Raw genomic sequence first — 60,315 nt, forward strand, 5'->3', positions numbered from 1 at the left:
TGTGTTCTTATGAATTTCATATGTTCATAAAAGTTTTGTTAAATGATACTGTCATGCAGAGAATTCAGCATTCGAGTCTGCCGCAGCAGGAATATTAATAATATCCGGTCATTAATTCATTTAACCTCTGTTCATTCTGAACTTGGTATTCATGTGCATGGGCCTACTTGGTAATGAGAAACCATTATTCTATGTATAGGTTTACATGCAGAAATAGCTGTCAATCACAATGTAGGTCCGCCCACTTGTTTGTTTCAGTCAGATATTATTAGGTTATAGCTCTAAGTTTGTGGTTTAAATATACTACATACACCCATAAATCTCCTGGATATACACTATACATATTTATAGCCTGCAATGAGCCCATCAAATGTCAGAAATGTATCCTATTGCTATACTTTATATTGTTTTTTTCCCCTCATGTTTTTATCCTTATCTTCATGTTGTACCAGTAAGTAAAACTTTTTTTGTGCTAAATCCATACCTGTAATAAGAGTAGATGCCTTTTAAACAATTGCATGTAGAAGATTACTCTGAAGATAGAAAGTCATGGGTGCCAAAGGCTCTTGTTATTCCTCTTCCCAAATAATGTGCCTTGAACAAACTGTACCAGCAGTTTATTCTTGCCTCTAGATTTCTTTTCAGCTTTATACCAGGCACATTATGAAGCACTCCAAAAAGTGGTATAGTGGTGGCTTTAGCTGCACGTATTTGTTTTTTTTATGTATGTTGTAACTTGTTTTATACCCTTGTTTAAACTTCCTCTGTACAGGTCCATTTTTATAGTTAGTGTAATATATGTTCTAGTGTAGTTAGCACATACAGTAAGTTTGCTCTTTCTCTCCTCCTGAGTAACAGAACACTTTTTGTTTACCCAATGTGTTCTTATTCTTTATTCCTGTACAGGCCTATTCTCAAAACAAGGAGAAGTTAATAAATAATGCCATCACATCCTTACTCTCCCAAGAAGGAGACCAGACAGCATCTAATGCAGAGCTGGAGAGTCAGTTCCAGGCAGTCAGAAGATTAGTGGCTTCAAAAGCCGGATTCCTGGCCTTTACTCAGCTACACCAAGTAAGCATGCATTACGATAAAAAGCTGTCTTCTGCTGCTCCGCTACTTGCCTGAGGTCTCATATGCAGTCAGATGAGTTGGACTTTTTAGATTAATATTTTATACTCCTCTTCACAAAGGTTCAGCTATATCGTCCCCCTCTGATTTTCTCCTCACTGTACTAATTGGCATAATGGCATTTAGTGCATGCAGAGTCTTAGACTGAATGTTTACTGGTTAAAACATATTATGAGTAAAATGTACATTTAATTACTGAGAGATTTTCCATATGTAATAAACAATAGATAGATAATAAATAAATAGACATAATGTACACTTCATTGGATTCTTTTTACAAAGTGTTTCTAAATATTTTGGGGGCATAGATTTTCCTGGCTCTGCAGAGATATATTGCTCCCTCACCCCTAAATCAACCATGACTTCAGTGTGCTCCCCAAAATGGCCAACTCCAATCACTAGCCAGAAGATCATATGCTGTACAAGCATACAGAGATACCAGGCCAGTGGTTGACTTCAGCATTATGGCCAGACATGCTTTTTCCATATGTTTTTTTTTTTTAACATATTAACATGGTTTCCTAACCATGATCTCCCAGGGTCCTCTTGTGGCATCTTTAAATCCCCCCAATGAATGCTCCCTCTGCAACTTACTAGGCGGATTAGTCTCGGCACTGACAGCCCACTCAGCCAATCACTGACCAGAGCACTGTGCCACTTCCTTCAGTGATTAGCTGGGCGGGACGAGCTGTCGCTGCCGAGAAAAATCCGTCTTGGAAGTAGTGGCTGTGGGTACTTGGCCATTCACTTCAATGGGCTGACATATGTCAAACTAAGTGCCATTAACTCCCGTGGCCTGGGAAATACTGTCCCGGGTCCCCCCTCCTGCTTGCTTTAGGGCCTTCTGGTGTTTCATGCGGTCAGCCAATCAGACCAAGCCCACATACAAGAGTATGTTGGCTTGGTCTTGCGACTTAGGGGTTGCTGGATTGTTGGATTGCCACCCCAAATCCCCCCCCCCCCACTGTGGGATCTGGCTTTGTGGTGGTGGTGGTCACCGACTGACACTACACCATTGCTACAATAGGAATTCATGTGTATCAGAGACCTGCATGTGTTACATGAGGCAATATGGTTTGATCAAATTTTATACCAACTTCTCATGTTGGTTTTTAATGTAGCGGGAAAACTTTAGTATCAAACATGGGTGCGATGTGCAGCCATTTCCTTGTTCCCCAGGCTTGTGCATTTATGACAATCTGTATTGGATGTCTTGATTGTATTAATAGAGAAGTGGTGGCCATATTTCTTAGTTTAATTCTTACACTTTTTTGTGTTGGTGACTATGCTAATATTCCTTTTTTTCCTTTGGACTGAAGGTTTCGGGAACGTCTGGGAGTAAAAGTAGTGAAGGCTCTAAAGAGGAATAATGATGGTGTGACCCATGCTGCTATTGACATGCTATGTGCACTTATGTGTGTAAGTTTGTTAATGTGCTTCACAGTAGTGGACTAACCATAGTGCTAAAATGTTTCATCTACCCATTACTGACAGTGGGGAAATTATACATTTACAAAGTGCTGTATGCATATAAAATCTGCGTGAATGTCCTGTTACTCTATGTGCTTCTGGACTTCGTGAATAGATGAATAATCCTGTGTGTGTGTGTTAGTCTGAGGTGTAAAGGCATGTGATGGAGCATTACTTACTTGCTTAGCTATGCTTTCCAGGAAATTAGATATACGCATTCATCTGTATGGCAGAAAAAAAGTTGGCATTCATAGAAACTTGTGATTATTAGATCACATTTTATCATAAAAAAAATATTTTTTGTGTTTAACCTAATGTCGCTCTGCAGCTCCGACTAGTGTTCTTTAACACTAGTATAACATTGTAACACTATGTATACAACATTGTAAAAGCTACCTGAAAACTATTAGCTAAGCTGCTGTTTCACTATGAGATAGTACAGTATATAATTTAGACCATGTGTCCTTTTCAGATGAATTAGCTAAACATTCTCTCTGTATTAAGCAGGTAATCCTAAGCTTAAAGCGCAACTATAATTTCAGTAGCCAAAAAATGAAATTCCTCAAATAAAAACCCCTCGTGTTACCTTTTAAAAAGAGCCCTAAACTGCGTTGATAGCGTGTACGCTCGCTGAGATATCCCCAGTTGTTTGGCTCAGAAGAATAAATGAATTTTTCTTCTGGCTGACTGAATGTGGGCGTGGCCTATCCCTCATCTCCTGGCTGCGCCCCTCCATTCACTGAGCAGCACCTTAGCAGATGTATCACACATAGCAGGATCAGATAGAGCCCCAACATACAGTATCACAATGTAAGATTAGATACAGAGCTCCAGCAGATGGTATCACACACAGTGGGATTAGATACAGCCCCAGCATACAGTATCACAATGTAAGATTAGATACAGAGCCCAGCAGATGGTATCACACACAGTGGGATTAGATACAGTCATCTGCTCTCATAACACTGTAGGATAATGTCAGCCATGGAGGTGGGGGCACCTGCTGCAGACATCTGATAGTGAATGTTATATGTACTATGGAAAACTACATCTGTGTTGTGCTGGGACTTGTAGTCCTCCCCTCAGTGACTCACCCACTCTGCCTCATGCGTACATTGGAGTCATGGTGGCACTGGATACACTTGTCCCTCCATCCAGCTCTTTCCCTGCGCTGCTCCTCACACACACCCCTCAGCTCTGCTTAGTCACCTCTGTGAGGGGAGGGGGGAGAGCGTGCTGCTAGGAGGTGGGGGAGGAGGTTTTGTTTATGTCTCTCTCTGTGTCAGGGCTGTTATCTGATCCTCCTGTCACAGTCCGTCAGCAGGAATGCAGAAATAAGTCAGAGCCAGACAGAGCTGTAAGGGCATAGTCAGCCTTATTTATTTAAAACTGTTCATTTTAGGTTATTAATGTATATTGCAAAAGTCTTATCATGACCTAAGCTAACTAAAACTGAATGGTCAAAATATTTTAAAGTTGCGCTTTAAGGTTTATCACAGCATAGCTAATAAATATCTGATCAGTGAGGGTCATTAACATTGGGGTCCATTGTTCCCTAAGTGAATGTTGCAGTAGCACACATGCATGACCACCACACGTGGATGATATAATTTAGAATACTGCTTTAAGTGCAGGCTTTACATAGATGAGACTGCCTCTTGGTTGTTATTTCCATTTTAAATGTTCTCTATATGTCCTGTCCAATGTTGCTTTTTTAAAATTTTGATCCCCACCCTCTTTCTTCTGTAGCCAATGCATGATGATTATGACCTAAGGCAAGAGCAACTGAACAAAGCATCTCTTCTTTCTTCCAAAAAGTTTCTGGAAAACTTACTAGACAAATTTAACTCCCATGTGGTAAGCACTGCAAAACATATGTAATCCACACATGTTAATATGGAGAAGAAGAAAAAATCTATTGATCTATCTTAGTACATGCTCCAAATTATGATGCACAAAAGAGTTTCAATACATTTGATAGGTTATAAAACTGAAATTTGTCATTTGTTGTTTTTGCTGCATTAAGGAGTTATGTCACAAGGGAAACAAAGTCGATAGTGATGCGTGATGTTAAATGTGATGATCACAATAAGAGAACAGCAATGACTGTAGCACAGCGAAAGGTTACAACAGTCACCAATCCGTAGGAAGTGTACAGGCCTTGGCTTTGAATGACTTCAGCACATTTGTGGGCCCAGGACATTATTAAACTCTCACACGCCTCTGCTGTAATTTTGGTCTATTATTCTTACAGTCTTGTCCAAGGTTTTGATTCACACCAGTATTGCCATATAGCGGTATGAAAGGTCCTGCTGCAGAAAACATTGCCCAATCCATGACACTTCCTCGTCCACTTTTCAATGACCTGTTTGCACACACTTTGGGTTCAGTCCTTCCCCAGTTTGTCGATACACACAATTCTTTTAGCCTGCATAGTGGTCACTGCTGCTGAGTCCATGTATGATGAGACAGATCCTTAAGGTGTCTTTACACAGAGAGATTTATCTGACAAATATTTGAAGCCAAAGCCAGGAATGTGTCTGAAAAGAGGGTAGATCCCAGTCTTTTCTTCATGACCTGTTCTCCGTTTATAGTCTGTTCCTGGCTTTGGCTTCAAACATCTGTCAGATAAATCTCTCTGTGTAAACATACCCTTACCCTGTTCAGTGCTGAACTGCCGATCTGTTATCTTTGCTTTATCTGGTGAAATTTACCTGTGCAAACCTGTTTGTGGTCTGAATCAGCCACATATCTCTTCACAGTATGATAATCATGTGTAAAGTAAATCTGTCACCCCCCCTGACCAATAGTCAAATGGCAGAGCATATTGTTTCTTGGGCCGTAGCACCAGTACACCTCACTATGCTGTATGCACATTGTACATCAATAATTATGCCAGGGGCTGGTATACAGCACTGTGAGGTGAGGTGTGGTAGTGCGACGGCCCAGGAATCTTAGGGTTCACCTCTTTGATTCTTTTCACAGACCAAATAATGGTCTTTTTTAATAAACATAAAAACAAACAAGCTACAATGGTATGTTGAGAATGCTTTTAATTATATCTATTCAGCAGCGCCACCAGCTTGGTTGGTGATCAGCGCCCTGTGCGCAGTAAGAGAAACAGATCGCTGAACTCAGGGAGACCAGCCAAACAACATGACTGCCGGCTGCTAGTGAAAGCGCTCAATGCAGTGAAGTCCTAGGTGCATTGCCCCTGGGAAACATGAATATGCAAAAGAGGAAGAGATTGAAGAGTCTCAAAACACAGGACTAGCAGATATCCCTCCAGGAAGGACGCAGCCAAGGGCAGCTCCTCTTTTGCATATTCATGTTTCCCAGGGGGCAATGCACCTAGGACTTTGCTGCATTGAGCGCTTTCACTAGCAGCCGTCAGTGTTTGTCGTTTGGCTGGTCTCCCTGAGTTCAGCGATCTGTTTCTCTTTGGCTCTACTGGGCATTGCTCCCACCTAGCAGAATCTTGCTCCACACTGATGAGGGGCAACACCCCGAAACAGCTGTATGTGGATGGTTACCTAGCCTTGGTTTTATCCCTTGTCATTACATTGACTTTTAGGGCCACTTAATATGGTGGATTTGGTGGTTTCCTAACAGGAGCTGCTCCTTGGCTGGGTCCTTCCCGGAGGATATCTGGCTAGTCCTGTGTTTTGAGACTCTTCAGATAGGCTCCCACGGGCTCCTCTTTTGCATATTCCGTGCGCAGTAAGGAGCTATCATTGGTTTAGATTCGTCTAGCCTGCTAATTGTGATTTTAACAATCTTCTGCTGTTTTGGTAAAACTACTGTAAGGTGATTGTTACTAGCAGCAGTGAGTATAACTGACCTTTTTGGACTGAAGGTCTTCAATATTTGTTTAGTATTCCCAAATCACAAGATGATTTTGGTAACACATTCATTGAATTTTGAATGAGCATTAATTTTTTTTTCTATTTTAGAATTATGGGACTGGAGCCTTGGTTATCAGTTCACTCCTGGATTTCCTCACCTTTGCACTCTGTGCACCATACAGTGAAACAACAGAAGGCCAGCAATTTGATATGTTGCTTGAGATGGTGGCATTACATGGTAGAACACTTTTCAAGCTCTTTCAGGTACAAGGATTTTATAATTTTGCTGGTTTGCATCTAATAGTTTGGTTATTACCTTGTGAGAAGCTGTATGAGCACACATTGAGAAATAGACAAAAATTCAATTGGAAAACCCACTTGTTAAAGTGTATCTGTGGTGCAGGTGAGAAATACAGCACATAGAGCTTGTGGTCCAGTTGGTAATACTATGTTTTCCATGACTTGGGGCAGGTTTGCCTGGTTTAATCTAATATGTATGGCCAGCTTTTGTTGGGAATTCCCTTATCATTTTTGAGTTGTACCGGCAGATTGTTGCTTACTATGCAGCAGCTATTTTCCATCTGTTAGGTGTTTGTTGCTTTTGGGTGGGTTAAATGCTGTTAATCTGATCTTTTTCTTGCATCTCTGTTTTAGCACCCTTCCATGGCTATTGTAAAGGGAGCTGGTTTAGTATGAAAGCTATTATAGAAGTAAGTACATACTGGTTGATATAGTAAATTATTAAAATTGCTTCATTTTTTTTTTTATTATGCATGCACAATAATATCCCATGCAGATAAGTTATATTTAGGTAAAACATGTATGCTGTATTATACCTTGTGCAGTGCCTAAAGGAACTTTGTTCTATGGGGAAAAAAAAATGCCTAGCCATTTTCTAAGAATTTGTCCCTGCCAGTGAAGTTTTTCCTTCATATATTTGTGTTAGAAATAGTTTCTTCAGTTTTTAATGTAAAGCATAGCAAGTCTCTCTACATTTTTTAAACTATGTTTGTTAAGGTTACAAATATGGTTACTTTGAAGCAAACTCATGCTGGAGTGCTTTGGTGCTAAATTCTTAGTATGAGATAAATGCTGTTATGGCCTTTTTTTATTTCTAGGAAGCAGACAAAGAAATAGCTACAAAAATGCAGGAACTTGCTCTCAGTGAAGGTGCCTTACCTCGACACTTGCACACTGCAATGTTTACAATAAGTGTTGATCAAAGAATGCTCACAAACAGGTAAGATCATGTCACTGTAACCTAGTCATAGTCTGAAAGCAATGGAGATGCCCACAAACGGGCAAATCTGGTCTCTACAGCAACCCGTTATTATGTGAACAGAAGCCCATGCAAAGAGTAAGGAAGAGGAACAGATTTTCTTTATAGGATTAAAATATTACTAGCAGGCTGTCTATATAATGTGTAGATTTTCTGGGTATGCCAGAGTGAAAGCTGTTCTGTGTTCTATCTCCCCAATTTTGATGTCTTTTAAAGGGCCACCTAAACCATATCACAGTCAGTATGGGCAAGGCTATATTTTCTTTGCTCCACTATATGATTTAAAATGACCAGAAATGACATTTTTCATGTCTAGAATATGTTAAATAAATCTGTTCAAAATTTGTTTGAATTGAATTTTAATAATTTCATTTTTTTTTTCCTAGACAGCTTAGTAGACACTTAGTTGGCCTATGGACGGCGGATAATACAACATCTTTACATTTGTTGAAGCGTATTTTGGTAAGTTAAAAAAACGTTAGAATGCTTAGGTGAATATTTAATTTAAAAACCTTTTGATCTGAAAAATCTTAAAACTATGCCTTTTAAATTAAATTGAGACGCCACTTTCACATTAAATAACCTTTGATGTGTCGAACATACATTTAAAATTTTTGCATGGTCAGTGTTCAGACCACCAAAGTGATAGGAGAAGCATGTGGCTGTGGGGTTTCACCCCCTGGCTTGTAGCTCTATTCAGGAGATGAATTTTTATAGTCTGTGGACGTTCATTATTGTTTTTCTGGTGCCTTAGTGGATCTCTCTTGATTTTTTTTTTTTTTATGATGTAAAGCAAAGAGACAAGTAAAATCCTAAAAGACTATCAGTAGCTTCTAGTCCTGACATTTTCTCGAATTTTTCAAGCTGCTTAAAGAGGATGTACCATCAGGTACATCCTCTTTAATCTGACCCAAGGATAGAACCACGCCGTCACGGGGAATCCGGTGCCGCGGTCCGGGTTTCCCGCGGTTCTATGCACGGGTCCCGGGACGGAGCTGAAGCACGGGAGGCGGGCCGGCCCGCTCCTCTATCACGCGGCTCCATTGATTCTAATGAAGCCGCCTTATAGAGGAGAGGGAGTTCCCTCCCACTGGGGGTTGGCCAGCCCGCCTCCTGTGCTTCAGCTCTGGCCCCGGACCCGTGGATAGAATGGCACCATACACTGGAACTGGCCACGGTTCAAAAAACGGACCGCGGCATCGGTTTCCCCGCGACGGCGCTGTTCTATCCCTGGATCAGATTAAAGAGGATGTACCTGATGGTACACCCTCTTTAAGGCACAGTAAACGCACTTTTGACTCACATTTTAATATAGTGAATTCTTTGTAAAATGAAATGATCTGTTAGTCAACAGTTCTTGGAATTATTGCTTATGTCTTGTACAATGTAGATGTCCTAAACAGCTTGCTAAATTTTAGTTTTTTTACATCTATGGACAATAAAGGTTAGAAGACTGTAACCAGGTGTTATGTTCTTACAGGGTTTTAGTAAAAAGGTATCTTTACTGCCTTATTAATATGTTACGGTGTTCAGTATACTATATCCCTCAGTACTTCTGCTCTGTCTCCCTATGAATATAATGTTAAGCTCTGCTGTGATGTAACTCTAGCCACTCATTACTGCAGAGCTCCACATGAATATTCATGCACAGGAAGAGGAAGGCCAGCTGGTTCACCAATTCCCTTATTTAACCCATCAGTAAAAAGTGTGATTTTAAAACTATAGCATCAGGGTTGAGGGTACTAAAAATAGATTATTACTCTTGTCTATGCCCAATAGAAACGTAATAGTGGGTTAGGTTTGTCTAACCTTTTTGTAAGGTTCCCTCTAACTTAAAAGAAGTCGTCGGGTGATTAGACAAAATTGACCACCAGCATGGGCAGGGGAAACATAATAAATAAACAATCATTAATTACCTCTCCCCATGCCTCTGCATTGCTAGCTTGCCGCTCTGGGACCCCCGGCAGGCTATGGGATCTCTTGCTGCTTGAATGTCATGACCGGTTTATAAACTGCTTGCTTAGCCATTGAGCAACTGCTCCAATCACTGATTGGCTGAGCGTGCTATCCATCAACCTGGTGGGTATTTTTTCCCGGGTTATGACCACATCAGAACTCTGGTGAGAATACCTTCCGTTGGGGTTCCAGAGCCTGTGACCTGGCGCTTTGGAGTATGGGGAGAGATATGTAGTGGTTGTTTAATGTGTTCCTCCCTGCCCCTGCTGGCTGTCAATTTTTTCAAATCACCAGACTTCTTCTAAGCATTGTTAATATTTTCAGTACAAATAAAATGAGAGTTGTAAGAATTACTTTTGTTAGTTTATAAAAAAAGAGTTGCACTTTGACCCACAAGTTATGACGTGAGAGTTGCAAAAAATTCATCTCCATGCCCAATGAGCGTCACCATGCAACTTCATTCACTTACCAATCAATGAATTGTGAAATGATGAGTCTTGCAGCGCAAAATCACAGTGTAGCCCTAGACTAAGAGGGAGACAGCTGTCACACAGTAGGGGGAACCTGCAGCTTATGGATACACCAGGCTTCTAACTTAAAGCATTTGCAACATGATACATCTATTGAATTGTAAGATCTCCAAACTGCCTAGTAAATTCATATTTTCTTGTATTTGTACTAAATTAGTTTGCCTTATTTTCTAGCCCCCAGGTTTGCTGGCATACCTGGATAGTAAGGATCCTGTTCCGGAAAAAGATGTTGACCGAATGCACATCAGGGATAATCTTAAAATTGCTTCTGTAAGTTTTTGCAAGTTTTTTTAGTTCTATTCTGTCTCTGCACTCTGGACACTAGCTTTTGCAAAGCCAAGTACTCAATCATCTAGAATCCAAATGAAAAAGGGAGATATGTCCCCGTGCAGACCATAAGTATAGAAGCAAATTTTATTGGTGTATATCCACAGGTAACACATTTCAAGAGCGCTGGGCTCTCTTTTCAAACCTCCAGGATACTTAAAACATGGTACACATCGAGATATGCTAGCATCGCTCCGGACTTCCACGTTGGTGTAGGACCTTTGCACATGTGCACTCCGATAAGCTCCATGGTGCTGATCGGAGTGCACATATGCAAAGGTCCTACACCAACGTGGAAGTCCGGAGCGATGCTAGCATATCTCGATGTGTACCATGTTTTAAGTATCCTGGAGGTTTGAAAAAGAGAGCCCAGCGCTCTTGAAACGCGTTACCTTTGGATATACACCAATAAAATTTGCTTCTATACTTATGGTCTGCGCGGGGACATATCTCCCTTTTTCTTTCATTTGGATTCTACATATGATTACGCATACCCAAGGGTTCTGCGGCTGTGAGTCTCCTGCAGCGGCCAAGTGTATATTATACCATTTACATGCTGTTATAGTGGTTGTGGCTTCTCACAACCACATCAGGTGAGCTTAAACCTGTGTGCAACTTCATCGCCACGGTGCTTTTGAATATACAGTGTCACCCTATGAGGCGCACTGCCCTGTGTTTTTTTTTTTTTCTTCTGTTTCCCTATTTGCAAGTACTCCATCATGACATTTTACATCTAAATTACACAAAGAGAATAAAGTGTTTCATAAACACCAGAAACAACCTTTTTTTAAAAAAAAAAAAAAATCTTGCTCTTTTATCATACAGCAAGGGCTGCATGGACATTGTTATCAAGAGTGAAATCAACTGTGATACACTACATGTGAAAGCACCACAATATGCATGATTTAAGAAAAACTGATACTGTGTTATAATTAATGCAAGACCAGAAGGGGCAGTGCATAATGTCTGCTGATGGTTTTCCATGGCATTCAGGAGGCTTCTGAATTAAAAACAAACAACCCCCCCCCCCCCCAATGCCATTTCATATTTTCCCCATACAAAAGAAATTGTTTAAAAAAAAAATCCAAACATATTTGGCATCACCATGTTCATAACACCCCAAGTTACAATAATTTATACAGCATTGGGAATGCAGCAGAATTGCTTTTTTTATTTATTTTTTTAAGAAAAATACTCTTGTGCCAAAATAGTCAAACTAAAAAAAAACAAAAACAAATATGAACTTGGTATCACTGTAATCGTAGTGAGCCAGAAAATATATTTATTATGTTATATTGTTACATTTAATGCCGTAAATTTGGTATCCATTCCCCCAAGGGGTAATTATTATTGTTATTATTATTAAATAAAAAATTTAGATGAATCCCAAAACTGTGACAATAACATTTTTTAACTACTTCCACAAAAAACAAGCCCTCACATGGCTACATTGACAAAGTTTTAAAAGAGACTCTGTCAGTAAGTTTATCCTGTCCTATCTAAGGGTAGTATACACTAGTGACAGAGAATTTGAACAGAATGATTTGTCCCACATTTCTCTATGCAACTGATTTAGCAACCTCCTCCTGTATAACATGGGCAGAAGTAAGTGGGCAATAAAAAAACAAAGAAAATTGCTCTTAGAGGTTAGAGCTAGGTATGAATATACAAAACTGCCTACGGTACATAGTCTATCTATATTTAATGATGATTTTCATTATTAATTAGGACCAGTATGGCAAATTTAAACAAGTCCCAGAATGGCAGAGGTTAGCCGGGAAAGCTGCTAAAGAAGTTGAAAAATTTGCCAAGGAAAAAGTTGACTTAGTTTTGTTGCACTGGAGAGACAGGATGGGAATTGCACAGAAAGAGGTAAGGATATAATATAAGTAGGACTTATGTAGACCATGATTGGACAGGTGGGCACGCCCGCCCCCAGTGTGACAAAACCTTCTCCCTTCTGTGACGGGGCTACCTATGTGACTCAGCGCTTAGTGGGCCGATTGTCACACTGGGAGTGGGCAGGCCTGCCTCCAGTGCTTCACCCCCGCGCCGGTGCTCCATAATAGACAGGCGTGGGAACTGGGCGGCAGTTTAAAAAAAAGAACCGCGGCATCTGCATCCCTGTGCCGGCGCCAGTCTATCCATGTAAAAATCACAAAAGCAATGTTCCGTGGTACATTCGCTTTAACCCTGTTAAATACAGGGGTATTCACGCCTTTTCAACAATTTAGGAATGTTTGTATGGTGACAATTGAGCAACTTCTTATTGGGTTTGTTTTTCTATTGTGCTTATTTTCCATCAGTATTATTTGTCTTCTTCCTCATTGATCTTTTGTAGGCTAGTCAGCTTCTTTCTCTTGGTGACTTATTCCTCCATTTAACCGTGCTGTTTTTATTGATGATGATCTTGGGCAGGCGCGTGTGATTGCACACACAAACACACCTAATAGAAAATGAAGTAACATGAGGTCATAATTTTTTTAACTTGTAAACTTATTCACAGTGATTCACTTTGGGGAGATTTATCAAAGAGGTGTAAATTAGAGCTGGTTTAGTTGCCCCTAGCAACCAATCAGATTCCACTTTTTATTCTTCACAGATTCCTTGGAAAATGAAAGGAGGGATCTGATTGGTTGCTAGGGGCAACTGGGCCAATTCTGCTTTGCACCAGTTTGATAATTTTCCCCCTATGTATTTTGTGCACTGAGCTTATGCTATCTCAGTTTCTATTACATTTAAATTTAAAATTCTCCTGTTTCTTGACTTGTCACAACTTGTCTTTGTTGCATTTGTGGGTAGTTTTTTTAGAGACCTCCCCACTATTGGCCAGTAAAGAAAGGGGCTTGGCTATTACAATCCTGTGCAGTGTGTGGAAGTTTGCAGACAGAAACACAAGGGTCTTTGAGTCTTAGTACATGTCATCTTTATATATGTCTCAGAATCATGTCAGAAGATGTTTAAAGGTTAGACTTTCCTTTCAAGCAAATTGAATATTGTGTGACTTACAAGAAGTAAATATGGCTGTTTAGGTTGCTTTCTAAATCTCTATTTCCCTTGTTTTTATTTTTCTACGTTCCTAATCAGGACAGAAATAATATGGTGAGTTTGTCTTTCCTATGTTCCTTCTGTTTGTCCCTTTTAATACTCCGCTTGGGTGTAATGTGTTTACTGTAAGTGGTGAAGGGTAAGGTGTATGGTTTCAGTTTCCTACCAGCATAGTCTGTGTATGATGATATATTATTGTGCATGCACTTTTTCACTACTTTGAAACACATGCATGTATTGCCTGCAAACTAGAATTATTTTGTTTATGTGCTTGCTTGTTTTGTTTTTTTTGTTTTTTTTTACATTTGTTTACATTTTTTTTTTACATTTGTAACTAATTTAAAAATAAACCTGACACATTAAAAATGCTATTTGAGCTGTCAGTATGGTATTCTACAGCAGAAGCAGAGTTTGATATATACTTTTGTTGAAAATTTTTCCATATACAAGTGGTACCCGGTTTTTTCGAACATAATTGGTTCTGGAAGGCTGTTCCATAACCGAGCAGTTCGAAAACCGAGCTGTAAGTTCCCATAGGGAACAATGTAAATGTGATTAATTGGTTTTTACACTCCGTGGGTCAGGTGCAGAGCACCCGGCCCACAGAGTGCAAAAACACTCCACATCCCCCGCAACAGTGAGAGGCAGGAGCGGGCAGCTATTTAAACTTGCCGCCGTGCTCCTGCTCCAATCAGCTGCGGGGGACACCCTGTAAAGAAGTGGGGAATCCCATCATAATGATGGGATTCCCCACTTCTTTACACGGTATCCCCGGCAGCTGATTGGAGCAGGAGCACGGCGGCAAGTTTAAATAGCCGCCCGCTCCTGCCTCTCACTGCGGGGACAGGCTGTAAAGAAGCCGGCTCCCAGCGCTGTCCTCCTGTCTCTCCCCACCAGCCCCTCCGCCCCCCCGCCGACCCGGAGCGCTGTACACCCCTATAGACTGCGGCGCGCCCGCAGCCCCGCTCACCAGCTTCTTGCTTCGCTGCTCCCCGCCGCCTCTGCAGGGTAAGAGAGAGTCTGCAGAGGCGGCGGGGAGCAGCGAGAGCAAGAAGCTGGTGAGCAGGGCTGCGGGCGTGCCGCAGTCTATAGGGTGTACAGCGCTCCGGGCCGGCGGGGGGGCGGAGGGGCTGGTGGGGAGAGACAGGAGGACAGCGCTGGGAGCCGGCTTCTTTACAGCCTGTCCCCGCAGTGAGAGGCAGGAGCGGGCGGCTATTTAAACTTGCCGCCGTGCTCCTGCTCCAATCAGCTGCGGGGGACACCCTGTAAAGAAGCGGGGATTCACCTCATTATGATGGGATTCCCCACTTCTTTACAGGTGTTCCCCGCAGCTGATTGGAGCAGGAGCACGGCGGCAAGTTTAAATAGCTGCCCGCTCCTGCCTCTCAGTGTTCCGAACACCTCTAACTGTCAGCTGAACATCAGTTCAGCTGACAGTTATCCCCCTGGTTTTGTTCGGATACCGAGCAAAACTTCAGGGGAAATTTAGTTTGAAAACCAAATTGTTCGAACTCCGAGGTGTTCGGAAACCAAGGTTTTACTGTAATTTGGAACCTGCTGATCTGAATCAGTGCATATTCTGTTCTTAGGAGTCCAATGGGTGGTGTTTTAGTGTTTGACAGTCTTCTTTTTATGACATTGCATATAGAGATAGCCATTAGTCACCGACTGCCCACTGGGATCCGGTACGTGTGAAGCTACCCTTAAGGGGATTTTTTTCAAATCAGCCTGTGTCAGAAAGTTATACAGATTTGTAATTTACTTCTATTTAAAAATCTCAAGTCTTCCAGTACTTGTCAAATGCTGTATGTCCTGCAGGTGGTGTTTTCTTTCCAGTCTGACAATATGCTCTCTGCTGCCACCTCTGTCCCTGTCAGGAACTGTCCTAAGCAGAAGAGGTTTTCTATGGCGATTTGCTACTGCATTGGACAGTCACGGGCAGAAGTGGCAGCAGAGAGCATTGTGTCAGACTGATAAGAAAACACCACTTTCTGCAGGGCATACAGCAGCTGCTAAGTACTGGAAGACTGGATATTTTCAAATAGAAGTAAATTACAAATCTGTATACTTTCTGTAACTAGTTTATTTGAAAGAATTTTTTTTCTCAGAGGTCCCTTTTAAGAAGACCATTTTAATACATGACACCCATGTAATGTGGTAGTTCTACTATGCAATGTCTGAATATAGATTCAGGGTACACCAGTTTTATTGATGAAGTGTAAACTTCGCCGTAATATATCATAAATTCTAGTTAGTATATGAGGCAGATGTATACTACTTTAGGCTGCGTTCACACTACGTATATTTCAGTCAGTATATGTATATTTCAGTCAGAATATTTCAGTCAGTATTGCAACCAAAACCAGGAGTGGATTAAAAACACAGAAAGGATCTGTTCACACAATGTTGAAATTGAGTGGATGGCCGCTATTTAATGGCAAATATTTGCTGTATTTTAGAACAACGGCTGTTATATTGAAATAATGGCCGCTATTTACTGTTATATGGCGGCCATCCACTCAATTTCAACATTGTGTAGGCAGATCCTTTCTGTGTTTTTAATCCACTCCTGGTTTTGCTTGCAATATGAGGACCACAATACTGACTGAAATATACGTAGTGTGAACCCAGCCTAGGGTATAAACACACACACTGTATACGCAGCGTATTTACTGCTGCGATATGCAGCAAGTACGCAACAAATACGCAGCAGATTAAATCTAAAAAACTGAACACAGCATCAAATCTGCTGCAGATCTGCTGCGTATTTGCTGCGTATCTGCTGCGTATACGGTGTGTGTTTGTACCCTTAGTCTGTCTATAGCAGACAAGCAGTCTCTGGCATTTATATAGATTACATTTCAAATTTCCAAACGTGAAAAACCTTTTGGTGACATAAGTATGCTTGTTAAAATTTTTAATAAGCATTTGTTTTATATTTTCAGAATGTAAACCAAAACCTGTCATTCTTCGTAAAAGGCGGCAACGGATAAAAATAGAGGCCAATTGGGATCTTTTTTACTACAGGTGAGAAACAAAATCATATCCATGTTTTAAAGGGGTAGTGCGGCGGTAAAGAATTATTCACAGAACAACACACATTACAAAGTTATACAACTTTGTTATGTATGTTATGTCTGTGAATGGCCCCCTTCCCCGTGTCCCACCACCCCACCCGTGTACCCGGAAGTGTGGTGTGCTATACTCACCTGTCACGTGCTGACACCCGTCTCCGATCTTCAGCGAGTGACGTCTTCTTCGGCCGGCCGGCGAACAGCTCCGTCTGTTCCGAATGCCGGCCGCCCTCTGCAGCGTCATCCGATGCTCAGCCGCGATTGGCTGAGCATAACTCAGCCAATCGCGGCTGAGCACAGTTGTGACGCGGCGGAAGGGGGACGGGCGGCAGCGACTCGGCCGTCCTTCCGAAGATGACGTTTGGCACAAGATGGCGGGCGGCCCTCGACACGGATCAGGTAATGTATAATGCACCAACACTTCGGGTACACGGGTGGGGGTGGTGGGACACGGGGAAGGGGGCCATTCACAGACATAACATACATTACAAAGTTGTATAACTTTGTAATGTGTGTTATTCTGTGAATAATTTTTTAGCGCCGCACTACCCCTTTAATGTCATCATTTTTTCTTATATACATGATATCACACATTACATTCACCTTAGTGTATGTACCTAAATTGCAAAGTCAGGTGTGAGGACTACTCAAACCATAGTAGATCTCTCAGAAAATAACATTTTTTTTTTCATGTTGCCTACAATTTTTCCCTTGCAATTCACCTGAATTACTTGTATTTTTGAAGATTTCACCAGGATCATGCAAGATCAAACTTGATCTGGAATTTTAAAACAAGGGAGGAGTTAAGAGACACTCTGGAAGCTGAAATGAGGGCGTTTAATGTTGATCGGGAACTTGGAAGTTCAACAGTAATATCATGGAATTATCAGGAGTTTGAGGTATCACTGCAACCCTGCTTGTCCAAAGAGGAACCAACTTTTACTTGCTTTCATTATGGACTATGTGTGACCTACTCTGCATAAACCTCCAATGCATGTAGAGTAGTAAGGCCCCGTTCCCACTGAGCAAAACTAGCGGAATTGTCCGCCGCGGAATGCAGTTAGCCTCCGGCTCATAATGGGAGTCTATGGGAGGCGCGCGCTCCTGCCCTGTCCGCGCTGAAGAATGAACATGTTTATTCTTCAGCGCGGACAGAGCAGGAGCGCGCACCTCCCATAGACTCCCATTATGAGCGGGGAGGGGCTAACGGCATTCGCCGCGGAATTACGCTAGTTGTGCTCAGTGGAAACGGGGCCCTAAGAGAACATTGCAAACAACATGAATAACATTGCAATTCAGTTGTTCTAGACAGGGTGATTATTTGCCATGAGGTGAATGAGTGAACAAAGGTAAACAAGGGAAATCAGCTCACCTCTTGGTATATTGTTCGGAGTCTCCAGCGTATGTGAGAGGGTGCACGGTTCCAGGCGGTGGCTGTCCGTCAGGTAAGTAAATGGTTGCAAGAGGGTGATGAGGATCCAGCACTCCAAGAGGTTTAAAATTCAAAACTTTTATTAGAACATATCTAAAAAACAGCTGAGCAGCTCATGCTGTGTGGGCCTGAAAGACTGACGCGTTTCGCGCATGCGCGCTTAGTCATAGTCTAATGGTCAGTGTGTGACTAGAGATTTAAAAACAAGTAATGGCCAATGAGAATGTTTCCCCATGCATGTGTGTGCAGGTGGGTGAATAAGTGCAATCAGTGATGTACTCGCTTGGACACTGTTAAGTTAGTTCAGTGGTCAGTTAGTATTACAAAGTATAATGAGTATGTGAATTACTAGACATGATGTTGTAATTTATAAGTAAGCTATGATCATACAATACAAATAGAGGAAGGTGGAGTGTGATGACACATTATCCACATAAGAGCGTCTTCGGCGACCAGGTCGTGTTTTTTTTAAAAGATAAAATGAATACAAAAATGTGTAACTCTATCGCATGTGAAACGACCAAGCCGCACAGTCTGAACTACGCTCTAGAGATGAATATCATGAAGACAAATAAATAATTAAATTATAAAAATAATGCTTCTGTTTTAGTTGGCATGTTTAAATGGCAATTTTTTGGCAATTTTTTGGCGTGTCTCCATGATAGTTCTAAACATATGTTGAAAATGCAACCCTTGACGATGGGTAAAGGAAACGTATGAAATAAAAATATATATATTTATATATCCTAATGATTATGCCATGTCCACATATGAATGAAGGCTGAAAACAGGTGTGTAGCCTGATGGCAAAATCTAACTGTTTGAAGATATAGAATTGTATGTACAAAAAAATATATATGTCTAATGGATAATGATAAATGGATAAATACTAAATAATGAATATTAAACATTAAGTATTAAATATTAAATATTAAATATTAAATATTAAATATCAGTGTGTCCCACCCAGATACATGTTAATGCATAATCTGATGGTAAAATCTAAAGTGCATGTGTCAATAATAGATATATGCATAACCACAAACACATGTATATGTGAAAGTGTGGGGGTGTATACACAATGATTAAGCCATGCTACTCAATGATAAAGAATTATGAATGTTCTAAGAAACAAATGAATGATGATAATAAATAAATTTATTTCATACGTTTCCTTTACCCATCGTCAAGGGTTGCATTTTTCAACATATGTTTAGAACTATCATGGAGACACGCCAAAAAATTGCCAAAAAATTGCCATTTAAACATGCCAACTAAAACAGAAGCATTATTTTTATAATTTAATTATTTATTTGTCTCATGATATTCATCTCTAGAGCGTAGTTCAGACTGTGCGGCTTGGTCGTTTCACATGCGATAGAGTTACACATTTTTGTATTCATTTTATCTTTTAAAAAAAACACGACCTGGTCGCCGAAGACGCTCTTATGTGGATAATGTGTCATCACACTCCACCTTCCTCTATTTGTATTGTATGATCATAGCTTACTTATAAATTACAACATCATGTCTAGTAAATTCACATACTCATTATACTTTGTAATACTAACTGACCACTGAACTAACTTAACAGTGTCCAAGCGAGTACATCACTGATTGCACTTATTCACCCCACCTGCACACACATGCATGGGAAACATTCTCATTGGCCATTACTTGTTTTTAAATCTCTAGTCACACACTGACCATTAGACTATGACTAAGCGCGCATGCGCGAAACGCGTCAGTCTTTCAGGCCACACAGCATGAGCTGCTCAGCTGTTTTTTAGATATGTTCTAATAAAGTTTTTGAATTTTAAACCTCTTGGAGTGCTGGATCCTCATCACCCAGGTGAAATGAGTGTCTGTCCTCAGACCAGAGGGTGCAAAGTACCTTATGGTTGCCATGTTTTATGGAGTGACTAAGTCATACTGTCTACCAGCGACTGATACACACTTTGCCCCTCTCATATTTTTTTTTACTGTTTGCCCCATTTGACCCCATGACCTGCAATTGATGACTAGACAAAGATAATCAAATGCAAAACCAATCAGGACCCATAATGTAACAGTTAGAGATGAGCGAACCTCGAGCATGCTCGAGTTCATCCAAACCCGAGTGTTCGGCATTGGATTAGCGGGGGCTGCTGAAGTTGGATAAAGCTCTAAGGTTGTCTGGAAACATGGATACAGCCAATTACTATATCCATGTTTTCACTCGAGCATGCTTGAGGTTTGCTCATCTCTAGTAACAGTATTTGGAACTCTTTGATTTATATAAAAGTATACAGTACATGTCACATATACTGTTATTACTTTTAATGTTTTAAAGTGTACCTATCGTTTGTAAAAACTTAGACATGTCTGGCTAAGCACGGTCCTCTCTTGGCTCTGTGTCACATGCATCTGTGGGTTCTGTCTGATTGCCTATGTAAGTCTATTAAGCCTGACTGATATGATGTGACAGGGAGCCGGGAGAGGGCCACGCTTAGCGCACACTTTACCCGGCTCATTCTACTGATCAATATGAGTCAGACTGGACCGATCAAAAGTTTTGACAAATCTCTATGACATTTTAAAAGTTTTTACAATTGACCCTGCTTCCATAGTAAGGGTCCTCTAACATGCAGGGATTTGTCAGCCACGTGGACCCTTTAGCGAGATCGGCGCTCGTTTGCAGTGCTTTTACACAGCACGAAAAATCAAGGGGCCTGGGCTGCACAAACAAACCTTGTATTGTTCCTGCAGCATAAAAGCTGACAGCTAAGATGTGTGTATATAAGCTCACTAAACAAAAAATTTGTCAACCTTGTGCGCAAGACTGTTCAGATTGGGCAGTGGTTGAGTCACATGCTCTACATGATCATAAGGCAATAGAGATCAGTTAGACAGTTTGTTCAAGCGGTAATTGTTTGTAAACATGGTAAAATGTAAGGATTTGGCAAAAAGAGGCAGTCGTGTTTGGTCATGCCCATGGCCATACAGTGGTGAAGTTGCTGGATTTGTTGGTGCTTCGCAGCGGACTGTTCACTGTGTCTCCAAGCAGTGTTGTAATACACATTGCCACGAAGACGTCAGAATTGTGGTCAGAAAAGGATCCTGAGAGGGACCAGAGACAAGTTGCCAGCTTGTGGATCAAAAATCGCTTTGAAACCTGACAGGAATTGCTGCAGTCAGTGAATGAAGGTCCTTCCTCAACCTGTTAGTGAGCGAACATTGTGACTGGTTATCAGGCCAGAGGTGGAGATACACAATATTTAATGATGATTTTCATTATTTCCTTTGGGGTGAATAATTTTTTGTCTGGTGAGCTTATCTGTGCTGTCATTTTAAAGAGGAGGCCTTCATGAGACATGCCGAATCACAAGCAGTGGGGATGTATGTATAGACTTTTTGCTTGTGATCCAGGACGTCTCCTCCAGGCCTCCATCCTAGCCGCCAGCTGAATCTTCAGGCCCCGCCTCCAGAATGATTTACAGCTGGAGGAGGCAGAGTCTGAAGCTACAGCCGGCGACCGAACTGGAGGAGACATGCTGGATCACAAGTAGTGTGGCTGGTTATATAAAGACTGCTGCTTGTGATCTTTAACCTGACAGCAATGATATATACATATCTGTGCTGTCAGTTTTCTTATCTTTGCAGGCTGCACATAACCCTGTTTACACAGGACGATGTGTGGCCGGTAGCAATAAATTTAAAAACCTGCTCTAAAGACCTGATCAGCTAAAGATCACATTTTCTCCATCCTTGGCTATGAGGTGTCACTTTACACAGCCGATTATCGCTGCAGGAGCATTTCTAGCAACACACCCTATCAATATTCGGCCAGTGTTAGGAGTCTTCAAAGGGAACTTGTCACCCCAGCACCCAGAGCAGAACCGGATTGAGCCCCCGATAGTGGAGCAGTGATTTCCTATGGACGTCAGACTCATCTCTTCTCATTTACATATTGAGCGTGAAGACTTTTGGGCAGGAATTTCTCTGCGGCGGGACTGGCAGGGGGGGTATAAGTATCGGGGGCTTTAATTGAGGAGGGGGGGGGGAGAGATCGGGTGCGCTCTGGCTCAGTTGCGGGGGTGACAAGTTCCCTTTATGCAAGGTTCATGCTAGTCAGCTGCTGGTTAAAGTGCTCAAAATCCTACATGCATTGCTGCATGGGAAATACAATTATAAAAAAAGAACCTATGGAGCCTCATTTAAGAGTCTCAAAACACACAGGACTAGCCAGATATCCCTCCGGGAAGGACCCAGCCATGGGGTGGCTCCTGTAGGGAAACCACCAAAACAGCCATATAAATTGGCCCTATAAGTCAATGTAATGACAAGAGAAAAACCAAGGTCAGGTATCCATCTACAACCATTTTGCTAAATATATATTTTTTTAATTTCACACATGTTCACACGTTTGTTTTATTTTACTGCGTGTGAACCTATCCTAAAGGGTCTGAATACCTATGACGGTGCAGTATTTTAATTTGTCCTTTTTAATAAACTTAATGATGGGGGAAAGTTTTTTCTTTTTCTAAGTGAGAAAGTGCAGGGGTCAAAAGACTTTCTGAATGCATTAAATATTTCCATTATTAAAATTCTGTTGTCCCCTCACCCTGATCTTGCATGACTTCTGTCTTTTTTTTTTCAAGGTAAAATATGAGTGTCTGGCTGATGAGATAAAAATAGGAGATTACTACCTACGTCTTTTGTTGGAGGAAGATGAGAATGAGGAAAGCAGTGCTATAAAGCAATCGTAAGGAACCATTCTTATATGACGTTATATTTGGCCCAAATTTATGTCAGTCAAAGGTCATTTCCTTGTTTTTCCATAGGTATGATTTCTTCAATGAACTCTATCACCGCTTTCTCCTCACTCCAAAAGTTAACATGAAATGCTTATGTTTACAAGCTCTGGCAATCGTGTATGGCAGATGTCATGAAGAAATTGGGCCATTTACAGACACAAAGTACATTGTTGGAATGCTTGAGAGGGTATCATGTTTTTAATTACTATATATTTATATATACATCCTATAAGAAGAGCTGGAGTAATACTATGTGTTGTTGGCCTGTATGGTTGTCACCTTTTTGTATCTTTTATTATTTTTTATTTTTCTTCTGTTGGTACTTTAAAGCTTTTGACCTATATTGTCTTGTCAGAAGTTTTAATTTTGGGGAAGGAAGTGTGTGTGAGAGAGAGTTGGGGGGGCAATGTGGATTTTGCCCTGTCAGGTAATATCTTTGCCTCCTGGTTAAACAGCTGCACATTACAAAAATTCTCATAATGCTTTGCTTTACCTAAGCTGTTCATCACAGCCAAGTTCTCTGCTCAGAGCTGATGCAGAACAGGAGACTAATTCACCACACAGCTTTTTTTCTTAAAGTTGCTGTGTTCACTTCCTGCTTCTCTGCTATTGACAATTATTTTTAAGGACAAGGCAGCATACTGTAGTTCAGGGGGGTGTATTCCTCTGAAAAGCATTTTTATGTCATCAAATAGGTCACCCATAGCAATATATAAATATATATGTTGCAGTGAAATGATAGAATCAGGGATTTGATCAAATCCTGGAAAATGATGAAATTACCAAACTGTTCCATCATTTCTCTGAAGAAAGTCAGGGATTTGATCAGATCACTGACCCCTTTCAGGGAAATGATTAAATGAATTCTATAATTTCCCCTGCAACATAGAATTTGCTTTCTGTTTCCCCTGCAATATAGAATTTGCTTATTGTTTCTCTGCTCCCCATCCACCTCCGCCACCTCCCTGCTCCCCGGCCGCTCATTTCCCCAGTGACATGCCTCCTGCTCCCCCAGCCTGTCCGCTCTGCTCCCCGTCCGCCATATGCCTGCTGGCAGGTGTGCCTCTCTGCTCCCCGTCCGCCTCTGGTCCCGTCCACCCCGCCGCCATATGCCTGCTGGGAGATGTGCCACTTTGCTCCCCGCCCACTCGTTTCCCCTGCAACATAGAAGTTGCTTTCTGTATTGCCTCCTGCTCCCCAGCCTGTACGCTGCTTGCTGCTGTGGTGCCTGCTGGGAGGTGACAGAGCGCTATCATGGCCCCTCCTGCTCCTGCTGTGGTGCCTGCTGGTAGGTATGTCACAGGGTGAAATTATAGAATTCATTCCATCATTTCCCTGAAAGGGGACTTTCTTCAGGGAAATGATGAAACTGCTTGGTCATTTCATAATTTCCCGGGATTTAATCAAATCTCTGGTTTCTATCATTTCATCCCCAGCAACTTACCCCCTCTCACTGCTGAAAATCTGCTTGACGAAGTCCACTCCGACGTGCTTCTACCTCTGGCACTCCCCCCTCTCTTCAATGGGCTGGGTTAGCGATTATTATCTTGCCCACTGAGATGCAGGACAGGCATGACAGTCTCCCTCAGCTCCTTCCCTGTGGCTCTCAGGCCGGCTCCTTCCTTGTCCCTTCTAAGTTGCATCCCCAAACCCTTCCCCCCAGGAGTCACATCTCACATCTTCATTTTTTAGCTCATGGGAGTAATACCCCTTTAATGTTCCAATTAGAAACATTTATTTATATGCATACATGACCAGAAGATGGTGATGTGTACTGTAGGGGCTGGTCAGATGTGGGGATGTGGGCTGTAGGGGGGGGGGGGGGGTAATGTTGCTCAGGGGTTTGGGCTTGAGCTCTTTGACAAGATCTAGCCAAGGATGATGTGAGAGAGAGGAGCCTGGGAGCTGAAGATTATACCACATTGAAAATGAATGAAACTACACAACTTTCTGTCAGAGGTCAATAAAGCAAAAACACGATGAAGCCAGCACAGTTTTTGATAATACTATATTAGTAAGTTATATATCTTAGGGCAATAGTTTTATTTAAAAGCAGTTTTCTTATTCCAGAATATCCCTTTGCAACCAAAAACCAGGAGTGGATTAAAAACACAGAAAGGATCTGTTCACACAATGTTGAAATTGAGTGGATGGCCGCCATATAACAGTAAATAACATTATTACAGCCAGTGTTTTAAAATAACAGCAAATATTTGCCATTAAATGGCGGCCATCCACTCAATTTCAACATTGTATGAACAGATCCTTTCTGTGTTTTTTAATCCACTCCTGGTTTTGGTTGCAATATAAGGACCACAACACTGACTGAAATATACGTAGTGTGAACATAGCCTAAGGCTGGGTTCACACTACGTATATTTCAGTTAGTATATTTCAGTCAGTATTGCAACCAAAACCAGGAGTGGATTGAAAACACAGAAAGAATCTGTTCACACAATGGTGAAATTGAGTGGATGGCCGCCATATAACAGTAAATAACGGCCATTATTTCAATATAACAGCCATTGTTCTAAAATAACAGCAAATATTTGCCATTAAATGGCGGCCATCCACTCAATTTTAACGTTGTGTGAACAGATCCTTTCTGTGTTTTAATCCACTCCTGGTTTTGGTTGCAATACTGACTGAAGTATACTGACTGAAATATACATATACTGACTGAAATATACGTAGTGTGAACGCAGCCTTAAACTGTTTTTTGTCTTTTATTGTTTCAGTGCACTGACCGGTTGGAAAGGGACAGGCTCATCTTATTTTTAAACAAGCTGATTCTTAATAAGGTAGGTAGCGTAGAGACTGCACCGGGCATTCTCGGTTTTGGAGCCTGATCATTTATCTGTACATTGTAGAATGCAGTAAGTGATACATTTTGTTTAAATGTTTTCTAAAATATTCCAGAAAAATGTGAAAGATGTTATGGACTCCAATGGAGTTAGGATCTTGGTTGATCTTCTTACTTTAGCACATCTTCACACCAGCAGAGCCACGGTTCCACTTCAGGTAAGTTACCCTATAGATCTTTAACACACATATAGTTTGTTTTAATTATGTGTATAATTAACCTCTTCGTGACCAAAGGTCGTTGATGCATGGGTTTTCTGGTCTCCAGCAGTGTTCTCCTCCTTGTCTTCTAAGAGTCATAACACATTTATTTTTTCACCTACAGGGCTGGTTGGGGGCTCATTGTATTAAACTTTTATTGGGGGAAGGGTTTTGTCATGTTTTAAAGACTTTTTTTTGGTTCACACTTTTTAAAGGGAACCTGTCACCCCCCGTGCCGGGGACACAGGCTCCCGACCCCCCGTTAGAGCCCCCTATACTCACCTAATCCCGCCAGGTCCTGCTTCTGGATGCGGTCGGGTGACGGAGATCTCAGCCGCCGCAGCCCGGCGCGCGCGCTGAGAGATGAGTCCAACGCTCATAGAGAATGACGGGGCGCTGGACTCTCCTGTCATTCTTTATGGGAGTTGGACTCATCTCTCAGCGCGCGCGCCGGGCTGCAGCGGCTGAGATCTTCATCACCCGACCGCATCCAGAAGCAGGACCCGGCGGGATTAGGTGAGTATAGGGGGCTCTAACGGGGGGTCGGGAGCCTGTGACCCCGGCACGGGGGGTGACAGGTTCCCTTTAAATCCAGCTGGGGGCTATTACATGCAGTCATGAGTTTGCATCTACTGATCATTACAGTGCCACGGAGATTCAAACAGTTTCCTCGCTCCCGGCATGATGTTGATACATCATGCTGGACAGGGAAACACTCCAGTACAGGGATTTTACAACCGTGTTCACAGAGAGAACACGGAACGTGTGAATGCAGCCCCTAAGTAACACCAATATCCCCTGAAAGTATCTTCCACCTAAAACTATATTCCCATCTGAAGAAGTTAAAGCGACTCTGTACCCACAGTCTGCCCCCCACCAAACTGCCTGTACCTTCGGATAGCTGCTTTTGTCTGTTCGGCAGGTGATGCAGTTATTGTCCTAAAAAACAACTTTTAAACTTGCAGCCCTGTATCAAATTGGTGTGGCCTGGAGTGTCAATGCCCTAGGCTTGCTCCGCCTCTTCGTCCCTCCTCCCCACCCTCCTCATCATTATAAATGGCCCTGGTAGAATTTTTCCTATTCCTCATTTGTCTGAAAACTGCACAGGTTCCTTTAACGATCCAACACTTGTGCAGTGTTAAGACAGGTATTGAATAGCAGAAAACCTGTCTAGAGCGTTCCTAATGATAAAGAGGGTAGGGAGGAGGGACAGAGAGGTTGTGCCAGCCTAAGGTAAGAGACATACCTTCATCCTCGGCATCTTTTGCACAACAGGTTTGTCTACCTGCTGATAGTTCTCCTTTAACCCCAAGTTATTTGTGATTTTTTTTAAATAACTCACAGATGATTGCACCCTCAGCATGTTTTAGGAGTAAGGATATATTGCTTTATTCATATATTTTTTGTATCTCTACTTTGTGCTTGCATGGATTTTATACCAACGAACACTGGGCTTAGTTCATAAAAAATATATATGATTTTTATTATGTATAAATAGGTACCAAATACATATTACATTTCATCTGAATAAGTAAAAAAAATGACCACAATAATTTAAAAAGCAATATTAAAAAATGGTGTCAGCAGGTATAATTCATCATGGATACTGCAGTTGTGATAGTGTCTCGTATCTTAACCTCTATCTTAGTATGATTTAAGGGGATCCATCTATGAGCTCAGAAGTCTCCTAATGTCCCCCATACTTTATTCTAATTTCAAAGACTATCACTACTGTTACTATACAATGCTATTGCACTCACCCGTGCTGCTAGAACACTAAAAGAGCCGTCCCTACGTAAGTTTCGTTATCTTCCTCAGAAAACTGCCCACTTCTCTTCCCTACCCCCTTATATACATCTAAATCCCAATTAACTTACCCGCATTTCCGGGACCAGCAATTTGTGCTTGCATGGATGGTGAGAAAGAATTGAAAGCTGTGTTTTCTAAATATAGAATTCCGCAAAATAAATCTTTGATCCCTTTACTTTAGAGCAATGTCATTGAAGCATCTCCTGATATGAAGAGGGAGAGTGAGAAGGAATGGTATTTTGGCAATGCCGACAAGGAAAGGAGTGGTCCTTACAGTTTTGTAGAGGTAAGTGAAATTGTTCACAGTTTACATTCTTAAATATTGTCCTGTTCTAGCAATTAAAACTGTGCAGCTAAAACCCTTAGTAGTCAGTTTTGAGAATACTAAGGTGACATGCCCAGCTTCCCTTAAGCTATTATCTTGCATTGAATACACATTGGTATTTAGGACAATTTGTATGTAATTGTTATTTTGGCAGATGCAAGAATTCTGGACCAATGGAGTTTTAAGCCCTAAAACTCGTTGCTGGGCCCAGGGTATGGATGGTTGGCGTCCTCTGCAAGTCATTCCTCAACTAAAATGGTGTTTGCTGGCCAGTGGGCAAGCTGTCCTGAATGAAACGGATTTGGCCACCCTTATCCTAAATATGCTTATCACCATGTGTGGATATTTTCCTAGCAGGTAAGTAATTCTGTGTGTGTGTGTTTTTAATTCCACTAAAATTCAGCTTTTATTAGTAGAACTAATAAATCCTCAAAAAAATCTGGTTTCATCTTAAAGTAAATGTGTGTCATCAAAAAGTGACCTGCTTAGGTAAAGTTAAAATATGTTAAACATGTTTTGCAAATTTTATTGTGGTGTTTTTCTCATTTTCCTTTTTACTGTTTATATTATAAAATAATCATGAAATCTTGCAGTTTTTTTTCTGGTCACGAAGCCTAGTAAAAAGACACCTAATGCTCTGTAAAGAAAATCTTTTCAGCAGCCTCCTCTGTGTCACACCATTGTAATCTTTTCTGTTTTATTGTCTTTTTTTATGTAGGTACATTTCTTACCTAAATAACTGATTAAATAAATTGTTTGACAATAGAATTATTTTTTAAAGGAAAATGTTAGAAAAAAGTTTATATTCCTATAATGCACAAATTTTCAGTTTAATTAAAGGGAACCTTTCACCCCCCGTGCCGGGTGACAGGCTCCCGACCCCTGCTACAGCCCCCTATACTCATCTGATCCCGCCGGGTCCCGCTTCTGGATCCGGTCGGGTCACGGAGATCTCAGCTGCTGCAGCCCAAGGCGCGCGCTGAGAGATGAGTCCAACACTCCATGACCCGACCGGATCCAGAAGCGGGATCAGGTGAGTATAGGGGGCTGTAGCGGGGGGTCGGGAGCCTGTCACCCAGGCACGGGGGGTGACAGGTTCCCTTTAATATGTTAATTAGGCAGTTTGATGCACTTTGGGTGGGACTACAGCGCTCAGATCTGTCCCACCCTACCACTGCCTCCTTGTAAATATTCATCCTGCTGCTCTACAGTGAGGAGTGACACCTCAGTGTTCATAAGAAGGGGTGGATTGTGGGCTGTAGTCCTGCCCCCAGTGCTCAAAACCTTCTAATTTAGGCCTTATTTTAATTGAAGATTTAATGAAAATGGTGATGAGGATGAAGGTAAGAAAATTACCTTCATTCTCAGCATCTGATGCTCTATGGGAACACAACAGCAAGTCAGAAGACTCTGCTTGGAAAACGATTTTTTTAAAAATACTCTAAACCCAGCTGCCTGGGTCCCCAATGATTTTCTCTCGACACACAGGAGATTCCAGCTCAGCCAGTCACCCTGTTAGCTGGTGATTGTCTGGGTTTAAAGATGGGACCAGGAAGTGGAGATAAATGGGGGTTCAGGCAGTGTCAGAAAGGTAAGGGGTTAATCACTTGTAAATTTGGTGGCAGTACCTTTCCATAGGTTAATCATTTGTTGCTGGTATTGCTAGTATCTGTGCATGCCTCTGTATGCAGGGACATTATAGATTTTATATTGCCATTGTAAGGAAATTATTAGTATTAGGTGGTTAATGTGTTTGTTTTTTCCAGGGACCAAGACAATGCCATTATTAGACCACTGCCAAAAATAAAAAGATTGCTGTCAGATAACACTTGCCTTCCTCACATCACACAGGTCAGTAAGATTTTAAGTCTTAGTTACATTTTTCTTTTGGGCTGTTTTCGCTCTTTCTTTCTTCTTTTCCTGATACATGAAATGCCAAACGACAGAAAAAAAGGTTTAGAAATACTCACTGGCTCTAAACTTTTTTTTTCCACTGACCATTAAAACATTTTCCCTCAATGCACTGATGTGGTTTATTTGCTTTGCCTGAATACAGTTGTATTTCCATTTCATTCCTCAGCTTTTGCTGACGTTTGACCCCATCCTCGTAGAGAAGGTTTCCATATTGCTCTATCACATCATGCAAGACAACCCGCAGCTGCCTCGTTTCTATCTCACTGGCGTCTTCTTCTTTATAATGATGTACACCGGTTCCAACGTGCTTCCTGTAGCCAGGTAAGGAGTCGCCGAACAGATGGTACGCCAACTAGGTTATATAACTGATATGAATGTAAAGTCAGAGGGTACAAAATGTTATGTAGTAAAATATTGTGTTTTTTTTGTTTGTTTTTTAGATTTCTCAAGTACACTCATTCTAAACAGGCTTTCAGATCAGAAGAGGTATTGCACACACAAAAAAAAGCTGAAATGTATAGTTAAATGCGTTGTCCAGAGAATTATTTCTATTTATAGTGATGTTTAGGGTGGGTTTGGCGTTGGTTTTACACTCACATGGGAAAACCTTCTTTTTTGTTGTCAATGGGACATGTCAAAAGTTTTGATTGATGGGGGTGCGCTGATACCCCCACCCATCAGGAGAACATGTCAATAATCTTTGCCCAGGCAGTCCCATAAACCTATGATGGAGTTGCCTAGATTAGTGCTTCTCAAACTGTGAGGCGGGCCTTACCAGTGAGGCGCCCCCTAGCTGTTAATGAGGCCCTGCCGAGAAGCCCGTTTTCACAAAAGTGACTATAAGCTGCACAGTTCTTTTGATGTTTGCAAAAATCATTTTAGCAACATTATTAATTTATTTTGTACTTGCTTTATTAGTATCTAGAGCTTGGGAGATAGGTGAAAGGTAGCGCTAACATTATTTTCAGCTTTTAAATGGACTTTCACCACAGATGGTGAGGCCCAGGCATTGCCCTGGTCTGTTGGGTGAGGCCCAGGCATTGCCTTGGTCTGTTGGGTGAGGCTCCACTAGAAAAAGTTTGAGAAGCACTGGCCTAGATGAAGTTCCCTGTAAGCCGGGGAATGAAATGCACTACTATGCACGTTCCCCCACCTATTCTCCTGATCAGTGAAACAGTTCGATACTATTTCCCTGTGGTATGTCAAAAGTTTTTTGTTTTAATGACCGTGCACATTTAATGATTTGTTTTAGAGTAAAGGAACGGACATCTTCCAGCGAAGCATTCTTGGTCACATTCTCCCTGAAGCTATGGTATGCTATCTTGAAAATTATGAGCCAGAAAAATTTTCAGAGATTTTTCTTGGAGAGTTTGATACCCCAGAAGCTATTTGGAGCAGTGAAATGAGGTACTTTAAATACAATCCACTCATACTCATAATGTATGTGTGTTTTTCTTTGTTACATTACAATTGTTGATTTGTCCCCCCAATGTTGAACTAATTCAGTCACACCAATTTTTGGGCAAATTGTATTCTGAATGTTCTTGCCCCTTAGCTTTTTACTTTCATTTTATTGCATATTTGTTTTTATGTTTATACCTTTCAATTGTTGATGAATTTCAGGCGTCTTATGATTGAGAAGATTGCTGCCCACCTAGCTGATTTCAGTCCCCGGCTGCAGAGTAACACAAGAGCACTTTACCAATACTGCCCTATTCCAGTCATCAATTATCCCCAACTGGAGAATGAGCTGTTCTGCAATATCTACTACCTGAAACATTTCTGTGACACATTAAGATTTCCAAATTGGCCTATTAAGGATCCTGTAAGTCACAAATATGCTTTCCCTTACCATTCTTGTTTGGTTGCATGCTTGTCTGTTTATAGAAAATGTATCTATAGGATATTAGTGTGACGATTGGGTTTTTTTTTGTTCTTTTCCTTACCAGGTTAAACTTTTGAAGGATACTTTGGATGCTTGGAAAAAAGAAGTGGAGAAAAAACCTCCAAGTATGTCCATTGATGAAGCTTATGAAGTTCTTGGTCTTCCTAAAGGACAAGGCCCGTAAGTTAATAATAATATGCTGATATCAGATGCTGAAACAAGGCGAAAGCTCTGGTTCCTTGTTAGGAGTCCTGTATTCCATGTAAATATTCCACTTGATTTGTTATAGTCCAGCCAATCCTTTTACTGCTGGGTACATTTTGAACTCTTTCAGAGAAGAAGTTTTACTTTCTTTCTGTTTTACATATTTTCTAAGCTGTGTGTTCCAGTTTCTAAGCTTTCACCTGCTATACACTGTATTTATGAGCTGCAGAGATTTAGATTTCTGTAAAATTAAAGATAATGTTAATAAGTTTATGCTGCCCTATCTAATAAACTAGTTACAGAGAAGCTGAACAGAATCGTGTATCACTTAAATTGTTCTGTACAGCTGATTCGGAGATATCCCCCTGAATAATGAGAATTATGTGCATGTGCTTAGCAGTCCTCAATATTTATGAGCACCAGCACACTCTGCGCACAAGTCACTGTGTAAAGGCAGACTGCAGTCATTTTAGCAGCCAGAGGGTGAGGCAGTGGGCTCTGCATGAAGTTTATTCTTCTGCTTATCAGGAGAGCATAATGAAAGTGCATTTCAGGAGGATGTAAGTAATACATTTGTTTCAGCAATTCTGTCACTAATTTCTGCTATTAACAAAAATAGAAAAAAGGTAAAAAGATACAGCTCACCATTAGAAGTATCTGCAGTAGCAGTGAGAGTAGTAGGTGGAGGCTGCACAGGCTTCTAGGCGCTGAATGCAGACAGAAGCTCTTGTTTTAGTAGTGGAAGCCAGCACTCCAGGACGTGATATGGCAGATAAAAATGTTGCTTTTATTCATACATTTACAAGTTAGCAAAATGCATGACTCGACCTATGCGTTTCGCACAGTAGCGCTTAATCATGGTCTAACTTTTAGATGTATGAATAAAAGCTAAGTTTTATCTGCCATATCACGTCCTGGAGTGCTGGCTTCCACTACTAAAACAAGAGCTTCTGACTAATTTATGCTGCCTGTATTATTTAAAGCAAATCTCTATCGCCTGACACTGCCCCCAACCACTGGTATCCTTCGGAAGTTCTTCTAAATCCATGCCTGGTCCTGGGCTTGAATATCTTACTACTTTTGTGTGATTTTGTTCTGTGTATATCAGTAATTTAATATTTTTTCCCACTCAGGCAAGAAGAGAGTAAGATAAGGAAAGCATATTTCAGACTTGCTCAGAAATACCATCCAGACAAGAATCCTGATGGAAGGGTTTGTATTTGTATTCTATACTTGATGTTAGCTTGGAAGTCCTCAGAAGTGGTAAATACTGCATCATCCTTATTTTCTTGCTTGTATTTAAGAGGGCAGGAGCAAGGAACAGTGCCAGTGTCTGAAACACAACAATTTAGTTGACTTTTTTTTAAAGAAATTCAATAAAGGTTTGATCCACTTCCACTTCATAGTAAATTTGTTTAGTTTACAGTATTAGTAACTCACAGCAGCTCCCTGGGTACTATAAAGCGGCCAACCCCTTTTAACTTTTAATTATATGTTTTAATTTTGAACATGTATTCAAAAGTTAAAGAGAACCTATCCTCTATTACTAACTGCCCCTATTATAAAAGTGTACCTGTCCCCTAAGTCTATTAATAAAGATACAGGCTGCCGTTGCAGTCTGTATCTAATACTTTACCTGATCTTGTGTCCCGCTGCTGTTCTGTCGGCCGCTGGTGATGATCGGGTAAAATATTAGATACAGACTGCAAAGGCAGCCGGTATCTTTATAAACAGACTTGGGGGCAGGTCCAGGGACATTAGATAATACACAGCAATCACACGCTGAGATCACAGTCTACTGACAGAGCAGTGGGCAAAGGCCTTCTCACCTAACGACCCCTCACTCCCCGATTGGTTCTCTTTAGGTTTAGCTTTATCTGTGGACTAAATCATTATTTTATTTTTTTTATATAGCTGCAAGGCCTCCATGGACATGTGGCACTACTGTATGTTAGTGCCAGGCTAGAAGTAGATATGCTTACATTTTTACCTTTACATAATGATATTCCTATATTTCTTAATGGGTTTATATACGGTTGTAACAATAGGGAACGTTCTGACTTTTAGGTTTAGGTGCTTGTAATGTTAGAAAGGTATAAGGGCACATACAAGCTATGTGTACAGACTCTAAACCAGGGGTGGGGAACCTCCGGCCCGCGGGCCGCATCCGGCCCCTGACACCTCCTGATGTGGCCCGCGGCTCCCCTGTGACATGCGCCGCTCTGGAGGAGAAGGAGCCGACACACACGGCATCCTCCTGTGTCTGTGACAGCTGCCAGGAGGATGCTGTGAGTGCCGGCTCCTTCCCCTCAGAGCGGTGCACATCTTCTGACTCCTGCCGTCCTGTGACGTGCGCCGCGCTGGTGAGGCAGGAGCTGGCACAGACACAGGAAGATGTGTTGTATGCCGGCTCCTGCCTCACCAGCGCGGCGCACGTCTTCTGACTCCTGCGGGCCGCGCGCGATTACGTCATTTCATCGCGCGCCGCCTGCAGGAGAAGACCGGCACAGAAGAGAGGAGGGAGAAGAGGACCTGGACAGCGTGGGAGCGGAGGAAAGGTGAGTGGGATGTTTATTTTTTTCATTTGGGGCAGACACTGGGGGTTAACTAGGCTACCAGGGACATGACTGGGGGGGTTAACTAGGCCACCAGGGACATGACTGAGGAGTTAACTAGGCCACCAGGGACATGACTGAGGAGTTAACTAGGCCACCAGGGACATGACTGAGGAGTTAACTAGGCCACCAGGGACATGACTGAGGAGTTAACTAGGCCACCAGGGACATGACTGAGGAGTTAACTAGGCTACCAGGGACATGACTGGGGGGGTTAACTAGACCATCAGGGACATGACTGGGGGGGGTTAACTTGGCCACCAGGGACATGACTGAGGAGTTAACTAGGCTACCAGGGACATGACTGAGGGGTTAACTAGGCCACCAGGTACATGACTGAGGAGTTAACTAGGCCACCAGGGACATGACTGAGGAGTTAACTAGGCTACCAGGGACATGACTGGGGGGGTTAACTAGGCCACCATGGACATGACTGAGGAGTTAACTAGGCTACCAGGGACATGACTGGGGGGGTTAACTAGGCCACCAGGGACATGACTGAGGAGTTAACTAGGCTACCAGGGACATGACTGAGGGGTTAACTAGGCCACCAGGGACATGACTGAGGAGTTAACTAGGCTACCAGGGACATGACTGGGGGGTTAACTAGGCCACCAGGGACATGACTGAGGAGTTAACTAGGCTACCAGGGACATGACTGGGGGGGTTAACTAGGCCACCAGGGACATGACTGAGGAGTTAACTAGGCCACCAGGGACATGACTGAGGAGTTAACTAGGCCACCAGGGACGTGACTGAGGAGTTAACTAGGCCACCAGGGACGTGACTGGGGGGGTTAACTAGGCCACCAGGGACATGGGTGGGGGGTTAACTAGGCTACCAGGGACATCACTAAGGATTCAAATCAGGTACAAGGGGCATCACAGAGGGTTAACTACAATAGCAGGGGCATTAGGGGAACAATACTTTACCTTGTTCGGGTGCTGCAAACCCACGCTACTAACTGCCGCGCACGGTATAACATTAAGTGCGGCCCTCGAATGATTTTATTAAGGCCCGACCGGCCCTCGACATGGAAAAGGTTCCCCACCCCTGCTATAAACAATGGCACAAAAAGTTCTTAGGTAATAATGAGTTACAACAAATCATGCCTTTCTCTTTGCTGATGTTCATTTACAGAATTATAACATTTTTCCTTGGAAGCTGAATGCCACAAAAGCGACACTGAGCCACTGTATGCATGCATGCATCTTTTTTTTTTTTTTTTTAACAATATTTTATTTAGCTTAATCAAGCATATTACATTTTATAACTCTGCAAATGGACATCAGCAAAGACAAAGGCATTGTTTTTCTAACCTGCCTGTTTGTGCAACTGTGTACCTGGCACAGACCTGACAGATTCCCTACAGGAGGCTGCAGAGGGGGAGCTGTTGAATAGTATGTCTATAAGGAAGTATCACACCATAAAAGATTTTGATCAATTATGCTGTTTTTTTTCTTCACATTTTCCATGTAGATTGTCTGAGATTAAAAAAAAACTCTCAGCAGTTTTAATTTTTCAAAAAGTTGTACAAAAAAAATCACCATGGGTTCTTTTCTTTTCTATGTTCTTAGTAAATCCAGCATGGCAAATGGGGATGGGACTTTATTTTATATACAAGTATTCTGGTCTTGTTCCCCAAAATGTATGTTTCCTTAAACCAAGTTTGCATACTCATTGGGCAATTGTTGCATAATGGTTGGACTACGTCTATTTCCTCAACAATTGGCCTGTTTCTTGAAATTCATGATCATTTTGGATATAGTTTGGCTGCTCCATAGAGATTAGTTAGGATGTTTCTTGAATTCCTTGCCTTGTTTTCTAGGATATGTTTGAAAAAGTGAACAAGGCATATGAGTTTCTGTGTACAAAGTCAACTAAGGTTGTGGATGGACCAGATCCAGAAAATATCATCCTGATTCTTAAAACGCAGAGCATCCTATTTAATCGGCACAAGGAAGGTAAAGCTATATTTTATTTTGTTGGTGTAATTTTATGTGTACTTTATAATCCAATACTTCATTTCATGTGTTCTTCATAATTGCTCATTTTCAGGGTCTGCAAATCTCTGCATTCTTTCATCATCTTCAAAACTTCTTCCTGATAATTTTAGTTATCTTGAGGACTGAAAGTTTTTTTTTTTTTTTTTTTTTTGCTTTATTGTATTAAAAGTTTATAATTAAGTACAGTCACATATCAATATTGTTATATTGACATGTATAAAGGTGTCATGGATCAGATAAGAAAACGTTGATGTTTTTTAAGTGTAAACAAGGCAGTGTTTTAATTTTAATATTGCACAACTAAAGGCAGAATGTATGTACTGTGGGGCAGTTATTGCCATAATGCTTATGTATTTTGTAATGACAACAAGTACAATGAGACGACTAGATGGTTTGGAACTTCCTCTTTTAAGGAAAAAAAAAGTTGTTAAAAGGGTTACCTGGTTAGGTAAAATACATTTTGGACCGACCTCCTCCTAGAGACTAACAATTTGTTCCATATTTGTCATTCTTTTCAGTGTCCTTTCCCCAGTTCTCAGCCCGCTACCTTCTGCTGAAGATACAGAAAGCTCTGTCAGGGCTCTTCAGTCAGTCCCTACTGTGATCTCCCCCTCCCTTCGGAGACTGCATTCCTGCCCAGCTTTCACTACACTCAGATGCCAGGAGGGTTAACCTTAGGTCAAGTTGCTGGTGACCTCACCTCCCGGTATTACAGAGTCTAGAGACAGCTGGCCAGGGACACTGTTTACATGAGCCGTCTCAGAAGGGAGGGGGAAATCAGAGCTGAGATGAGTGAACAGCTTGCAAACAGTTTTTCCTTTGTGTCTTTAGCTGGAAGCAGCAGCTCAGAATTGGGAGAAGGACACTCTATAGATAATGACAGGTATGCTCATGTTCCAACATGCATTTTATCTAACCATATAAACCCTTTGAAAAGTAAAAGTTAATGTGCTGACCATGTCTAGAGGAACACTTCAAATTATTTTGGATGTTACTTTTTATACCTGGTAAAGATTGTGACTAGAGATGAGCGAACCGGGTTCGGGTTCGGGTCCGAGTCCATCCGAACCCGAACGATTGGCATTTGATACGGCTGCTGAACTTGGATAAAGCTCTAAGGTTGTCTGGAAAACATGGATGCAGCCAATGACTATATCCGTGATTTCCACATAGCCAGAGGGCTTTATCCAAGTTCAGCAGCCACCGCTAATCAAATGCCGAACGTTCGGGTTCGGATGTACTTGAGCATGCTCCAGGTTCGCTCATCTCTAATTGTGACAATCTAAGCAAGGATTTATGGCGTATGTAGAATATGCCATTGTGTTCCAGCATCAAATTCCTAAATGTTTATAGGAAAATGTATTTGTAAATATATATATATATATATATAATATATATATATATATATATATATATATATATATATATATATATTAGTGGTGCCTTGGATAACGAGCATGATTCCTTCTGGGACTTTGCTTGTAATCCAAATCTACTCTTAGGGTAGCTTCACACTTACCAGATCCGCAGCGGATTTCACGGTTCGAGTTTACAGCGAAATCCGCTGCGGATTCTGTAGTGTGAAGCAGAATGGGTCCCATACATGCTGCCTGCATGGGACCCGGTCCCTTTAACCCCGCCCCCCGCAGCCCCTGCCCCAATCATACGTTACCTGCTCGGTGCCGCCGAACAGGTAATGTATGCTCAGGGCGGGGGTGGGGGTATGTGTGTGTGTATATATATATATATATATATATATATATATATATATATATATATATATATATATATATATAATATATTAGGTTTTTTATTTTTATCTAGAGGGTTTGTTCAGAAAGGTTGAGTATAATTGTCTCCTTCATTATTTTTAATAGATCTCCAGCCTTACAAGTACGCTGGCTACCCTATGCTCATCAGAACTATTACCATGGAGACTTCCGATGATCACCTTTTCTCCAAGCTTTCTCTCCTTCCTGCTGCCACTGAATTGGCTTTTCACACAGTGAATTGTTCAGCACTTAATGCAGAGGAACTTAGAAGAGAAAATGGCATAGAGGTACCACATTCCTAGTTATCCCTTTTACTTTAACTAGAAATTGCATTTGAATTTATTTTTTTAAGCACAAACTAAGGCTGTAATTTGTTTTTTAGGTGCTACAAGAAGCTTTCTCTCGTTGTGTGTCAGTGTTAACTGCGTCAAGTAAGCCAGATGACATGCCTGTGCAGGTACATCATTTTCTAATAGAGACAACTATTCTGTACAGTTGATATAAAGTAAATGTGCCCCTTTTGCTGATTATAGACTACTTTCAGAAATATTTGTGCAGTGAATTTTCGATCTAGAAAAAAAGCCACATGATGCAGAAAAAATGCACACACATGTGCAAATGTTTTTTCAACCTTTAGAGTCTGTGGGAGATAAATATCCATACCTAAAGCATGCTGCATTTTTTAGGTGGCACTAAAATGCAATAAACAAACACTACATCACTGTTGGCTCCCAGTTTACATCTGAATGCAATATTTTTAGCAGACAAAAAGCCATCTGTCACACACTATTTCTTCATAAAAAGCAACTATCCTGTGACAGAGGTTTCACACAAGGTGCTAAGTGTCTAATAGGTAACGCAGTGGATCCTGACCTATTGGGGGGTACGCTTCTAGATCTGACCATCAGGATCACAGAGACAGGCCAACTACAAACAAATTTACCGAAAGGAAACCTCTACCAACAGCTTCCTACAATGGAGTAGTCACCACCCAGCACCCTTACGTAGAGGCATACCCGTAGGCCAGTACCTACGGGCAAGACGCAATTGCTTAAATGAAACCGCATTCGAGAAAGAATGTACCACCTTATATGAACGGTTCCTAAAAAGAGGATACCCCAAGAAAGTGCTCCATAGAGCTTACTATAGAGCCAAAAATACCTACCGAAATACGCTGCTACATGACCGCAAAATACCAAAGAAAGACAAAATCATAAGATGCATCGGAACATTTGATGCTGCACACTACCAAATCAAGAAAATCATGACTAAGTATTGGCCAGTATTACTAGCTGATCCTGATCTAAAGGATGTGTTACCCCCCCCCCCCCACACACCATCAATTACATATAGACGAGGGAAAATCTGTGTGAAACATTGGTGCACAGCCATTATCAAGAAGAGGTCAAAATCACTGAAACATGGTTAACAAATAAAATCACAGGTTCATTCCCCTGCGGTACATGTACCTACTGTAAGTACGTACCAAAAATGAAAAAGTTCATTAATCCTATCGATTGTAAGGAGTACGAGATCCGTGAGTTTATTAATTGCTCCACGACAGGAGTAGTCTACGCCATAAAATGCCCTTGCAACCTATTATACATAGGAAAGACCATCCAGAAGTTTAAAAACAGAATCGGACAACACATTAGCTATATTAACACCAAAGCGGACATTAGTGTTGCCAGACATGTTAACTTATACCATGGAGGTGACCCCAAATGTTTTCAGTTTGGGGCATCCAACCTGTGAAACTGGGACCAAGAAAGGGCAACCTTGATACCAAATTGCTGCAGATCGAGGCTAAATGGATCTATCGGCTGAAATCCTTAGCCCCGAATGGATTCAATGAAGGGTTTACCTACACACCTTTTCTGTAAACTTAAAGCGTAACTGTCATGTTTTTTTTTTTTTATTGCAGAAATCAGTAGTCTAAGCGATTTTAAGAAACTCTGTAATAGGTTTTATCAGCCAAAAAAGCCTCCTTCTGTACTCAAGAAGCAATCTCCCAGCCTCCCCCCCTGACTTCTTATCTGTGCATTATAAGGCAAACACGTCTTCATTACAGAGAAGCCAGTGAAGACGGGTTCTGCTCTCTCCATTGTAAGCCTATGAAGGGGGGAGGGGCTGAGGGAGATGAGGGAGCAGGAAGAGGTGACATGAAGGTCAGCTGTTTCTAGACTCTCTGGGCACCTAAAATGCTAAATTCAGGTGTCAGAAAGGTCAGTGCTTATCTATGAACTTACTGAGAGAAGATTGCAGGGTGTTGTGCTTTGCAAGACTGCTCCGTGCTCAGTCACTCCTAACAGCCCCTCCCCTCTCCATAGCCACATAATGGAGACAGAAATCCTGCTTCATCTGATGTGAAGGGGGAGGCTGGGAGATTGCTTTTTCAGTACAGAAGGAAACTCTTTTAGTACATAAAACCTATTACAGTTTCTTAAAATCGCTTGTACTGTTAATATTTAATGTTTTCAGAAAAATTACCCTGAAATGACAGTTACGCTTTAACTGTAACCATTAGTGCAATCTTAGATCGTCATGTATTTTTTAGCTACACGTCCCATCCCCCCCCCCCTTCCCCATCACACTTCACACCCTCAGATATCCGCTATACAAAAGGGAGCCCTGGAGACTCCACAAAGCTTATGCGGTATCATGTGAGGAGTGTAGTACAGTAGGGTGATATAGATAGAAATTATATATCAGATCTCAGATAGACCGACATAACTGTACAGTACTACCCAACACCATCATCATCAATATTACTAAAGCCCAAGTTCTGACCAAGCCACACTTCATATTGTCAAAGTACAGTAGGTATTACAGCATGCGTAATTGCCCATCGGAAGACCCAAGCGACACCATATATTAAAGAGTACCTTATTAATTCGAAGACACACAGGCATCCCCATAAACCATCTGAGGCAAGAAGAAGTCTAATTGCCAAGTCCGACTATCAAAACACTTGGAGACTAAGTACCAGCGGAGAACGACCACATCATCCAGAGTCTAAGTGCGTGCACATGCGCACTACCTACAAACGGACCAACAGGTTTTTCAAAAACGACCGCAAACTCATCATCCTCGGACCCAATCCCCCCTCCCCTCTCTCACCGTGCACCACTCACCACTGACCCCATGACGATCATGGGCAGAACGTGGGCTATCAGAAACCATAAAAGATAGCTTAACCCCGCCCACTGTGCCGTAACTTTGAGAACGCCAGCGGTGCCGGTGAAACATGTCAGCCATACGGACAGTGTTTTTAACCATTGCACCTATAGAATGGGGATTATGGCTTCATAGTGCAGTTATCTAGTGGGGCTAGAGCGTATACAAAACCGCTCAGGGCACAGCCGTAATCTGCTGTAAGAGTGTATTCCTGCCCGGACGGGCTCAGAGTGGAGTTCTGATACAGGTTTAACCTAGAACCCATAGGAATAACACTACTAGGGACACGGATCACCCTGGCTGGGGACTGTGTACCCCCGATACTGAGAAGCCAACCCTGCAATAAACAGAGTGTCGTCCGACACCAAGACCGATCATACAAGGAAGAGGTAGCAATATTTTATGTTTGCACAAGCTATACCTATATTTTAACGCAGACCATTAAAAGTTAATTTTTAACCTAAGGGTAAAACCAGGTATTTGCCTGGGCAACCGCTCAGGCCAGTGTTCACATCAAGTGTCTAATAGGTGGCGGTACCACAGCTAGGCTCGCCACTCCCCTTGAGAAGGGGGTTCTCCAGTGTGAATAGGTTAATAGAGAAGAGTCTATAATTTACTGTGTGACTTATGATCGCTGCTACTCTTTCCAAGCTCTATGGACTGCTGAAGATGGCTAAATAGTAGGTGATATGTAGCCATTGGAACATGGAAAGACCCCTTTTCAATTTGTGTTTCTTTGACTGTAAATACCCTCCTATTGATAGGTAAAAAGTGTTGACTGTGCGACAGCTCTTTTTACATTTACTTGAAGAGAATTATTGTCTGAATAGAAATAGGAAAAATATATAGATTTGGCATAATTAATAAACATATACATTTTTTCAGGTGTGTGGACATATATGCAAATGCTACAGTGTCGCAGCCCAGTTTGAGGAGTGCAGAGAGAAGATTATAGAGATGCCAAACATCATTAAAGATCTCTGTAGAGTATTGTATTATGGCAAGGTAAGTGTCATAGTTTTTTTTGGTTCACGTTTTATGGAAACTGTTTCCTTTAGGGTCCTATCACACAAAATGATAATCGGCCATATTTTGCATTCTGGAAGATAATCTTTTAATAGCTGATGTTGAAATGCAATGATCATGTCAGCTGATTGTTGTCTTTCCGCATGTTCTAAATACACAATAACGATGGCGACAGTCTGCTGGCTGTCGCTCTGTGATATAGGATCTTTGGCATTTTTACACAGGCCGAGTATTGGATGAATGACTGTCCCTGAGAACACTTCTTGTCTGACAGATTTATGAAACCTGAACCTCTGTAATAAGTCTGGTGCAGTGGGACTGTGGCATTCTCTGTTGCTAATGGGACAGAATTCTAGTGCAAATTGTTTTACATTACTTACGTGTGCCATATTTACTATGCATTTTAGACACCTTTTAAACGCAACAAATTTATTTAACAACCTGAGCCATTGTGATACATTTGGTACATTCTCAAATTGTCTAACCTAAGTTTACACTGTCTAAAAATTAGACTGATTTAGTAAATCTAGGCTATTGTTTCTACAAGTCTTACACCTATTACCGCCATGACCTGCCATGGCTCTGCTTTGTGTGGATCAAGTGAAACAAGAAATGTATGTGTCCTTTGGTGAGCTGTTGCTATTTTCCTATAACATTGACGTCTCCTACACTGTTGACTAAACATTTTCTATTGAACCTCAGTTGGGGAGCTCTCCCTTTGGGCCAGGTTCACATGTTACAGCCAGTGTGAAAGAAACTGAGTCGGCACAGTTATTACATTGTCTTCAGATACAAGCAGTTTGATGCACAACCACAATTACATCTCTCAGAAGTCAATTTAAAGGGGTTGGCCACTGTAAAATCTTTCAGCTGCCTGTATTAGTAACATTATGTCATATAGTCACTTACAGTTACTCCCATTGTGCCCCACATTGACCCTATATGAAGATGTGCCCTTTGGTTCAGCTGGTTCAGCATTGAGGAGCACACGCCCCTCTACCTGTATGGATGATGCAGAGGGAGAAGCATGGTCACATGCTCCTCCATAACAGGAAGCTGCATAATTTTACTTTGAAAGTGGCCAATCTGCTCTTAGTATATAGCTACTGCTCCTCTAATTTACTTATAGGGTAGCTTCACACGTACCGTATTGCACCTGATTTTCTGCTGTGGATCTGCAGTAGATTTGACTAAATGAATGAACACAGCATTAAATCTGCACTGTAAAATCCGCTGTGGATCTGCTGCGGATACGCAGCGAATTTTGCAGTGCGGATTTAATGCTGTGTTCATTCATTTAGTCAATTCTGCTGCGGATCCGCAGCAGAAAATCAGCTGTGGTACGGTACGTGTGAAGCTACCCATAGATGGTTTTTCCACAGTAATGGTTTCAAAGTATTATAGTAAAGCACAATTATTCAGAGAACTACAGTGCTTGTTGATATTCTAATGAAGAGTGGTTAACATGTTTAGGTCTCTCCAAACCATTAAAATGTGATATTAAAACATGTTTTATTTGTTCTGACAGAAAGTGCAGAGACTGGCTTCACTGGCTGTTGAATGTGTCAGCTCCTTTGCAGTTGATTTCTTCCTGCAGACGCATTTGTTCCATGCAGGAATCTTGTGGCACCTACTGATTTATCCTTTTAACTATGACTTTACATTGGAAGAAAGTGGTATTCAGAAGAATGAAGACACAAATCAACAGGTATATGCACACAGTATTCTCTCTATGTATACCAGTCTGCTCAGATATGACTTCTGCAACAAGAAGTTGCCCAATGTAAAGACATTTTCTATCACTGCTGTTAATAGTGATCAAAGTTGATCTTTCTTTTTGTGCCTCACTGTAATGGTCCTTTTATTCAGCTGTGTATCAGCTAGATTGGCACTCGCTTGCAGTGCCTTTTACAATGCATGATCAATTGCACGGATGAGTCTTAGAATTGCAGGTTAGGTCTTTTAACTATTCAATAACTATATCATTTTATACAACCATAGTTGTAAAGATATTAGAAATAAGTTCTAATGTTACAAATAAATTGCAAATATTGTGTTATGAAAACTTTATTTCTTTACCTGAATTATACTATTCATATTGATCTTTTTTTATCTTTCTTATTGTTTAACAGGAAGTTGCCAATAGTCTTGCCAAGCTCAGCCTCCTTGCTGTAAGCCGATTAGGGGGATATTTAATAGGCGAACAAGTAACCCCTGAAAATCCAACTATACGGAAAAGCTTGGCAGGAATGCTTACTCCTTATGTTGCTAGAAAACTTTCAGTGTCATCTCCTGAAGAGGTATTGTCTGATAGATATATAGTGGCATCCAAAATCATCACACTTAATTTAACCCATTTGTATTTATATTTAATTAGGATGTTTCCTTAGCTTTTTTACCTATATAAACCTACAACAGAAGCTGCTGAACCAATAATACACTGACAATTATGTGCAAAATATAATATACCTTATTAGCAAAAAATATTATAAAAATTAATTAGGTACAAGAAGCAGTGCAAGACATTGGATGGCAGGAGGAAAACATATCAAGGGCAGTGGCTAGCAGGCTGGGTCAAATCTCTAATGGTGTGTTTACACAGAAAGATTTATCTGAACCAAACCATCAATAGATTTAAAAAGAAGAGAAATCTCAGTCTTTATGACCTGTTCCCTTTTTTATAGTCTGTTCCTGGCTTTGTCTTCAAAAATCTGTCAAATAAATCTCAGCCTTTGGTTACTTATGGGGTGTTTAGACAGATCATAACAAACTGGCACACGTGTGGCTGATTACCTAAGAATCTCCTAACCAATAACGGAGGGTGGTTTCTACAAAAATCAGTCCAAAATCAGATGAAATTGTTGAGTAAATTTACTGTAATCAGTCCTCTAAACTCTACTGATATTAGCCCATAAATGTTTAGTAGTAAAACAGCAATCACATAATAGTAAGTAGTAATAAGAATCACAGGGTCCTTGTGGAAAACAATCATAAATTGAAAACAAATGACAGGATATCAAATAAAATATAAAATACATGAAAAAAAAATCACATGAAGTGAATAAGAATAAATGTAGTCTCATGACAAAGACATGACAGTGCCCAAATCTCTGTGATTACTGCAGTTAGATCCAATGCTTGAATAAAATGGATGCAATTGCATAGTCATTCATGATACCATATTAGCTAACTTTAAACAGTATAGCAGAGTTGGAGTGTTTTGTGCTCTAATGCAAAGTAGACCTGTCAGGGTTTAGATGGTGACAAGTTTATCACAACATACTGTATGAGTTAGCAGGGTTTAAATGGTAACAAGTTTGTTACAGTATATGGCCTTATGCACACGTTCAGTATTTTTTTCTGGTCCTGAAACAACCCGTGAGAAATTGCGGATTGGACATCCGTATTCCATCCGTATTCCATCCGTATTCCATCCGTTGCTGGACCAGACTTCAACTGAGCAGTGAATGAATGGCAGACCCCCTCTGCGGCTGCATCAGACCCCCTCCTGCGGCTGCATCAGACCCCCTCCTGCGGCTGCATCAGACCCCCTCCTGCGGCTGCATCAGACCCCCTCCTGCGGCTGCATCAGACCCCCTCCTGCGGCGGCATCGGACCGACCCCCTCTGCGGCATCAGACCCCCTCCTGCGGCATCAGACCCCCTCCTGCGGCATCATCAGACCTCCTCTGCGGCAGCATCAGACCCCCTCCTGCATCATCAGACCCCCTCCTGCATCATCAGACCCCCTCTGCGGCATCAGACCCCCTCCAGCGGCATCAGACCCCCTCCGGCGGCATCAGACCCCCTCCGGCGGCATCAGACCCCCTCCTGCGGCATCATCAGACCCCTCCTGCGGTAAGGATGCGATCTCCTATGCGATCCTCCTGTGCCGTTCTGCCTTCAGTGCTCTTAATTGATTCATTGATACTTTCCTAACCACATAGTAAACACCAATTTATTGAGCTAATTGGTAATGATGATTGGCAGCTGGGCTACAAAGGTACAAGTACCAATTACCTCAATAAATTGGGGTGTTTACAATCAGCACCCCAATTTATTGAGGTAATTGGTACTTGTACCTTTGTAGCCCAGCTGCCAATCATCATTACCAATTAGCTCAATAAATTGGTGTTTACTATGTGGTTAGGAAAGTATCAATGAATCAATTAAGAGCACTGAAGGCAGAACGGCACAGGAGGATCGCATAGGAGATCGCATCCTTACCGCAGGAGGGGGTCTGATGCAGCCGCAGGAGGGGGTCTGATGCAGCCGCAGGAGGGGGTCTGATGCAGCCGCAGGTTCAGACTGAGGAATTCTCGCGGAAAATGTCCGCGGAATTCCGTCAGCTGTCCGCCCGGAGATCTGGAGAACTATAGATCCCAGCACTTCTATATACTGCTGTGCACAATAGGAGCATGAGTTATCCATATTTTTCTACGGAAATACGGATGCCAAACATGTTGCAATCCGCAAACAATCCGTAGACAATTGATGTCAATGAGAGCATCCGTGAAAAAATCTGGGTCCGCACCCGGTCCGCACTAGGACATGTCCTTTTTTTTTTACGGATTGATTTTCATCCATTTCTGCTACTGATCGTGTGAATAGCCCAATAGACTTCAATGTGCACTAACTCGGATACGGAAATAGGAATCCGTAAATTACGGAACGTGTGAATAAGGCCTATGAGTCAGGCAGTGCAGAGTATTAGCAGCATTTTCTTCTGAGGAGAATAGAAAGAGAAATCTTGGTGCAGAAGCAACTCTCACCACTCCTATGTGTTCAGCAGTCTGTGATCTCTCCTGAGGGCGTTTGTTACACTGTTTTCTAAATTCTCCACTCATTTGCTCCCTCATATCGGGCCATGTAATAGTACCCTTAGGGCCAGTTCACACAGACTAAAACTGGCGGAATCCTGCCAGCCTCCGTGTCATACTGGCAGTCTATGGGAGGCTTGCACACCTCCAATCCCCGCATGGAAGAATTCCACCAGTTTTACTTGGTGTGAACTGGCCCTCAGGATGTGTTCACACTACAGAATTCTTGCGGATAGCATCCCATGGATTCCACTGCGCTCCTGCTTGACTCGCCGTCCATGCCCTAGAGTCCATTCTAAGCTCGGGCAGATTCCGCCCTCCGCCCAAAGAATTGACATGTCAATTTGCCTTTCTAATAAAAAACATAAAGGTAATGCCAGAGGAAAGTAATTACATTACCCACTCATTTATAATATTTGAATAGCAGCACAATAGAGAAATCATACACTTAATGTAGTCTGAGGCGCAACTCACTAGTAGCAATGTGTACATTACAAATGAAAATATTAAAGGTTTATTTGCCTAGGGATGGGTTATTTTAAAATAATAAGGCACACTCACTTCCCTGGCTCCAGTGCCGCCACCACTGTCTTAACACTCTGTCCCGAATGAGATTGAGCTTTGCTGCAGCTGCTCATTGGCCAGCAACTTCAGGACCCCAGGACTCAGAAGCGGCCAAACAGCAGGACAGAGCGGAGTTGGAGCAGGGAGGTAAGTTTGTTCCAGACCAGTAGATCAATATAGTGGCTCTACAACATATATCAGTGACATCAGTGGATGCACAGGTCCAGCTAATCCATCAACTTAGTGGCTGAGAACTAAAAAAAACCTTGCCAATACATAAAGTATAAAACATACAAATAAACCTGTGTGATCAGTGCAGAGTTTACACAGGTATATTTGTACGTTTTTTACTTTATGCACTGACCCAGGTAATTTTTTAGGTCTGAGTCGTTGAGGTGATGGAATAGCTGGGAAAAACATGGCATTAAGTTATAGTGACACTGTATTCACCAACCCACTCCCTTAAACCACTGGTACTGTCCATTTGACGAGCATATGCCCTTCTCTGCCATGTCTTTTAACCCCTTCCCGCACAAGGACGTAACTGTACATCCTCGAGTGGGTGGGGGAGTTCAGAGCAGGGCTGCGCGGCGACCCCACTCTGAACCACCGCGGTCCTGGGTGCGGCATGTAGCCCGGGACCACGGTCTGATCGTCGTGCCCGCTAATTAGGTTGACAGCTGCATCTGAAGACTTACTGCAGCTGTTCCCTGGTGGACTAGTGGGGAGATCCCCCCCCAGGGGGGCTTCTAGTATATGTATAAAAAAAAAAAAAAAAGTGTTATTAATAAAAGCCCCCTCCCCTAATAAAAGTTTGAATCGCCCCCCCCCCCTTTTCCCATGTTATAAATAAATCAATAAACATGTTTGTTATAGCCACGTGCGTAATTGCCCGAACTATTAATTTATCACATTCCTGATCTGGCACGGTAAACCGCGTAAGCGCAAAAAAAGTGCAAAATTGCGCATTTTTGGTCTCATCAAATTCAGAAAAATTGTAATAAAAAGCGATCAAAAAGTTGCATATGCGCAATCAAGGTATCGATAGAAAGAACACATCATGGCGCAAAAAAATGACACCTCAAACAGCCCCAAACAGACCAAAGGATAAAAGTGCTATAAGCCTGGGAATGGAGCGATTTTAAGGAACATAGATTTGTTAACAATGGTTTCAATTTTTTACAAGCCATCAAATAAAATAAAAGTTATACATGTTACATATTGTTTTAATCGTACCGACTTGAGGAACAAATATAACATGAAAGTTTTTCCATAGGACAATTTCACTGCGCATATATTTATATACAAAAAAAAATATATACATATTTTTTTTCTAGTTTCGTAGCATATTTTATGCAAAAGTTCAGCCTGTCATTGCAAAATACAATTAGTGACGCAAAAAATAAGGGCTCGTGTGGGTCTGTAGGTGTAAAAATGCAACTGCTATGGCCTTTAAAGCACAAGGAGGAAAAAATTAAAATGCAAAAACGAAAATTAGCCAGGTCCAGAAAGGGTTAAAATGCACTCTGTGTCTTGGTTAGGGTTAAAAATTATCATGGTGAAGTGGCCTAGAGTGTCTGTGCCCTAGGCCTGTGACGTCTCTTCTTTTTTTCTCCCTTCCCTCATCATTAGGAATACCACAGGGCAGGATTTCTCCTATTCATCAATTGTCTAAGCAGTGCCCATGGGCCGTAACAATCTGAAGTGGCACATGTGCACTGTTTAGACAAGCAATGGATAGGAGTAATCCTGCCCAGGGACGTTCCTAATGATAAGGAGAGCGGGGAAGAAGAAAGGAGAGGCATAGCAGCCCTAGGGCCTAGACATTCTAAGCCACGCCACATTGACTCAGGTTCTGAAGATTACAAGATTATTTTTTTATCCCAACCAAGGCACCAGTGCATTTTAAAAGACACAAACAAAAGAAAGGACTTACTCTCACCAAACGGACAGTACCATCCGTTTTTTTTTGTGGTTTTTTTTTTGTGGTCTTTTTGGGGGGGGGGGGGGGGCGGTATGGTGGATAGAGTATTACTTTAAATAATATAGTTTGATTGAGGTATCTGCCATTAAGCCAGAATGCAAAAGCTACTAAGCAGGCTTTTTTAGGCATTTTTAATGTTTATCTTTAAATATGACTTAGATTAACTACATTTATATTCCACTCCTCAGATTCTCAAAATGCTGAACTGCAACACAGAAAGCCCCTACCTCATATGGAATAATGGTACCAGAGCAGAACTATTGGAATTTCTTGAATCCGAGCAGGAAAGCATGACAAGACGAGTAAGAAATAAAGGACATATTTTCTTTATCAAAAACCTACTTTTTGACAGTGGGTAAAACCCCTTGACATGTATTATAAACAATATTAAGAATATATAATTTTTTTTTTTTCTTTTCAGGGGGAATGTGATAAAAGCTACGGGGCTGATTTTGTGTTTAGTGATCATGCCAAGGAGCTCATTGTGGGGGAGATTTTTGTACGGGTCTACAATGAGCAGCCCACTTTCCAGCTTGAGGTGAATGTTTACCTGAGGTTCATGTGACATGTGACACTATCTCCATACTATTACATTACTAATAATTAACAGGCCAGGTGTTCCACATTGTTGCATCCTCCAGATCTAAGTTCTATTGCCAACTTTACCTTGACAAAAAAAAAAAAGTTTTTTTCCTAATGGGGTTCATCAGAAACAGTAGTTAGTGTGCATGTGGTTTACAACTAGCTGTGGTTTTGAGAAAAGAGTAAAAAACATAAAAAAGTGGTGCTCCTGCATTTCCTGAAAATTGTTTTTTTGTACTTTGGTCATTGTTTATTTTATTCTGTATGCGCTGATTGAACTGTTGTATTGCATGTTGCATAGTATTGAAGAGAATTCAATTCACTATAATAAAAATGTTTGTAGTTTTTTTTTTCTAGGTAGAAAATCACCCACAAAGTTAATAATACATGGCTATTTTGACCTTAGTTTTGACCGTTTATGAGAAGTAAAATATTTAGAATTTGCATCTGCCAATTCGCTTTATACAGTCTTTGCCGCTTTTTTGAATCATGCACAGGTACCAAAAGCCTTTGCTGCCAGTCTGCTGGATTACATTGGATCCCAAGCACAGTACCTCCATACACTTATGGCAATGACACAGACTGGGAAAGTGGAGTCTGAACAGCATGGAGAAAGATTACAGAAGGTTGAAATGGCCCTAGAAGCTTTGAGGAACGTAATTAAACACAACCCTGGTAGTAGTTTTATTAATTTATCTTTAAATATCATCAGAGACATTAAGCAGTAGGAGTGTACTTGTCAATCACAATTGTTCTCCCATGACATCGCATGGGTACATGATCTCATATACAGCTCTGAGCAGAACAGCCTTTTTGACCATGGGGTAAATGTACCTGTATAGTGCAGGGCAAGGGTTAGTATAATGCAGATGAGCTAAATCTATAAGAGAAAAGGAATGTAGTAATCTAGAATTTAAACTTAAAGCTTTGCTGCCATTTGTAAAAAAAAAAAAACACAATCACTTTACTAGGTATAGCCAGCTGAAGTACTCAGTTATTTGCTTAACTCCCTGGCTCAGCACTCACTGAGACTCCATTGTGAGGGTATGTTCCCACTATGAAATAAGCACGGAAAGTTCAAGCGGAGGCTGTGCAGCGAACTCTGGTTAAAGTTCCACCTGTCCCATTGTCTCAAATTGTCCCAAATTTCTAAAGTTCAATCCATCGTCTGCCCAAAGAATTGCCATGGGACAGATGGAACTTCAACCAGAGTCCGCCTCTTGAAATTTTCTGTACATGTTCCGTAGTGGGAACATACCTTTAAGTCCTGCAATAAAATGGGTTGAGCTAGGCAATGAAGTAGACTGCTGTGCATGTATAAATAGATCAGTGGGGGTCTTAGCGCCCTGACTGAAAAGTTTTGACATGTCCAAAAATTTTATAAATTACAATAATGCTTCATTTTTTTTAATGTTTTGGATTACTTGGTGTTTCGTATGTCATTATTGTGAAATTATTTATTTATTAAAGAATTAATGAGCTTTCAAATAAATTTTAAACTATATGTATTTAAAACTCAATTACATAAAATTAATGGTAGGCTTTCCTTAACACTTTTGTTAGTATTTTTTTTTTTTTGTCATTTGCTCCATGGGGGTATTTTTCAAGACTGATGTTCTCGTACAGCGGTCTTAAATTAGGCCCTGCACCCTTTCCCCGTTTGGATTCTAGCAGGTGTAGATTTTGATCATGATTTTCATAAATCATGATCAATAAGGTGCAGAAGGAGGCTAGGCCTCCTCTCTGCCTTGCCTCCCCCTCCCCCCTCCTGCCCATCTGGCGAGTAGGGGATACAACAGGCAGCCAGGGAGAAGAGGGCAAATCTATGCCCCCTAGCGTACTTCCCGACCGTAGACGTCATAAATGTCCCTCCATATGTAGTATTCAATTTTTCGTCAGACCTGTTTAGATCATAAAGTGTATATGCATAATATAGGTATAGTAAGAAATGTTTGTTTGTTTTTAAATTTTAGGTTCTGAGACAGAATGTATTGGCCATTTCAAGTTGATATTTTCATTGCTGCGAGTCCATGGAGCGGGAAAAGTTCAGCAGCTTGCTTTGGAGGTAAATACTTACATTTTCTTAGTTTATATGATAGTAAATGGTAAAATGGTAGTAGGCGGCTAAAATGGATGAATAAAAGACAAGGGTGCACTATAGGGTAATAACGTAAAGGCAGTGGGATATAGGGAATGGTGAGCTCAGTTGGACTCAAGCATTGGTCACAATGTGTGTTTTGAGGTACCAGGTCTCCTTTATCAAGTGTACAGGATACTATCCTACAGTCATGGTCTCTTGGTTAGATTGCATGGATAAACACACAAAATCCCCAACAAGGTGTCAGATAGGAAGATATGCCTTCCTGAATGCAGACAGGTTAACAAATATCCTGTTTTTCATCCATTACGATTCCAGCTTTAAGAGTGGAGAAAAATTAAAGTGGGGGTAATGGAGTTATCCCAAAGGGGGCAGAGGCAGAAACATCTTGATCTTGCTTATCCTAATCCAGACAATGTCAGCAGAGTGGCTGGTAAAATATTGGCCAGCTTTGAGGAGTAGAGAAAAATATCCAACACCTGGATTTTAAGATCAGCAAGAGTTCTTTGAGTTCTCATCTTATTCCATTTACAAGATCTTTGCTACATGTATTTACTCTAAATCTCTTCAAGAACATCTGGAAAATGGTGTAAAGAAGCTACTGTCTAATTTGGTTATCAGGCAGGTTTCTCAGGAGGAGGGACTGAGGCACTACTCGCATCTATTCCTTGTGGAGCAGCCCAGTGGGCCCTTCAGGACCATCAGACACTTAAGCTGATCAGTTGTTTTTTACTATTACTACATTAAATCAACCATTCTCTTGATAGGCAAGGATTATTGGATAGCAACAGGGGACCCTCAGGATGCATACTATCATGTCCCCATCTATCCCACTTATAAAAAAAAAACTTCTCCAGTTTGCCATTTGAGTTTGGGCTGTCAACTTCCCCCAGAAAAAATGGTCTCGGTATTCATCACATTAGCCACGAGTATTCTGGGGCCTCTATACTAGCTGTAGCCTGGGCACAAGCCATGCAGGTTCAAGACTACTTCATCGATTCATTCTCATCAAGTGGATGTCTCTGGACAATAAGCAATGACTTTTATCATAGGCAAGATCCTCCTTGGTATTGTGGACTCCACTGTCCTTAAGTCCCCATCAACCACTATTACCAATGATGCAAGCAAAAGAGGATGGAGTACCTGTGTCCTCCAGCATTTATTTTAGAGGATCTGGCTGGTGGCCGTACCTGAAGATATTTGATGTCTGAATTTCTTGGGCCCATCATTTCTTTCAGAAGTCATTTTGGAATCCCAGGACATTGTTCTACCCTCCTTCTATCAGAACCTATCCAGTTCTGGTAAAGAAGAGTTTCAAACTTTAGATGTCCAAAGAGCTGTCAGGTATATAGTAGTTTTCTCATCCCTGTTCCTCTCCTACAGAAAATTGCAGGCTTGTTCTATCATGGCAATGTTCTGTGAGGAAAGGGCCAATCGCCCATTGAGCAGATCTGCAGCTATGTGGTGCTCTTTCCACACCTTTGTTAGGTGTTATCGCTTCAGTATGCTGTCTGTGAAGGATCTCTCCTTTGGGAGAAAATTATTTCAGGCTTTGGTCACTCTCTAAGGTAATTATTTGTTTTTCTCTGATGGTGCTGTCATGGGGGGTGACTCGAAAAAATACAATTAGTACATACCGATAATTCTGTTTCTAGGAGTCCTCCATGACAGAACCCTTTTGTGTTATGTTATGCTTGTAGTTTTTGCAGTACATTGAGGGGCCTGTATGTGGTGGGCACCTTTTTTATCCTGTCTTTTCCAGTGCACCTTTGACCTCGTTCACATAAGAATATGACAGTACACTTTTTTTAATGCCAATACAAAGTAGACAATTCACTGTCTCTTAGTGTAACCGCAAACAACAGTACAACTGAAACAAATAGCCATGATTACTGTATAGGATCCCTCAAATGGCAAAGTAAATGTGGCATAATGTCCTTTGAGACGCTTATACTATTTTTTGTCTGGAGTCTCATTATTATGGTGTGTGGCTCCCTTGCCATATATATATTTTTTTTTTGTGTCGCCTACCAACGACCACTCTAATAACGACCTAGTAGAGCTAAGGCAATCCCTGATACGAATAGAAGTGGGTAAGAGCTGTATGCTTTTTATCTGGGGTATACTTCAGAAGATCCCTCCAAATACTTCTCCAACATGGGCTCTAAACATGTGTAACGTGAAAATAGCTTTGCCAATCACATGGTACAGCAATGAACTAGACAGAGCAGATGTCTCCACGATAAAGGCACCAGTAACTAAAATAACTGCATTTATATTTACATAATATAGCTTAGTAATGAGACAAAGGATAAAAGTTTTTGTGGGAAGAAAAGTAGCTACATATTTATAAACACGGGGAGATTTATCAAAGGGTGTAAAAAATACACTGGTGTAAACTGTCCATAACAACCAATCACAGCGCAGCTTTCAGCTCAACTTAAAGCGGAGCTGTGCTTGTTTGCTGTGGGCAGTTTACAACAGTGTATTTTTTACACCCTTTGAATAAATCTGGGCCATAGTTTTTATCTTTTCTTTCTTTCCTGTTGATTTAAACATTTTTTTTTATATTATTTCTATTTATTTATTTTTCTTTCTTTCTATTTTACATAACAGGTAGTCAACATAGTTACCAGTAACCAGGAATGTGTTAATAACATTGCTGAATCCATGGTTCTCTCCAGCTTATTGTCTCTGTTGCATTCATTGCCAACAAGTAAGTCTTGCCTTGCCTTTTTAAAATGTTGATCACTGCATATTGGCACTGTCATAAAAAAAAAAATTAAAACCCCCACCAATCAGGAGAACGAGCTAGGAGAAGTATCTGGTAGCACAATTCACTTCCCGGCTTACATTGATCTCCATCCATGGTGATCCATTATAAGTTTATGCAGGCTGCATGGACCACTCGCATCTCCCCTCTCGTTGTCCTGATCAACAATCAAAAATTTTATATGCTTTAAGAGGAGGTGTGGGGTTATCAAATGTTCTTTTAAAAGAATTTTTTTTTTTTTTTTTTTTTTTTTTTTTAAAGGGGGGGAGGTGGTTAAAAAAAAAGTACTTGCAAGGTATACAATATAAGGGATTGGGTTAAAAGTAAAGGTTAGTGCACCACAGATCCCCACTTTATTTGACTTGTTTTTTTTTGTTTTTAGGTCGGCAGCTTGTTCTTGCAACCCTGTATGCCTTAACATCCAATACAAAAATCATCAAGGAGGCAATGGCCAAAGGTATGTGAAAGTCAGTTTATGAAAACCGCAAAAACAAATACCATGCAATAAACAAAAAAACAACTCCTCATGTACCAATAAAGAAAATCTTAAATAAATAAAAACGAGGACATGGGCCGCACTACTGCAGAAATCAATATGAAGACCACAGATATCTCGTCTGTTAAAAACAATTAAAATAAGTACCTTTCACTCTTTGCACATGAGTGTTGAAATCAGTTACTGGGTGGTTAGTTAGGGTAGGCAGCATGATGTGTTCTGCTGTCTGTCACAGCTTCCTCAAGAGAGATTGATACATTCACTGTGCCCTTAATTGTCTCTGTGTTATTTTCATGCCTTTTACATCTACATACCCAGACTACTTTATGGGTCCTGCCCAGTGATTAGATTTTTCTAAAATAGTTTTTTTTTTTTTTTTTAACATACACTTGTTTTTGTAGTCTTAGTATAGATTTTTGCAGTAGTACCGTCCATGTATATTTTAACCCCTTAAGGACAGAGACAATTTTACATTTTTGCGCTTTCCTTTTTTCCTGTGCTTAAAAGGCCAGGAAAAGTATTTTTTTCACCTAGAGACCCACATTTTTTTATATGGGGAGGCTCCATGTTTACGCCGTTCACCCTAGGGTAAAACTGACTTGTTATACATGTTCCTCAATTCAGTACGATTACAAGGATATGTAACTTGTGTAACTTTTATTTGATGTCTTATAAAAAATTTAAACCTTTTTTTAAAAAAGAAATGCTCCTTAAAATTGCTCTATTACCATGCTTATAGTGCTCTTATCCTTGGGTCTATGGGGCTGTGTGAGGTGAGGCGATTCCCTGTGTGAGGTGAGTTGCTCAGGGGCCCCATGTGTTTTCCTGGCTGATAGCAGCTTTAAATATTTGTGCATTAGTGGCACCAGCAATGCCAAAATAAAATGCCACTGTGCCATTACACAGTAAGTTAAAGAGGTATTCCGAAGGAAAAAATATATATTTAAATCAACTGGTGCCAGAAAGTTATACAGATTTGTAAATTACTTCTGTTAAAAAAAACCAACAACTCAGTTCTTTTGGTACTAATCAGCTGCTGTCTGCTCTTGAGGAAGTGTAATTTTTGCCGTCTGACATGTTTCAGGAACTGTCCAGAGCAGTAGCAAATCCCCTGTAGAAAACGTCTCCACCTGCCTTGGACAGTTTCTGACACAGACAGAGGTAGCAGCAGAGAGCACTGGGTCATATTGCAAAGTGTATACCACTTTCTGAAGCGCAGAAAGCAGCTGATTTGTACTGAGAGACTTCTTTTTTTTTTTTTTTTTTTTTTTTTTTTTTTTTTATTAAATAGAAGTCACCTAGTTTGTAAAACCTTCTGGCATCCGTTGATTTTAAAATATTTTTTTTTCTCTGAAATGCCTCCTTAATGCTGGGTTAAGAATGTTTTTTTTTTTTAACAATTGTAATTTTTATTTTTTTTTTTTTCCAACAAAAAGGCAGACAGACATAAAATTGTACAAACTGGGTGATGCATATGTAGAGGCAGCAGAACATTGTTATAATGCATAACGTAAAATAAATGTCGATAAGACAGTTTAGCCCCTCCACAGGAGCAGGCAGGAAATTCAGAATAATAAACCGTAGCAAAACAGCAGCTACCAGATCCCGGTCAGGGTTCAGAGAGAACAACGTCTGCATGGGTAGGGTTCTGAGACCATACTAGTCCAGTAGCAAAAACAAGACAGGACAAGACATAGACGCGGGACAAGAAGGGAGCAAGAAATGATGGGGGGGGGGGGGAGGGGGTGGAGGGGGAGACAAGGACAGGGGAAGACAACGACGGGAAGAGACGGACTAGGGAGGGAACCTAGGATGAACCAGTGGCAGATGCTGCCGGGGAGGAGTACAAGTCCCAAGGGGCCCAGATAGAGTCAAAGGCCTCCAGCCGATTGTTCAGGGATGCCGTAAGGCGCTCCAGGGAGCGTAGCTCCCTGACTCTAGCCTTAAAGTGTATAATGGAAGGGGAGGACGATTGCCTCCAACCTTTAGCGATTAGGGACTTGGCTGCAGTCAGGAGGACCAATAGCAATTTGGCTTGTTTTTTCCTGATAGTTTTAGGGAAAAGGTTAAGGAGGCAGAGGCCTGGGTCCCTATGGATTGTAACACTGAGGATAGTGGATGATATCTCGCACACCTCCCTCCAGAATGGTCGGATAAGCTCACATTCCCAGAATATATGGAACTGGGAGCCTAATTCTCTAGCACATCTCCAGCAGTGAGGGGATATTGAGGCATTGAACTTATGTAACACCTCCGGAGTGCGGTACCAGAACATCAGGACTTTATAGTGGGACTCCTTATAGGTAGTACATATGGAGGAGGTGGCAGCCCTGTCCCATATAGTGGCCCAGCACTCCGGAGGCAAAGTCCTCCCTAATAGCATTTCCCATTTAGACATATAGGCATGCTGCACCAGGGTTCCTTCTACAGGGGAGCCAAGGATGCGATAGATGTCAGAGATAAGGCCCGAAGTGGAGGTCCCCATTCTGACTAGTTGCTCGAAAGCTGAAGGTTTAGAAACTGTGAGAGCCCCCAGACGTGTCATCATAAAGTGTCGGAGTTGGAGGTACATAAAGTGCGCCGAGGGAGGGAGAGCATATTTGTCAGTCAATTTATCATATGGGAGGAGTGTACGAGATATGGGATCAACGATGTCAGCAAACTGAAAGAGTGCCTTAGAACCCCAGAGCTTGACAGTATGGGACTGAAGACCAGGAGGGAAGTTCGGGAAGAGCAAAAAAGAGTTCAGGGGGGAAGCAGAAGAAGTGAGCTCAAACCTGGCAGAGCACGAGGACCATATGTGGAGGGTGAAACGGACAGGTCCCAGGAGTGAGAGATGTGAGGAGCTAGGCGGTGAGGAGTGCCACAGGAAAGAGTTAGGGTGGAAGGGAGCTAGCCATATTTTTTCAATTTCCGCCCACTTCTTATACGCCAAATATTTGGACCATGCCGTGATTTGGCGTAGGTGCGCCGCCCAATAATAGTGAAGAAAGTTAGGGACCCCCAGCCCTCCTCGAGATCTGCTACTCATCATTACCGAGTTGGGGATCCGGTGCCCCTTGGACGCCCAAATAAACTTAAATACTGCTCTTTGGACACCTCGCAGCTCTGAGAGAGGAATACGGACTGGGAGCGTCTCAAAGTAGTATAGAAGTTAGGCAAAATGGTCATTTTTACTGCCGCCACACGGCCTAAGAGCGAAATGTAATGGGGGGACCATTTAGTTAGGAGGTTCCGTATATCTCGGAAGAGGGCTGGGTAGTTAGCTGAGTATAGGGACGGATAGGAGGGAGTAAGGCGGATACCCAAATATTTAATGGAGGTAGAGGTCCATTTAAATTTGAAATTTGAGCTAAGCTGGGCAATCAAGGGGGCCGGCAGATTGAGAGGCATAGCTTCAGATTTAGAGGTATTGACTTTGTACCCTGATAGGCGACCATATGTACCCAAGAGGGAATGCAGGTTCGGGAGGGAGATGAGCGGGTCTGACAGGGTGAGGAGGACATCATCTGCGAATAACATGATTTTAAAACTCCTTGCCTCTGACCGACACACCTCTGATGTCCGGGCAGTTTCGAATCGCCGCCGCCAGGGGCTCAATGCAAAGGACAAAAAGAAGGGGTGACAGAGGGCAGCCCTGGCGGGTGCCATTCGAAAGGGAAAAGGTCTCAGACAACATATTAGGGAATTTAAGTGCTGCTGTGGGATTGGAGTATAAGGCCCTGACCGCTGTTAGGAAGGGCCCAGAGAAGCCATAGCATTGCAATGCCTCAAACATAAAAGGCCACCCAAGGCGGTCAAAGGCCTTTTCCGCATCCAGGCTCAGCACAAGGGCACTCTCCTCTTGTTGATTAACGACATCAATGAGGTCAATGGCCCTCCTCGTGTTGTCCCCACCCTGTCTCCCCGGCACAAACCCCACCTGGTCTGCATTAACAAGGGAAGGTAGCCAATACCCAATCGAGTAGCCAGCAATTTAGTGAATATCTTAAAGTCTGAGTTTAGAAGGGCGATCGGCCGGTAGTTGGAGCAGTCCAGGGGGTCCTTGCCAGGTTTGGGGATAAGAGTGATGAAAGAGTGGGACATAGAAGTAGGGATAGGAGAACCCTGGAGAAAGGAGTTGTAGAGGGAAAGTAGTTTAGGGGACAGTTCAGAAGAGAAGGTTTTGTAGTAGAGGTAGGAAAAGCCATCCGGCCCAGGTGCCCGCCCCGATGGAAGGGCCTTAAAGACCTCTGTAAGTTCCTCCACTGTAATCGGTGCATTCAGTTCCTCGAGCGCAGTAGCGGTCAGGGAAGGCAGATTACACTCGCTCAGG

At 41.6% G+C, this 60,315-nt stretch overlaps 1 protein-coding gene across 1 annotated transcript; it reads left to right on the plus strand.

The window, feature by feature from the left end:
- Positions 1–906: 906 nt before the first annotated feature.
- On the plus strand, positions 907–55,961 carry LOC138774679 (dnaJ homolog subfamily C member 13-like; the record flags this gene model as incomplete). Its single annotated transcript, XM_069955661.1, is given in 39 exon segments — positions 907–1,074; positions 2,253–2,332; positions 2,451–2,550; positions 4,351–4,458; positions 6,555–6,710; positions 7,101–7,134; positions 7,137–7,156; positions 7,565–7,686; positions 8,112–8,187; positions 10,386–10,481; positions 12,267–12,410; positions 16,532–16,538; positions 16,541–16,613; positions 17,406–17,559; positions 22,733–22,836; positions 22,916–23,075; positions 25,627–25,689; positions 25,808–25,909; positions 27,942–28,046; positions 28,240–28,442; positions 29,852–29,936; positions 30,166–30,320; positions 30,440–30,485; positions 31,252–31,406; positions 31,623–31,824; positions 31,949–32,064; positions 33,222–33,300; positions 36,532–36,667; positions 38,587–38,768; positions 38,864–38,938; positions 42,544–42,663; positions 44,213–44,392; positions 44,817–44,984; positions 50,240–50,353; positions 50,473–50,589; positions 51,131–51,308; positions 52,607–52,698; positions 55,348–55,447; positions 55,887–55,961. Coding segments are annotated over 39 exon segments (4,450 nt in total), but the record flags the coding sequence as incomplete, so codon positions are not given.
- Between the last annotated feature and the right edge of the window lie 4,354 nt (positions 55,962–60,315).

The sequence above is a fragment of the Dendropsophus ebraccatus genome, unplaced genomic scaffold (genome assembly GCF_027789765.1).
Source record: "Dendropsophus ebraccatus isolate aDenEbr1 unplaced genomic scaffold, aDenEbr1.pat pat_scaffold_1025_ctg1, whole genome shotgun sequence".
Classification (NCBI taxonomy): domain Eukaryota; kingdom Metazoa; phylum Chordata; class Amphibia; order Anura; family Hylidae; genus Dendropsophus; species Dendropsophus ebraccatus.